This window comes from Triticum urartu, chromosome 6, assembly GCF_003073215.2.
Source record: "Triticum urartu cultivar G1812 chromosome 6, Tu2.1, whole genome shotgun sequence".
NCBI classification, from domain to species: Eukaryota; Viridiplantae; Streptophyta; class Magnoliopsida; order Poales; family Poaceae; genus Triticum; species Triticum urartu.
The window spans coordinates 169,239,691-169,311,779 of NC_053027.1; the positions used below are offsets into that span (position 1 = coordinate 169,239,691).

At 44.3% G+C, this 72,089-nt stretch overlaps 1 protein-coding gene across 2 annotated transcripts; it reads right to left on the reverse strand.

Annotated features, from left to right (window-relative positions):
• Positions 1-11,933: 11,933 nt before the first annotated feature.
• Positions 11,934-36,488, reverse strand: LOC125517662 (methyl-CpG-binding domain-containing protein 9-like). 2 transcript variants are annotated; one of them, XM_048682871.1, is made up of 11 exons: positions 35,656-36,488; positions 25,449-25,534; positions 24,795-25,117; positions 23,489-24,619; positions 21,615-22,307; positions 20,519-20,827; positions 19,496-19,831; positions 16,470-16,568; positions 15,678-16,187; positions 12,585-14,465; positions 11,934-12,393 (listed from the first exon to the last, which is right to left on the reverse strand). In XM_048682871.1, the coding sequence occupies exons 1-11, from the start codon at positions 36,318-36,320 to the stop codon at positions 12,145-12,147; spliced, it is 6,282 nt and encodes a 2,093-aa protein (XP_048538828.1). In that variant the 5' UTR covers positions 36,321-36,488; the 3' UTR covers positions 11,934-12,144. The 2 variants fall into 2 exon arrangements, with proteins under 2 accessions (XP_048538828.1, XP_048538827.1); XM_048682870.1 differs by having other exon boundaries at positions 35,653-36,488.
• Between the last annotated feature and the right edge of the window lie 35,601 nt (positions 36,489-72,089).

Sequence of the window (72,089 nt, forward strand, 5' to 3'; positions counted from 1 at the left end):
CTTGCATAGGGAATCACAAACCTTAACACCAATATTCTTACTAAAGCATAATTACTCCTCAACATAAATCACATATCACATCATCATATCTCAAAACTATTACTAAGAATCAAGTTTATTTTGTCCAATGATCTTCATGAAAGTTTTTATTATATCCTTATTGGATATCTATCACTTTGGGACTAATTTTTATGTGTTGCTTTTGACAAGCTCAAACAAATATAAGTGAAGATTATGAGCATAATATTTCTTTCTTTCTCTCAAATTAATTTAAGTGAAGCAAGAGAGAATTTCTTGAAAATTTTACTAACTCTCAAATAAATCTAAGTGAAGTAAGCGAGCATTTATTCAAAAATACTAAAGCACACCATGCTCAAAAAGATATAAGTGAAGCACTAGAGCAAGTCCATAGCTCATAAAAATTTAAGTGAAGCATAGAGAGCAATTCTAACAAGTCATGACATAATTTTGGCTCTCTCAAATAGGTGTGTCCAGCAAGGAATCAAGACTTAAAACACAAAATAAAACAAGCAAAGACTCATATCATACAAGACGCTCCAAGCAAAACACATAGTATGTGACGAATAAAAATATAGCTTTGAGTAAAATACCGATGGTCGTTAGAAGAAAGAGGGGATGCCACTCGGGGGCATCCCCAAGATTAGTTGCTTGCTCTCTTTTGGATAATAGCTTGGGATGCCGGGGGCATCCCCAAGATTAGTCTCTTCTTACTCCTTATTCCTTCATCCATCGTAAGATAACCCAAAACTTGAAAACTTCAATCACACAAAACTCAACAAAACCTTCATGAGATCTGTTAGTATAAGAAAATAAATCACTACTATAAGTGTTGTATTAAACCAATTCATATTTTTTCTCGCATTATATCTACTGTATTCCAACTTTTCTATGGAAAAAAATCATCAAAGAAAACCATAGAGCCATCAAAATAAGCACACAACACAAAGACAAAACAGAACAATGTGTAGCAATCTGGAGGTTTCGCATACTTTTGTAACTCCAAAAATTCTAAAAAGTTAGGACGGCCTGAGCAATTTGTATATTGATCTACTGCAAAAGGAATGGGTGTTTTATCGCTCTTTGATAAAAAATGAGAATTATTTTCATGAGCGTAAAAGTTTCTATTTTTTCAGCAAGATCAAACAACTATCACCCAAGAAGATCCTAAAGGCTTTACTTGGCACAAACACTAATTAAACATTAAAAAACACAATCATAACAATAGCATAATTGTGCTAATGCTCAAAAACAGGAAGTAAAAAAGCAAAAATAAATTTTATTCATTGGGTTGGCTCCCAACAAGCGCTATAGTTTTATGCCCTTGGCTAGGCATAAAACAAGGATCTAAGTTTTGTCATCCTTCTTAATTTTCGTGGAGTGCTACCTCTTTTAGCACTGCGTTGGTTTTCCCCGAAGAGGAAGGGATGATGTAGCAAAGTAGCGTAAGTATTTCCCTCAGTTTTTGAGAACCAAGGTATCAATCCAGTAGGAGGCTACACGCGAGTCCCTCGCACCTGCACAAAACAAATAACAACCAACGCAAATAGGGGTTGTCAATCCCTATAGGGCCATTTACGAGAGTGAGATCTGATAGATATGATAAGACAATTTTTTTGGTATTTTTATGATAAAGATGCAAAGTAAAATAAAGGCAAAGTAAATAACTAAGTAGTAGGAGATTGATATGATAAAGAATTAAAGATAGACCCGGGGGCCATAGGTTTCACTAGTGGCTTCTCTCGAGAGCATAAGTATTCTACGGTGGGTGAACAAATTACTGTTGAGCAATTGATAGAATTGAGCATAGTTATGAGAATATCTAGGTATGATCATGTATATAGGCATCATGTCCGAGACAAGTAGACCGACTCCTGCCTGCATCTACTACTATTACTCCACTCATCGACAGCTATCCAGCATGCATCTAGAGTATTAAGTTAAAAACAGAGTAACGCCTTAAGCAAGATGACATGATGTAGAGGGATAGACTCATGCAATATGAAGAAAACCCCATCTTATTATCCTCAATGGCAACAATACAATACGTGCCTTGCTGCCCTTACTGTCACCGGGAAAGGACACCGCAAGATTGAACCCAAAGCTAAGCACTTCTCCCATTGCAAGAAAGATCAATCTAGTAGGCCAAACCAAACTGATAATTCGAAGAGACTTGCAAAGATAACCAATCATACATAAAAGAATTCAGAGAAGATTCAAATATTATTCATAGATAGACTTGATCATAAAACCACAATTCATCGGTCTCAACAAACACACCGCAAAAAGAAGATTACATTGAATAGATCTCCACAAGAGAGGGGGAGAACGTTGTATTGAGATCCAAAAAGAGAGAAGAAGCCATATAGCTACTAACTATGGACCCGTAGGTCTGAGGTAAACTACTCACACTTCATTGAAGGGGCTATGGTGTTGATGAAGAAGCCCTCCGTGATCGATGCCTCCTCCGGCGGAGCTCCGGAGCAGGCCCCAAGATGGGATCTCATGGATAAAGAAAGTTACGGCGGTGGAATTAGGGTTTTTGCTCCATATCTGATCGTTTGGGGGTACGTGGGTATATATAGGAGGAAGAAGTACGTCGGTGGAGCAAAAGGGGGCCCACGGGGGTGGAGGGCACGCCTGGGGGGTAGGCGCCCCCCCCCTACCTCGTGGCCTCCTGTTACGTGTCTTGACGTAGGGTCCAAGTCTCTTGAGTTGTATTCGATGAGAGAATCACGTTCCCGAAGGTTTCATTCCGTTTGGACTCCGTTTGATATTCCTTTTCTTCGAAACCCTAAAACAAGCAAAAAACAACAATTCTAGGCTGGGCCTCTGGTTAATAGGTTAGTCCCAAAAATAATATAAAAGTGGATAATAAAGCCCAATAATGTCCAAAACAGTAGATAATATAGCATGGAGCAATCAAAAATTATAAATACGTTGGAGACGTATCATGGAGGTATTTTCATCATGGGGTTTTGTAAACACAACATAAAACATATTATCCATAGAAAGCTTAGCATACCTAAGTTGGTGTTCATCATAACCTTTTTGATTTCCCACAACAATCCAAGAGTAATGTTGATTAATATTATTGAAAACCTGTTGGATTATATCTAAAACGGGGACTTCCTTTTTAAGATTCTCGTCAAAGATTTTATTATCCACAAGCAAATATCTTAAAGCATAGTCACTATTGTAAATAATTTCATCTATCACAGGTTTCTCACGATTCATACCATAAAAATCAAAGATTCCCCCAGCTTCCCGTATGATATAGTCAAACTCATTAATAAGAACGAGAGTGGCCAACTTTTTAGCCTTAGGGTTCTTTATAATGGGGAGCTCAAAAAACAATCTTGGCAAAGTAGGATGAGTGCGGATAAATTTACTTTCAAGTTTCAGAACTAGTGCTGAAATAGCATCCGCATAAGATCTAGTAGTTTTAAGTATAGGAGCATCATCAAGACTTAGATTCCAACACAATTGAAAAATTCTTGGATACGCTCTTTTCCCATAACGTTCCCTTGTCCTAAGATAAAAAGTTTTAGCATCCAAATTGCTCATACGTCCAATATTAGGAGTTAGGCCATCATCTGTTGGTGCCATACCGAAATCACTCATGATTGGAAGCAAATGATAGATCTAAGAAGAAAATGGTGAACGAAAAAAGAGAGGCGGATAAAACGGCAAATTTTTGTAAAGTGGGGAGAGGAAACGAGAGGCAAATGGCAAATAATGTAAATTGTGAGGAGATGAGATTTGTGATTAGGAACCTGGTATATGTTGAAGATCCTCCCCAGCAATGGCGCCAGAAATTCCTTTAGATGCGGCTTCAAGCTACGTCGGTATTTCCCCAAAGAGGAAGGGAGGATGCAGCACAGCAGCGGTAGGTATTTCCCTCAGATGTGAAACCAAGGTTATCGAACCAGTAGGAGAACCAAGCAACACAACGTAAATAGCACCTACACACAGATAACAAATCCTTGCAACCCGACGTGTTAAAGGGGTTGTCAATCCCTTCCGGGTACGGCGCCTCAAGATAGGCAAACGGATGTGAGATAAATTGTAGTAGATTGATAGATCGAACGCCAAATAAAATAAATAATAATAAATTGTAGCAAGGTCTTTTTGTGTTTTTAGTTTAATAGATCTGAAAATAAAAGCAAAGCAAAATAGATCGCAAAGGCAAATAATATGAGAAAGAGATCCGGGGGTCATAGGTTTCACTAGTGACTTCTCTCGAGAAAAATAGCAAACAGTGGGTGAACAAATTACTGTTGGGTAATTGATAGAACTTCAAATACTCATGACGATATCCAGGCAATGATCATTACATAGGCATCACCTTCCAAGATTAGTAGACCGACTCCTGCCTGCATCTACTACTATTACTCCACACATCGACCGCTATCCAGCATGCATCTAGTGTATTAAGTTCATGGAGAAACGGAGTAATGCAATAAGAATGATGACATGATGTAGACAAGATCTAACTATGTAGAGATAGACCCCATCATTTTATCCTTAGTAGCAACGATACATATGTGTCGGTTCCCCTTCTGTCATTGTGATCAAGCACCGTAAGATCGAACCCACTACAAAGCACCTCTTCCCATTGCAAGATAAATAGATCAAGTTGGCCAAACAAAACCCAAATATCGGAGAAGAAATACGAGGCTATAAGAGATCATGCATAAAAGAGATGAAAGAAACGCAAATACTTTCATGGATATAAAAAGATATATTTGATCATAAACTCAAAGTTCATCGATCCCAACAAACACATCGCAAAAGAGTTACATCATATGGATCTCCAAGAGACCATTGTATTGAGAATCAAGAGAGAGAGAGAGAGAGGAAGCCATCTAGCTACTAACTACGGACCCGAAGGTCTACAAAGAACTACTCACGCATCATCGGAGAGGCACCAATGGAGGTGGTGAACCCCATCCAAGATGGTGTCTAGATTGGATCTGGTGGTTCTGGATTCTGCGGCGGCTGGATGAATATTTCGTTGACTCCCCTAGGGCTTTGGGAATATTGGGGTATTTATAGAGCAAAGAGGCGGTCCGGGGGGCACCCGAGGTGGGCACAACCCACCAGGGCACGCCTGGGCCTCCTAGCGCGCCCTGGTGAGTTGTGCTCTCCTCGGAGCACCCCCTAGGCGCGGTTAGGGCCCATTACGTGTCTTCTGGTTCATAAAAAATCTCCGTAAAGTTTCGTGGCATTTGGACTCCATTTGATATTGATTTTATGCTATGTAAAAAACATGGAAAAAACAGCAACTGGCACTTGGAACTATGTCAATAGGTTAGTACCAAAAAATGATATAAAATGACTATAAAATGATTATAAAATATCCAAGATTGACAATATAACAGCATGGAACAATCAAAAATTATAGATACATTGGAGACGTATCAATGTGTCCGAACGTCGTAACCATACTTTATTAGATATGGTGTGATCTATGATGTCTCTTACCAATTTAACGCTATCATTTTGGGGTTATGCTTTAGAGACGGCTGCATTCACGTTAAATAGGGCACCATCTAAATCTATTGAGATGACACCATATGAACTGTGGTTTGGCCAGAAACCTGAGCTATCGTTTCTTAAAGTTTGGGGTTGCGATGCTTATGTGAAAAAGCTTCAACTTGATAAGCTCGAACCCAAATTGGAGAAATGTGTCTTCATAGGATACCCAAAGAAGACTATTGGGTACACCTTCTATCACAGATCCAAAGGCAATATATTCGTTGCTAAGAATGGATCCTTTCTAGAGAAGGAGTTTCTCTCAAAAGAAGTGAGTGGGAGGAAAGTAGAACTTGATGAGGTAATTGTACCTTCTCCCGAATTGGAAAGTAGTTCATCACAGAAATCAGTTCCAGTGATTCCTACACCAATTAGTGAGGAAGCTAATGATGAAGATCATGAAACTTTAGATCAAGTTACTACCAAACCTCGTAGGTCAACCAGAGTACGATCCACACTAGAGTGGTACAGTAATCCTGTTCTGGAAATCATGTTACTAGACCATGGCGATCCTACGAACTATGAGGAAGCGATGATGAGCCCAGATTCCGTGAAATGGCTTGAGGCCATGAAATCTGAGATGGGATCCATGTATGAGAACAAAGTGTGGACTTTGGTTGACTTGCCCGATGATCGGCAAGCCATAGAGAGTAAATGGATCTTCAAGAAGAAGACTGACGCTGACGGTAATGTTACTATATACAAAGCTCGACTTGTTGCGAAAGGTTTTCGACAAGTTCAAGGATTTCACTACGATGACACCTTCTCACCCGTGGCGATGCTTAAGTCTGTCCGAATCATGTTAGCAATTGCTGCATTTTATGATTATGAAATTTGGCAAATGGATGTCAAAATTGCATTCCTTAATGGATATCTTGAAGAAGAGTTGTATATGATGCAACCATAAGGTTTTGTCGATCCTAAAGGTGCTAACAAAGTGTGCAAGCTCCAAAGATCCATTTATGGACTGGTGCAAGCCTCTCGGAGTTGGAATATACACTTTTATAGTGTGATCAAAGCATATGGTTTTATACAGACTTTTGGAGAAGCCTGTATTTAACAAGAAAGTGAGTGGGAGCTCTATAGCATTTCTAATATTATATGTGGATGACATATTGTAGATTGGAAATAATACATAATTTCTGGATAGCATAAAAGGATACTTAAATAAGAATTTTTCAATGAAAGACCTCGGTGAAGCTGCTTATATATTGGGCATCAAGATCTATAGAGATAGATCAAGATGATTAATTGGACTTTCACAAAGCACATACCTTGATAAAGTTTTGAAGAAGTTGAAAATGGATCAGTCAAAGAAAGGGTTCTTGCCTGTATTACAAGGTGTGAAGTTGAGTCAGACTCAATGCCCGACCACTGCAGATGATCGAGAGAAAATGAAAGTCATTCCCTATGCCTCAGCCATAGGTTCTATCATGTATGCAATGTTATGTACCAGGCCTGATGTGTGCCTTGCTATAAGTTTAACAGGGAGGTACCAAAGTAATCCAGGAGTGGATCACTAGCCAGCGGTCAAGAACATCCTGAAATACCTGAAAAGGACTAAGGATATGTTTCTTGTTTATGGAGGTGACAAAGATCTTGTCGTAAATGGTTACATCGATGCAAGCTTTGACACTGATCCGGATGACTCTAAGTCACAAACCGGATACGTATTTATATTGAATGGTGGAGCTGTAAGTTGGTGCAGTTCCAAGCAGAGCGTCATGGCGGGATCTACGTGTGAAGCGGAGTACATAGATGCTTCGTAAGCAGCAAATGAAGGAGTCTAGATGAAGGAGTTCATATCCGATCTAGGTGTAATACCTAGTGCATCGGGTCCAATGAAATCTTTTGTGACAATACTAGAGCAATTGCCTTGGCGAAGGAATCCAGATTTCACAAGAGAACCAAACACATCAAGAGACGCTTCAATTCCATCCGCGATCAAGTCAAGGAGGGAGACATAGAGATTTGCAAAATACATACGGATTTGAATGTTGTAGACCCGTTAACTAAGCCTCTTCCATGATCAAAACATGATCAGCACCAAGACTCCATGGGTGTTAGAATCATTACTATGTAATCTAGATTATTGACTCTAGTGCAAGTGGGAGACTGAAGGAAATATGCCCTAGATACAATAATAAAGTTGTTATTTATATTTCCTTGTATCATGATAAATGTTTATTATTCATGCTAGAATTGTATTAAACAGAAACTTAGTACATGTGTGAATACATAGACAGAACAGAGTGTCCCTAGTATGCCTCTACTTGACTAGCTTGTTAATCAAAGATGGTTAAGTTTCCTGACCATAGACATGTGTTGTCATTTGATGAACGGGGTCACATCATTAGAGAATGATGTGATGGACAAGACCCATCAATTAGCTTAGAATTATAATCGTTTAGTTTTATTGCTATTGCTTTCTTCATGACTTATACATATTCCTCTGGCTATGAGCATCTTCCTTAAGAGAAATCGATGCTTGCAAGTGTAGGATTGAAAGTAGGTCTAGAGGGGGGTGATTAGACTACTTGACCAAATAAAAACCTAGCCTTATCCCAATTTCAGTTGTAGGCAAGTTTTAGCAATTCTACCAAGTCAAGCAACACCCTACAAATGCAAGTCTAAGAGTTGTGAAGCGGAAAGTAATGACTTTGCATATGAATTTAAAGGGGGGGATTGGAGATATCAAATGCAATGAAGACACATTGTTTTCAGCTTGGTTCCAATAGGTGGTGCTATCGTACATCCACGTTGATGGAGACTTCAACCCATAGAGGGTAACGGTTGCATGAGTCCATGGAGGGCTCCACCCACGAAGGATCCACGAAGAAGCAACCTTGTCTATTCCACCATGGTTTACACCCACGAAGGACTAGCCTCGCTCGGGATAGATCTTCATGAAGTAGGCGATCTCCTTGCCCTTACAAATTCCTTGGTTCAACTCCACATGATCTTGGAGGCTCCCAAGTGATACCTAACCAATCTAGGAGACACCACTCTCCAAAAGGTAATAGATGTTGTTATTGATGATGAAATCCTTGCTCTTGTGCTTCAAAAGGTGGCCTCCTCAACACTCAATCAATCTCTCACATATTTGGCTTGGGGTAGGAGAAGGATTGGAGTGGAAAGCAACTTGGGGAGGCTACAAATCAAGGTTCAAATGGTTGGACTGAAATCCCTTGATCTCAACACAAGTGTAGGTGGTTCTCTCTCAAAAAATAAATCTGGGAAGTGTAATTTCGTCATGGTTGCTCTGTCTAAGAGTAGGTGGTGGTGGAGGGGTATATATAGCCATCACTAAAGATCTAGCCGTTGCAAACTTTATGCACAACTCGGTGACACCAAAAGTAAATCTCAGTGAGACCGAACAGTGTAAAAGATTCGAATGTTAGACATTTCGGTGAGACCAGATGAATCCATGCGGTGAGACCGATATGTGATGACCTAAGCAGATTTCTCATCTCGGTAATTCTGATCAGTTTAACTCGGTAATTTCAAAATGAACACGACGAGTTACAGAAACTTGGTCATTGCAGTTCGGTGAGACCGAATATCATCTTGGTATAACCGAGTTTCTAGGGTTTGGCTTATGGCTATGTCTTGTGTATCTCGGTGGGTCCGAATAAGAGTGTTTTGGTAGGATAGAGATTGGACTTAGGGTTTTGGACAGATTAGATATGGAGAAAGTGGTTGATGGTTTTGGAGCAATATCTTCAAGCACTTGAGCAAATGATTCATGATCAAAACCTCATCCCCTTTTAATAGTATTAGCTTTCCTATGGACTCAATGTGATATTTGATCACTTAACCAAAAATGTAGAGTCTTGAAGCTTTTGCCAATGTATCTCCTTGGCATTTTGAGGGGTCCACAATCACATGTCCTTCCCATGACAACATTGAATTTTCCTGAAATTATCTTTGAATAGGCATTAGTTCAATGACATATATGTTGTTATGAATTTCCAAAACCACCCGGTGATTAGTTGCACTTTCAGCAACCTTTGCACTTGGTGCTTCAATCTAGTTGAGAGGAAGCAGCGTGCAGGTTATGATTCTCATTTCGGTGAATTTCATGTGATCGTCTTTAAGAGAAGAAATCTCAAAGTGGTATTTTATGGGCATGTTGAGGACAACCATTACGTTGTTGATTTCTTGAAAGAGAGCACTCATTTTGTAACATGCCTAATGGCCAAGGCCGATTTGGGGTGGCTATGAAATCTTAGGCTAGCCCATGTGGGTATGAAAATTTACAAGGTCTATTAAAGGTGGAGCACATCCTTGGACTAACCGATGTGTCTATTGCCAAAGATCGTCCTTGTAGTGCTTGCATTGCTGGAAAACTACATGAAAAAGCATAAGTTGAAGACTATCATCTCAATGCCGACGCCCCTTTGGATCTCTTTGGACCTCCATCTTATGATAGCTTGGGTGGGAGGAGGTATTGTCTTGTCATTGTTGATGATTATACAAGATATAGATAGGTGTTCTTTCTCAGTACTTAAGATGAAACACAAGACACCTTCATCGAATTAACCAAAACTTGTCAAGTTGACGCCAATACAATAACGAGATCATGGAAATTCGAAATGACAATGACACTGAGTTCGAGAATTACACTACAGATGATTTCTTTAGTGATGAGGGAATCAAGCATTAGTATGTCGTGACCTACACTCGACAAAATGGTGTTACGAGGAGGAAGAACCAGACTCTTATAGAGTTGGCTAGGACCATGTTTGATGAGTATAAATCTCCATACAGGCTTTGGGCCGAAGCCATCAACATTGCGTGTCATTCTTCATACCCATTTTTATCCCCACAAGCTCAAGAATGCAACCCCTTATGAACTCCTAATGGGAAAAGGCCTATCGTCAAATGCTTTCGAGCATTCAGTGGTAAGTGTTTTGTTCTCAACAAGAAAAATCGACTAGATAAATTTGAGCCTAAAACTAGTTTGTTGGATATGCATCGAATTCTCATGATTACCATGTTCTTAATAAATCTACCAGGTGTATTGAGGAAACGATAAATGTGAAGTTTGACGAATATAATGGCTCTCGTATGGAGCAAATTTTTCCTATTGTTGTAAGTGATGAGGCTCCTTCACAAGTTATAAGTACTATGGGGATATGCACATTCGTCCATAAGAAATACCCCCAAGTTCAAGTAGGAGTAAGAACCCCTCTTGTGGATTCTTTACAAGGGAAGTTATCACCCCCAACAGAAGTGCATAATGCTATGGGAGACCATGTACCTACCCAAGAACAAGATCAAGCCCCTCAGGTTCCCGAGCAAGATCAAGGGAATCTCAACCTAGTGGTAATGGACCAAACATTGAGCTCAAGTGCAAGTTCAAGCTACTCCTCACAACATCCTTTGGAGCATCACAAAAGGAGTAACTACTTGTAAACGTTTGGCAAATTTTTGTGAACATCACTCTTTTGTCTCATGTTTTGAGACTCTTAAGGTATAATATGCTCTAGATGGCCTGGATTTGGTTGATGCTATGCATGAGGGACTAAACCATTTCACCCGCAACAAAGTTTGGTCTCTTGTGAAGAGGCCCAAAGAAAGAGATCATAAAGTCACTAGGACCAAATGGGTTTTCAAGAACAAACAAGATGAACATGGACAAGTTGCTAAAAACAAGGCAAGGTTAGTGGCCCGAGGGTTCAGCCAAATCGAAGGCTTGGATTTTGATAAAACCTTGCCGGCGCTACATGTCTTGAGTCCATACGTATCTTGTTTGCATATGCATATGATCACAATTTCAAATTATATCAAATGGATGTTAAGCATGTATTTCTTAACGGTCCTCTTAGTGAGTTGGTCTATGTAAGACACCTCCCAGTTTTGAAAACTCGATCACCCCACTCACATACCTTGTGACATTTTTAGGCGAGAAGGGGTTTGAGATCAGGTTAATAGATTCCACTCTCAAGAAAGAGGGTAAAAGGAGAATTGTTTGTATGCCAATATCTAAACCGTTATGTATTTGGGGACACTGAGAGTAGTACATCCATGTATGCAGTGGCTTGCGTACGTTCAAAATTGTATGGTTGAACAGAAAGGCTAACAAACATGCATCGTTGAACAGAAAGGCTAACGGCCACTACCCGCCACATGCTGTCAATCATGTGAAGGTGGGTACAAAAGGAGGCACAATATCCTCGGGTTCTCAGACCGGGAGCTAACATGAATGATATGTATCCCTGAAAGCCAAAACAGATTAGCCCAAAAGGAAAAAACTACGCTCGCATGCAGCCGCTCCCGGCAGAAAACTTGAACGACAGCTATTGCGGCTGCCATCCTCAAAACAACGCATTTTCCTTCTTCGCTGGCCCTAACATATCTAAGGCGCACAACTATAGTCTGGTAAATATGACTTATTAAAATGAACGGTCAAGGTTGCACCCTTGCAGGAACACCAGAATCAAAGCTAGCTAGCCTAAAGGCTCAACCACTCAAGGGACCACATAACCAAAGACTCTGTCTATACCATCTCTATCACCACAGCGTCACATTGTTGCACCGTCTGCGGAACTTCTAAGTTTGGGGTATGCAATAGAGCGGCGCAGATTAAGACGCTGATGGTTCTGGCTCTTTCCTCCTCTTCCCCCCCTTGTTTACAACCTTTGTACTGTCAGCCACCATGGTGTTAGGCTCCTTGGTGTACATGATACAGTCATCAAGAGTGTAGATCCTGAGAGCGAGCGAGGATACAGTTGAGGTCTTCATAGCTACTGTGAAGGAGGACCAGTACCACCAATCATTCTTCAGGAACTCGGATTTTATCATACTCTCCAACACACTGGTCGCCAGTACCATCTGGAAGAGGCATAGATACGATTAATCAGTACAATGGATAATATCAGCGCTCTCAAGCATTTATTTTGTATGGAGATGATGTTAGAGAGCTCTTAATGGATACTAGATAATCAGCACAAAAATAATCATAAACACTAGTAAATAGATATATGTTTTCTGTGGCATGAAGGTGAATAAATAGATCAAGTCACCTCGGATATTGATTCTGCATGCTTCACAAAAGCACGCCATGAACGCCTTCTTATTTGTTGAGACTTTGAGGCTCTCAAAGCTTCCTCAGGCAACGCTGCATCTATATCAAGCAAATTTATCTTCTGCTGCTTTAGGATATGAGAGTTTCTTCCTCTAACAGGCCTCAATGATGACTCCGGAACCAAGCCACCATTAACAGCTAGCAATCTTGTTGGCTTGTCTGTTGCAGAAGATGCTTCCTCACAGGAAGTACTATCAGAGGCGGGCTTCTTAGATTTTGACACATTTTCATCACCCGTGCTACCAGGACAATTTTGACCAGAATTGGACCCCTCCTGTCCTAACTTTTGTGCAGACATTGCCTGGCATTCCTCCAAGGAGGAAACCCAATCATTTGGGATATCATCTTTTTTGTTTTTATTCAGAATAACTGGAGGCTCAAGATAAGATGCAGGTGAAGGGACAAAAGATGGAACTCCATTTGATCCAATAAGTCCAATATCCTTCACTATCTCCTTGTTTGAATCATTTGTGGTAAATTTTCTGCAAATCTCTTCAAAGTCATATGGGCATGACTTCAGTTTTCTGGACTCGGCAGTGGAGCTCGGATCAACGGAATCCTTCTCCTTGACATCTCCATTGCACTTTCCAGCATGCTCTTCATACTCCGTTGATGTGGAGTAAGTCTCATGACATGCTACGCAGTGGTGTTGAGCAGGCCATATAGGCTCTAAGCAGTCACAGCGGCATGTTTTCTCCAAAATTGCTCCAGCCTTGGTACTGGGAAGGTCCATAAGCTGCTGCTCGCTGTTCGACCCCTTGGATATTGGAGGATCACTGAGAACAAAATTACCCAGGTGATAAAGATGCCGCTGCCACTGCTGGATAGCATCTTTCAGCTCCTTTTCCCTTGGATCGTACTCCCTTAGCCAGTCAACAAGACTACGGATTTCGTCATCCGATTCATAAATGACAACAGATGCAGAATTCCATCCTTTACAATCAGAAGTAGATGGGGGGTAACTATTAACCATGTTAATGTCCCTCTCCTTGCATATCAGCATGCTTCCATCAGCGACCAGCAAAGGACGTTTACCAGATCGTCCTAAAACCCAGTACAATCGACCCAAGGAATCCTTTCCCAAACAATCTCTTCTGAGGGATGACATATTAAGTTGTGACTCTACTGTGCCAATTGACTCCTGCACTTTTGAAATCTCATCCGATAAAGTATCCATTTCACCATTATCAGCAGCTTGCTCAAGTGATCTAGTTGTTGACATTTTCAGATTATCTTGGGATGCGCTGGCATTTTCATCAGGCAACTCCCCACCCGGTGTACTGAGAGGTGTAGCTACTGGTTCTCTTTCAGCAATAGGAGTGTCCACCAAATTGAAGTTATCACGCGACCTTTCGTTCATAATGTTCCCTTCAATCCGGTCACTACCTGTCCCTGATGGTTGTTCAGAAAGTTCCAAAGACTTATTTTCTTCAACCATAGACATGCCATTGTCACTTTTGCAAGGTTTGCCAACATTTAGTTGCCCAGGAGGTGTCCCTTCAGCTGGCTGGTTGAGGTTAACTCCAGTATTACCTTGTTCAGACTCTTCAAGATGGTCTGATGCTATGGCCACTTCATTCTGTTGATTTTCCGCAAGTCCAGAACAATTGCTAACGTGCTGTTCAGTCTTGCTCCATCTGCTTTGTCTAGCATATGAAGTCCTCATTTCCTCCTTATACTTCAAATCTTTCAATTCAAAATTCAAAGCACGAAACTTCTGCTGGAGGTCATTCAACTTATCTGGACATTTTTCTATATGTTCTCTTACCAGGACTGTGTTGAGCATTTCATCACATAGAAATTTCAGCATATTTATTCTCTGCATTTTGATGATAAATGTTAGACACTGTAGGTTGTCACTTTGTCCACTATGAAAATCAGCACACAAATAAATTATTAGGTATACTAATAGAGAAAAGATTATCTGGCCAAGTAAAATCATATCAGGCCAAATGAGTAAATACACAATACCAACGTACTCCATCCACAGTTCCGTGCAGACTTTTAAGGAAAATCGTCCAAGACATCGGCTAAGAGCTAACTTTATAAAATCAAGCTCCAACTAAACCATCAATGTGGTTATCTAGAGTACGACAGTACAAAGCGTCAGAGAAAATCATTCCGCTTATCCCTTCTACCTTTTTCTTTGAAGACCTCTTGCGCCAAATACAATTATCTACTTCGGTAAAATACAATTATCTACAGAAATCATAAATACACCAAGCCAAATTGTTCTGTTTACACGGCAAAGCATATGTCTAAATAAGTTCAATCTGAGAATGAAGGGGCCCAAATTTTGTGTTGAAATTTTCTGAAAACATGGTCCCATTTTTCAGGTAATAAGATGGCAGAAGAGCTGTCTTCTTGTCCTAGCATAGACTAGGGGAAGGGAAGTTCACAAGATGATAGAGTGAGGGAAGGGAAGTTGAAAAACGGATCAAATAATTTAAACTACGAGACCATGGGGTGCACCATACACATATGTTGACTTCATCTGTTTGCACAAAGTGCCACATATATAAGATACCCAACAATGCTTGAATAATTAACCTTATTTTGATGGTTGTGACAACACAGGGACAATCCAACAGACCAACACACAGAATATATGTGGCATGTAGAAGTTCACCGGAGCTAACACAAATAAAACATTTCATCTACCACTATGATGGGCGGGAAATTGGGAAGTGTTATAAAACATACGTACAAGTAAAGGAAACCCCAGGTAATAATACCAGCAAATCTAAAACATGTCGATTTTCAGGGTGCCTATGAATCCAACATCCCTACCACCATAGCAGGACATACCAATCAGAAAATGTTGGTCTAAGTAAGGAATGAAGTCTGACCAGCTTAAATTTTGTATGAGAAAAATGACCCATTTTGTTTTACTGGTCTGAACTCTCAAGCTTCCACTTCATTTTTCTTAATACGAAGGAACACAACGAACTGTGCAATACACAAAGAACTAAACTTCCAAACACTAAACAATAGAGATATCTACTTGAAACATAGAAGAAAAAACCCATACCTCTTGTGTGCTAAGCTCCCAGTACTCCTTTTGTTCCATTGCTGCAGTTAACTTAATAAGTATGTCGTGAAAGGCTCCTTTTCGTTGTCGTTTCAGATCCTGAACACCCTGGTCAGGATGTGATTTCTTTTGACCTGACATGCACGACGGTTTGTCGTGAACATGAGACTCTGCTCCTTTTCGTTGTCGTTTTGAATCCTGAGCACCCTGGTCAAGACGTGATTTTTTCTTTGGCTTCAATATGCACGATGGGCAGAACCAGTCTCCTTGTGGTATACGAGCTAGTGGTGGATTCAAGCAGTAAGTATGGTATTCCGAGTCACACTCATCACATAAGAGAACACTTTCATCATCTCTATCAATGCCACATACTTTGCAAACACCCTCCTCCCATGGAGCTTTAGGTAATTTGGTTGCTGCAGTCAGAATTTCATGTAGCTCCTCATGGATTTCTGAATCAGTATTCTCATTAGACAGGTGACAATCAAATTTCTGAACAAGGTCGAGCACCTGCACCAGCCATGTAAAAAGAAGAGAAATCCAAAAGGTTTATTAAAATCCCTGGTAATATAACTTAGTAAACAGAAAATTAACAGTAAGCTAATATATACTCAAATCAGCATAGGTAATCCCAATAAGATTGTATAAAGCTTACTCAGTGACCCATTTATTTTATTTTCTAGTTGCAATATCATCTTGATCATAAACGCATGTGAAATGAAATTATGGAATCGCATGAGATAGGTTGACTAAATCACGTGAGATAGATTGATAAAGAAAGGGATAACAAACCTCTGTCTTATATAAGGATTCAAGACTCTGAGACAATTCTGCAACCATTTCCACTACATCAGCTCGATCAGCAAATGCAGTGTGCAGATTACGGATTACCTGCAGGTAAACATAATGGCATCATAATTTGACCAGGGAACTAAATATATATACTGCTCAATTATAGAGACATAAACAAATGGGTTCTAGTAGGTTCACCAAATATAATATCAAATTTGCTAATGTAGCTGTGCTCATGAATCATGAATGAACGGGAATCATTCCCAACTTTTCTGAACCAAACAGATGTGTCTCATGTACCAACTTAGAAGCTCGGGATGTTCAATTCAGCACAACACTTTACCTTTTTTGTGCATGTGTAACATCCCTTGAATGGACATAAACCAACGCACATCAAAGTTTATGAATATATACATTGGCAATCAATAAGGAAACAGCCGTCAATAGAAACGAGAATAAGAATCGCTCATGGATAAACAGGCATTACTACATTGCCAACATGAATAGCAATGATATACATAGATATCATAAGCCTTAAAATTAGGCTTCTGTCTATTGTAAATTCGTACTGCAGCAGTCAATGGGCTTAGTTTAGCATGAGAAGCAGTTAGTGCACTCATGCCAGCTTTAGACCTGTAGTAGAATGCACACTCAACAGTAAACTGGTGTAGCATCATATAACCAAAAGCCCACTTAGGGAAACCCAGACGAGACACTTCACAGTAAACTTTGATGTGCCCGGGATTGCCCGGGATCGCGCCCGACCCACGGTGGTCGTTTCAGCAGGGAAATATTACACGTGGATCACAATTTGAATATTTGGTTTGGCCCAGGGCATGGAAAATACCGGCCCAAACCACGGCAATCCACTCTGTTCCATAGGGGCCAAAAGGATCGGCTCATCCTCGTGGAACTGATCCACGACGAGAAGAGAAGGAGCGGTGGCGCGCGAACCTACCGAGGCGAAGGGGCGGCGGCGCAAGAAACAGCACCGAGCAGAGCCACCAGCGATGCCTCTGACGATGGTCGCCTTCTCTCCTGTAAGTATGTACCTCTGCCTCCTTCCCTTCTCTATTCCTTTGATCTCCTTTTCTCCTGTATCTTGCGTAGTAGAATCGTCAATGAGCAGGGCATCGGTGCTGCTGGTAGCGAAGATGACGACGGTGACGATGGCAGCCTTCTCTCCCATAAGTTATCTCATTTTTTTCTTGCCCTGGCCTGAATCCTTCCCTCCCTCTCCTCCTGCTGCACCGCAGCACCGTCGCCAGCGACGGACAAGGCGGGGCCGTGGGGCTTCCGTTTCATTCCTTCTGTGATGGAATAGTAGTTATTTTGTCAAATCTGTGTGGCTCCAAATTAGGTTCTCATGTGGAGACTTGTTAGGTTCCCATGAGATCAAACACACGCACATGGCTCCAAATCCGTCATGTCTCTAGTAATTGTCTTTGCATTTCTTGGACGAGGAAGTGATGATAGTTGTGTGTGTAGTAGGAGCTGGCTGTGACTAGTTGCAAGAACAATCATAAGATCAAACACACACACGTCTATTCGTAGTCAGATGGTAACCAAAACTCACAGAAGGTTCATCTTTCTAAGCTGACATGTAGTCCAGTATTAAATATGTGCAGATCTATTTGCTTTTGTCTACTGTTTTGATTGGAGACTTGTTAGGTTCTCATGTCTAAAGATATGTTAGGACTTGGAATTTCTGGACTTTCACCTATGTGCATGTTTGTAGCCTCTAGTACAGTTGCTCTCCACTGTCCTTGTAGTTCATTGTGACTAGTAGTTGGACACACACATTGAGCAAGACTTGCATTATTAATGGCTGCTAGAATAGGTTGACTCAGTTACTTGTCTTTGCAAATTTCCGTAGTTTGTCCCCTGCGTTTTCTTGCAGTTATACTCTTCTTGGTTGCTGTCCAAATTATATGTGGATATATATCCTAATGAATATGTAAGGAATGCATGGATACTATTAGTAGATGGGTAGGTTTCTGACCCGCTAACACTTCTAGTAAGATTAAACATGGGTTACTTGGGCTCTACCAGTCTAGCCGTAGAACAAAACTGAGCACCTCTTCAACTTCAAAGTTATTATGGTTGTTTTGGTATGGTGGGGATTAAGCTTTCCTTTTATTTTGTATGGTTGTTCTAATCAACTTGAAAGTTATTGTGCATCCTCAAAGTTTGCATGGTTTCTTGCGTTGCAAAATTGGTTTGATGTTGTGACGCGTCCTGTAGAAATGATGGGGTCTGTCTAATGATGAGTTCATGACCCTTATTCTGTTTTACTTGAACCAGAAATGCCACCTGAAGAACAAGGATGTCAGCAAGTTCTTGTATGATACCTACATCAAAGAGAAGTGCACAATCGAGGAACACAAGTTCTTGTTTATTTATTTTTTGAGTGGACCACAAAAGTTCTGAGTAATTTGTACTGAATTATCATGGATGATATGCAACTGGAGATGGTGTTCGTATCGTTTCGAGTTGTTTGTCTACCAGTTTATTCATGTTACTGCTGCATTCTTGTTGCCATCTTGTTATATGGTGCAGAACATTTTCGTATATGATAGTATTGTGTATGTTGTTCAAATGTTATGTCCAGACATGTTGCTCTGTGTCATTTATAACTCTGAACTGAGTTTGGGAGAACCAAATGAGATCTGAAGAGGGGGGTTTGGTATGGATTGGTATACAGTTGGATTGGGTGACAAGCAGGGATCAGCCCAATCCCTAGGTGGATTGATTCCACTAGTGGATTAAATCCCTCGAAAGCAAACAAGGCCTTAGAGAAACCCAGACAAACTATCTCCAAAAACAGATTGTAGCTAGTCAACATTTCTGAAATTTTCTGTTAAAAGATAGAATGATGCTGAAGCAACACCATGATCTGGTGGTACCACCATGTCACCATCTAGCACAAGCTAATGCAACATGAAGTCATCCATGGAAAATCTGAGAAAATATCCCATGCGTATCACCATAGCATAATATAAAAAGGGTGTTAAAGAAAAACATACCTCTTGCACATCCTCAAAAAAAGTCTCCCAAGATCCACAGTAAGCGCCCATAGCCAACCTTGTATCAATTGTGCGGAAGTCCAAAGGGCGTGGCACCATACCAGAAAAGCCAAGGATGCCCTCATCCTCATTCTCATTAGAGTTCATTAGAGTAGTTCCAAGCAAATTCCCAAAAAGCTTAGATTCATCTGAAGAAATGGCATGGCGCAGAGCAATACGACACTTTTTCAAGATAACCTCTGAGATGGAAATAGTTTTCCTTTCATTTCTTGGGTTTTCAGGTTTTTGTGGCACTATTACACGGCATGCCTCTGACAACACAGACAAAACAGCTTTCTGTAACAAGAAAAAAAATTAGTGTATTTTCCAAATAGTCCCCTAGTTATAAGGGTTCTCAAATTAAAAGATAGACAAAAGTATCATGGCAAAGAATAAGTCTAATAAGGCACCTAGCAAATACATTTCTTTAAATACAACATAAGTATGGCCGTGCTATGCACTGACTCCTCTTCTGGCAGCTATATATATAGTAAAACTTTGGTAAAGTGCAATACTGACAGCAAGTTCATGTTAACCGAAGTTTCCTGCTCGGCCTATATAAGCAAAGACATGTAAATACAAAATACATCATCTGACTGATTTTCAAGTTTTCAAACAAAATTCGCATTTCTGTCATCCTTTTTAAGGGATACAATACTTCGTAACAAAAGAATTGTCAGGGGAACTAGAAAACGGAATTTATGTATTCGTCTTGCCGGCTAAGAGCAAAATTCATGAGTAGTTCTAATCTAGACTGCAACCCACACAACAAATGGTAATAAAACATAAACTAATACAAACTCATACTTATATTTTGCAACTCGTTACTTCTTACGAGAAAAACACCATAAGCATTGCAGCTCGATGTATTAGTAAAATAGTTTTTTAAGGGACAGAGAGTGGGTCAAGGCTAAAAGAAGGAAAATAAACGCAGTCTAGAACAGCAATAATCATATGACTGCAGCCTGCAGGAGCATTACTAACCTTGGTTGGTCCAGATGCATTACCCTTGTAGACCTCTTTACTTATCGAATGTTCCAAAGTTTTCCTTGCCCATTCTGGTGGTTTTCGATCCAAAGCTTCATAAACACACTTTCTAATTCTTGTTCCCACATTTGTCGGTAATTTTCTCACCGGCTCTAGTGGTTCTGCCCAATCTGGCAATGTTCTATTATCAGCAATAGGCACCTCAGCAGAATCTATCATACCAGTGTATTTGTAATCCATCATAAAAACCTTGTTTCCTTCACTTGATAGAGAACTGCATATCAAATTTTCCGCCTCCAGAAGCAGCTGAAAATACAAGACATTAATTACAGTGCAGCAAAAATACACATAAAAATTTATCATCATCTAAAATAAGAACACAGGAAATTTTATAATATCTCTTAGTGAGCGAACAAAAAACTATAGATAAATTATACAACAAACGTAAAACAGCATCCTTATAAATTATATTCAAAATTCTCAAAATATCACACAGCTGGACAAGGAATTAATGTAGTCAAGATATCTCCAGCCAAATAAGCAAAAACAAGAATCTTGTCTCCATAGATAAGATTTAACAACAAAATTTCTGCAAACAGGTGGAAAAACTCTGAATAAAATCATAGAAAAAAACAAATGGGCAGAGTCTCTCAACTGATTATACCCGACTTGCTAGGCTTGTACATACATCTTTCTATTATACTACAAAGTACATATAAATACAGTGTAATGGCATTCCCTGTTGTTTTACCGTAAAAAACGGAAAGCGGTACCGATGGTGACAGCAACCCAAAAAAACAAGTTTTTTTCCTAAGCAGAATAAAACAGGGATATGTCTTATTTCCCTCATGGAAACAACATAGAAACATACTATTATGAAGAGTTAATGTGGGTAATATAATTGTACGGGGTTGCAATCAAAGCAAATATTATTAAATAGAAATAAGAAGTTAAAAATCCAAAAACAGATAGCAAATAACCATAGCATACAGCAATCTAAAGACCGCAACTCATGTCTGACTGAAGAAGGAAAGGAAGGCATGATCCAAATGAATCACAAGTTTACCTAATTGTATAAGTATAAAATGCTTACCAGGGCATCCTTCTCCATGCCGGCAACCCCAGGTACTGCTCCGCACAGTATGCCACCATCACCTTGTAGGCAGCGGAATAACTTCACCCCTTCTCGACTGGAAATGTCAGACACGTCCATGCACCCATTTATGGAAGAAATAGCTAGCATGTACCTTCTAGCCAACTCGGGCCAAGTCAACTTGTTAGCAGTTAGCATATCAAAGTTAAATTCCTTTGTTGAAATGAGGCTCTCAGTGTCCTTCTTTCTTCCACGCCTGGGTTTTGATTCTTTGGGGTCAATGTTTGGATCTACAAATACGGCAACCTTTGACAGTAGCTCACCAAAAAGAACCTTGAAGAGTGCAAGGTGAACTCCAGGCAATACTACACCAGTGCACCTCCCAAGTGTCTGCGCTGCCAATTTATCTTGACCAGCTTCCTTCATAGAAGAAGTTTCCACAGGAATAAACACAGACACAATCTCTTCATTATTGGATAGACCAGATTCACTATTTGAATGTGATATAGAAACATTAGCAGGGGAATTCATCGGTGAAGAGTAATCCCTACATTGTTGAATGCCCTTCAACAATGTTTCTTTCTGATTTCCACAAACTGGCCATGGGTCAACAAGTTCATCTTCCAATTGTTCATATGAAGGCACTTCTTTGAGACCAATGATTTCAGCAAAACGCCCCAAGAACTCCCATATCTACAAGAATATTTCAATGAGAAGATGGATGCAAGAATAAGAAGGAAATGCACAACTGTGTAAAGATGTGTTTCTTCAAATAGTAGAACCAGTGAAAGATATGCAGGAAGCCTGTGCAGGGTGTGCGCCTGCACAGGCCCTCCAAATCAGAGGGGGCCCAGATTTGATTAAGTACTACTAGTAATAATTGTTAATCATGCAATGATAAAAAAATGTTAATCCTGCGTTAACAGTACTAGTGAGAAAGCACTTGCAATGCTATTTGATAGTTGTACACCGAGAACTGAGACAACTACAGTCTACAAACTCCACCTCACGCACATCTCCCCCTTCCTTCCTTCCACTCGCTCCCTCTCTCTCTCTCTCCTATTCAAATTGGAGACTATCTCCATCAGTCCATCTTTCTTGACTAATTTCTTTGCAATTCCCCAGAATGAATCTATTATCAGCAATGAATAGCTAGTACGCTTCCTGTCAATCTCCCACCTAGCCCATCAATAATTGTTCGGTGAAGAGAAATTTAACTTCTTTTTAACAATTGATAATATTTGAAAAAAAATGTTTATAAAGACCTAATTGAAGATTATGTACACCTTACATTCGAAATAGATGACAATTTTGGAACAAGCAACCTTGACTGCTAATCTCTGTATAAATATGGAGCAGGTAACTATAATAAAAAAATCCATGTCAAATGTATTGGCACTTTTTTTAACAAACTCAAAAACCTTTTGTTATTAGCGGCAAAGATATAGATTTTTGACTCTATATTTGTAGGATATTTCGGAACGTAGGTGAGTAGTATCAAACAATGCTAAAATGATGCCACCATATGCGAAAAATCAAGTCATTTGGGGCAAGATTTGTTTTTTGATAAGATACAATTCTTTGAGCAATTATATTAGTGATATGAACCATATCTTTCTTTTTTGGAATTCCATTTCATTTTTTTATTAGCGATATGAAATATAAAACTTGTTCTCACAGTTAATTATGTACTCCCTCCGCCCCATATTAATTGACGATCAAATGGATGTATCTAGCACTAAAATACGGCTAGATACATCCGTTTGAGCGTCAATTAGTATGGGACGGAGGTAGTAATACTTAGGGCCAAAATTTAATTTTGCACAGGGCCTCTAATTTCTCAGGTACGACCCTGCAGATATGTAAAGAGCTACCTGGAAAACATCTCCCGCCGATTCTGGTGGAAGCTTATGGCTAATAGGACGTCCCGGAGGTAGCTCACGGATGCTAGAACTGCTGGGCTGAACATGATCATGTAGCCCAGTCACCGCACCATGTCTATCATATGACATATCTCCATTACTTTGGCCATCTTTATGCACAGATATAAGTAAACCACTTGCAACTGTCATAGAAGAGTGAAATTCAGCCCTATTGCACAAGAACTGGTAGTTTATGCAAGACCTGGATCTAGGAAGAGACTCCACAATTTCTTGAACAAATTCCAAATCAAGCCCAATTCTATCATGGTATAACCACTTCTTCAGTAATGTATAAGTAGATTCCACATCATTCTTCTTTTCTATAATTCGTGGTATACTGGGGCCATTGGATGAGCAAAATCTAGTTAAGGGAGCGTAAGGACCATCAAAGTTCTGACATCCACTCCCCTTGTTTAACAAATGATTTCCACTACTGTGTGTGCATGAGAAGACCAAATGCCCATGTTCCTTGTACATTTTTTCACAAGCTTCCACCATAGCACAAGAAATCATCCTCCATACTGAAGAGGATGATGTTCCCTCAAATGTAAACTCACCAATTTGGTCATTAATATTGGCTTCCTTACTTGGTGGAACATTCTCTGAATTTGAAGGTAGTATTTGTGACACCATATTTGAACTCTGTACATCATTGCAACCCAAAGAAGTCATTTTATCCTCTGTATCATTGGTAAGACATGATAAGAAATCTTGATTGGTCTCAGAGGGAACATCCCGGATCATATAAAGATCATCATCCATATCATTAGCAGCATCTCCAATAAAACTGCTACTTTCCTTTGTTTCAATTGTATCAGCCTTTCTTGCACCATTCTGAGAGAGAATGGTCGAGGCTTCTGGAAGGGGGAACGCTGAGCATGGTAACCTTCTGACCTTAAACAAAGGCCCAAAACTCCCTCCATCACACACCTCACACTCAAACAGTGAACCAGTAACTCTATCATGCCAGTAAGACGTAAAACCCACTGGCCATATCTGGTGGCAATTGTGGTAGCTTGCCTGTTTATCAATTTCTCCCAAGCTAGTTATAAAGAAATCTTGATATTGAACAGGTAGGCCAACCTAGAGAAACAACACAACAAAGTAATATTTATCAAAATCAGTGCCAAAGTGAACGTAAGATACAAGAACTGCAGTATAAAATGAATAAATAAAGGCTGTACCAGTGGGAAACAATAACATCTAAAATGGACACTGGATGAAGAAACAAATCGGAAACAGTTAATGAGATACTCACACTGCGATGATGTGGTTGACGGTTGCAATTTTCCGCAAGAAATTTTGGAGGCTTTAGTGGATTTCTTTCTTCTGTAGGACTCGGGGCTGTTGCTTTCATAAAAAATGATGGCTCCATCAAAATGCTGGAACTTACAAACTCGTGCTTCTCAGAAAACTTGGGCAATGCTGATGTTTGTGGAAAATCTCTTCTCCTGCGGCGTGTATGATTGGACCTCTGTTCTATGTTTCCATCAGCAATGAAATTTTGATCCACAGGAGGAAATTGTTGTCTTATGCTAAAACAATGAGGAAGACCAAATGCTGGCATAAAGTGATTCCCATCTGCAACATGATAGCCAGAAGAGGGATTATTATAAGATGCACCACCAATGATGGCCAATAGTTACTTTTAGAGACGAGACAGGTATAGCTTCAAAATGTTAGCATGACCCATAATTTTTTGGAACTGGAACCAAATTTCCCTTTATAAACACATAATATGCCTAAGTGGCCACACATGCACTGAACATGGGGGCAAGCAGAAGTTGATCTTGATGGTTAGCACAGCAAATTGCTGTCTAAAAAGTTACAGTGCATAAAAGGTGTGGAAAATCCCCAACAGAAAGCAAGTACATCTCTCTTGCAGTACATATGATTGCTCTAATATCCTTACCAAAAGGAGTTGTATTATTCAATTGCAGCCCCTCGAAACGTGGAGTAGCCAATTCGGTCAAGTGAGCTCCATCAGCAACACTTACTCTGTGAGGATCAAAAAAATAATATTAACTCTCTTCTGATGATAATGTCTGTACAACAAGGGTCATTAGAAAACTTCCTATAACATTTCTGATATTATGCACCCAAAAACAGTACATCTTATAAAGTTTATCGCTAAATAGCTGCCACAAGTTACTTGTAGTTTCACTTTTCTTTGCAAAAAGTAGAATTTTCAAGAAATCAGAAGTTTTTCCTTCAAACAGATCTTTCAAGAATAATCAAGACAATAACCACTTGACAATAAAACAGCGAGCATCATGTAAGATAATGAAAGCACTGCTCTGTAACACAATGAACCGGCTAGAGTAAATGCAAGCATGCTTTCAGCGCTTATTCTCTTCAGCATAGCACATAAAAGTAGTCTAAAACAATGAGAGGACAATAACGATTTGATTGTTTTATTTACAATTTAGTTTGCAGTACTACTGAGAATTATTGCGGCGCAACCTATTCAACTGTTAAGGGTATAAGCTTCTTAACACACTGTTATGCAAAGACAACTTGATTAAGCAAATTCAACTCCATAATAATCACTAAAGGTACAGAAGAACAATCATCAAGATAACTAAACATTGTACAGAATGATGGTGGGCTGAAAACAGAAATAGTTAGCTTCAAATCATGTTTGATTTTGAAGTTATACTGCAGTTATGTACTCGGCTGCAGCAATTTCGCAACCATCTGTGGATGGGCTACTGATGGGATCTAGTACATCATGTGGATTTAAGAAGATCAAAAGATCTGCTGAAGGAGAGAATGAACATTGGGGCAACTTTGTCCATGAAATCAAGAGAAAGATTCACCAAATAATATGTGACTAAAATTTTAGCATCAAAATAGACCAAACAAGGTGGGGAAATTGTACATCATCTATGCATGTACCAGAACTAATAGGCCGCAAGAATAAATAAAGCAAACTTTGATGTTTGTTACCAACTTCAGTACGCATGATCTGATGCAGGTATAACACTTCACAAAATTGCAAAAGTTGGAAATTCTAGAACTGCCCTCTGCACCCGCCCCCCACCTCACCCCCACCTCGTGCAAGGAGAAAGAAACCTAGATCTGCACCTCCAGATGCATAGATTTGCAGATCATCCGATCTGCCATCAGCTGAAGCAATATTCCAGGGCTGATTTGCAGAACAATAGCGAGGGCAGAATCAGGAGTAATCCCCAAAACAACAAACAGAAGGAAGAAAAGGCACGCAGCGCAGCCTTTAACCCCACCTGAGAGAGAGAGAGAAAAACTAGGTCTACCTCAAGATGCACAGGTTCACAGATCACATCAACTCCTGTCAACTGAACTGAGATCTCAGAGCTGATTGGCGGAAGAAGGGTGAGGGCAAAGTTAAGGGTTCTCGCTCTTTTCTTTTCCCTTCCTGTTCTCTTTTTTATCAAGGAGATTGATTCTCGGGACGATATTCTCTTTTTTATCAAGGAGATTGATTCTCGGGACGATTGGTGTTATAAAGGGAAAGACCCATGGAGTATGTACTCAGTTTATCACCTCCATAAAGGAACATGAGAAAAATGTGCCATCACTACAATAAAAATATATACTTTTAACAAATTCCACGTCACCGTTCCAGCATGTATATCTTATAAGACTTGGCTGTATATAGACAATAAAGTAGAACAATTTGGTGCAGGGTCATCTGGTTGAACGATTTCTGTAAGTACATAAGCCTTTGTCTTATGTGGATCTAAATGTGATATTAAAACAAGTACACGAGAAACTGCAAAAAAGGGGCATGCGTGAGGGTTGATGCGCGAAAGCATAGAATGCCACTTTCTGACCGGCATTCTTTTTCTTCAAATTTAGTCTGAAATATATCTTTTTGAAATACAAAAACCAAGCAATCTGACACGTGACCATGGCCCAGTCTCCAAAGGAGAGCATCCTTGCAATAATTATGGAATAACATAACCAAAATAGGGAAGGAGTAACCTACAGTACAAGTCAGGTCAGAATCCATCACTAAGCAGTACATGTTTCACAAATGCTCATATAATCTTATATGCTGTATATGATATTGAAATGCTTTAATAAAGGAAAGGCGTCGCCTGCTAACAATTGGGTAAATGCGTATGAACTGATCAGAAAAATTTGCAGCCATGCGAGAGTTGTCATGTTAAAAGAAGAACAGAATAGATGATTAGTAGGTTTTCCATACATAACTTGGTTAATGGATGCCCCTTCTACCTTAACAGCAACATGTTTCATATAATTTATGTCTGCCTATTTTTGCTACGTTTATTCTTCTTTATTCCTCATTAATGCTGTGCACCTTGTTGTAGTATTCCAAGATTATAAAATACATAGGGGCAGGCCCCAGGATTAACAAGCCTGGCAGGAAACCCAATAGTTTTCAGTGAGAAAGGAAATCATGGTAATATCAAACCCAGAAGAAATTTCCTTAATAGTATTTGAAATTTGAATTCATAATGCAAAACAAGTTTTGTTATCAAAGTGGAATGTTCTTTAGAAATTCTGAAATAGTGAACCCCTTCTCGCATAAAAAAATAAAATAAAAAACTGCATTATACTCTTCCCCACAAGAATTAAAGAGCAGAAAAGCAAGCCGTCCGTGTAGAGAGCCAAATTACTGGATGCCCAACTCCATCCCCACAGCACTCTCCGGACACAGGACTGGAAACAGGACGGATACTATCTGGGCGATCCAAAGTCATATCCTGTAGTAAGCCATTCAAGAAGGCCATTCAATATCCAGCAGAATCCAGTGTAGGATTTGGATATTTCATCCCAGAACAAATTCGGATTCAGAAAAGGCAGTATCTATAGTGAGAGTTCATAAAGTTGACCCTCTATTGAACTGTCAGCCAAAAAATGACCATAGTCTAAAACTTCAACTAAATCTAACCCTTTTGCTCATCGTCAGCCATCGAGGAACCGGGAGAGGAAGGGAGGAACCAGAGCTCACCTATGAAGATGAGGCTGGACGCGAGATCTGAGGGGGGAGCTCCAAGTCGTGCACTTGGGGGACGCGAGGAAGAGGAGATCCCGCTAGCACCGGCGGCGCGAGGTACAGATCCAGTCGCCGGGAACCTGGGGAGAGAGCCGGCGGTACGGGGTTAGAGCCGGCAGCGTGAGGAGATCCCGCTAGCACCGGCGGCGTGAGGTACAGATCCAGACGCTGGCAACTTGGGGAGAGAGTCGGCGGTGCGGGGTGAGAGTTGACGTTAGAACCTAAATAAGCAAGCCTAAGCCTAAATTTTATAGAATAAGCCGGGGAGGGGGCAGCTTATTTCCACGGCCAGCAATAAGCCCCAAAAGAACTGGCCCTTACAATTGATGGGAGTGTGTGGGCAGGCCAAAAGGGCACGGGTGGGGTAGAGGCCCGGCGGCACATGAGAGTGGCTTTCCAGTGGGCCCGATCGAGAGGAGCGGCTGACAAGTGGACCTTATTAGAGCGAGACGGGCAACAATTGTGAATCTAGGCGATGCGAATGCAGCTAGGAACATGGGGATGCAGCGGCGACAGTGGGATGAAGACAATGGTGAGAGGAGGTCGGGAGAAACTCGAATTGAGAAGACCAGGAGAGAGATGAGTTGCGGCTTCAGGATTAAAAATCAAATCCCTAAACCTAACTTCTGGTACCATGCGAGGAAATATGCAACTCGTATTTCCACGAGGCCATAGGCTGTGGCCCCATAATGCAACGGAATTAAGAGATGATACTGTGGTCACCCACATGTAAGGGGATGTGATTTGGATAATTATTGAACCGGACCATTTGAGGATCCAATGTATAGATAGGACATGGTAATAGTTTTTTTTTACATCTAGACACTATCTGCTCCGATTCCAAACCCAGCACACAAGATATATTATTCCTAATATCTGATGGTGTTAGGATTATGGAGTTTTTTAGTGAGATTATCCAACCCTCTTAAATAGGATAATCCGACTTCCATAGAACTTTAGTAACAAACTTGTCATACGGGTGTTACTTGTTTATGACATGGTATGCTGGCGTCCCTAGTGTTTTACTTGTGGAAGTTTACCGCCTTCTAGAGTTTATTATGTGCTTCTAATTGTTATATATCACCTTGTAGTTCTATATGCCCTTTACTCTTGTGATTTTGCTCGACGTTTAAATACTCTTCGCATGTGTGTATTACCCCGTTAACTTGTGTCTACTATCGGATGAGGCATTACGCTACCTGCCAAGTCTAGCTATGCGGCTGTATTTGTATCTACATCCTAGCGCTATCCGATTCGCTTCTGAATCCAACAAAATAATGTCGTATAGGGGATGGTCTGAGCAGTATCTGATCAAATCCACTGCACTTGCACCTGTAGGCTACATGGCACCGATCATGCTCCATGCAGCCAGATAATGAGTAACACCCTAAGGTGTGAAGAAGTTAATCATGAATCATATCATACTTATTCTTTGGCAGAGACACCAATGGTAAACAAATAGGCAACTCAATTAACCCTACCGTCTCGCTATACACAGACGACGTGATCCTCTTCTGCCACCCATCACCGGGTGATATTATGGCAGAGAAGAACATCTTGCAGCTCTTCAGGCAAGCCTCGGGCCTTCGGGTCAATTTCTTGAAGAGCTCCGCCACCCTGATTCGATGTGACACTGATGAGGCTGTGCCCACCGCCGTCGACCTCCTGGGCTGCCCCATTGTGGATTTCCCCATCACCTACCTGGGCATTCCACTGACGATCTTGCGACCCACTGCTGCCCAGTTGTAGCCCGTCGTCGACAAGACTGCCGGTATGCTCCCAGGATGGAAGGCGCGCCTCATGAACAAGGCCAGCCGCCTCGCGTTCATCAAGGCACTACTGAGCGCGATCCCCGTCCATCAGCTGCTAGTGTTGGCACCCCCCCAAGAAGACCATCAAGGTACTTGAGAAAATCCAGAGGATTCCTCTGGGCCGGACGCACAAAAGCTAATGGTGGGAACTGCCACGTCAACTGGCGGCGCATCTCCAAGCCAATCTCGCTAGGTGGAATTGGCGTCCACGACCTCGAGCGCACCGGCCTCGCGCTGCACACGCGCTGGCTTTGGTTCAGCAGCACGGACAATACTAGGGCCTAGAACGGCCTTGACCTGCAGTTCAGCGCCGAGGAGTGCACCTCCTTCGCCTCCACCACCATGCTGCTAAGGAATGGCCTAGGGGCCCTGTTCTGGGAGGATCGGTGGATCGATGGCACTCAGTCTGCGAGATCACGCCCCTCCTGTATGCGTGCATCCCCAAGAGCCGCCGCAAGCTCCGAACGGTCGCCAACGGGTTCCACACTGATCAGTGGGCACGAGACATCCATGGCACCGTTGGCGTCCAGGAAATCGGCAAATACCTCCAACTCTGGTACAAGATCAAGCCCACAACTCTCTCCACCGAGCCGGGCTATCTAACCTAGAAATGGAGCGCAAGCAGCATCTACTCCGCAAAGTTTGCCTACCTAGCCACGTTCCACAGCTCCACCGACTGCGACACTTGGAAGCTCACCTGGAACTGTTGGGCACTAACGCAACTCCGATTCTTCCACTGGCTCGCTAACCTTGATCGGTGCTGGACCATGGACCTACTCGCTCGCCACGGCCTACAGCACCCATGCGTTGCCCCCTCTGCGACCAAGTTCCTGAGACCATGCATCACCTCCCCCCCCCACCCCCACCGGCCCCTTCTCTCGGCAGGTCCAGTATGAGACGCTGAGCTGGCTAAGGATGCCCTACCTCCCACCCGACAACGAGCCTTCGCTCAATGCTTGGTGGCAATCCACAAGGCAGCTCGCCCCCAAGCCTATGCTCAAAGGCCTCACCTATGCGACCTTGCTAGTCCCCTGGATGCTCTGGAAACACCGAAATGATTGTGCCGTCAAAGGAGGTCACCCCTCGACGAATGACTTATGTACAAAGATCAAAGATGAGGCAGCCCTCTGGGCACGTGCCGGAGCATTAGGACTTAGAGCTATCACCCCCCAACTTGGGATGTCCACTGATTCCAAATCACAGATTGTAACTGCCTCCTATGAGGATTGTAACTCAAACCCCTTCTTTTCAATGCAATGAAACGCAAGATCTATTGTGTTTTCTCGAGGGGGGTGACATAATGTGTGCAAGGGTGGCAGGGGGGTCGCCAACACCGAGGGTGTTGGTGACGGGGTGGCATCACGACATAATAGTCATCCATTGCTCCTTTATCATGGCCAACGTTTCCACCACACCCTCATATACGGTCAAGACATCTTGTAGGCGGTTTGATGTTCTCGAAGGTGTCCATGGGTGAGTATAGCCACCATATTGTTGTTGTTGGCCTTCAACTGGCCCCAAGGAGACTTGATGGCAAAATGTCATACGAAGGAAGATGTGTGGTAGTGCCTTGAATAGGAGGAGGCACAAGTTAAGAGAAGAGAATGTAGCCTTGGGAGATAATTTCCCTTCATCGTTTATTGTTTTCCTCTCAAGCATAGGCTCTTCTGCATAAGTAGGAAACGCCTCTTAGCAAGTCCAACATGAAGATATCGGTAAATAGGAAAATCTTCAATCCAGGAAATATGGCAAAATGTGATCATGAGCAAACCAAGTATACCCTCAATCCTGATGATTCCCCTAGATCTTGCAATGTGGAAGTCCTCTCGGATGTAGGTTGTCGACTCACTATATGAGGTTACTCAGTGACATGGCTCGCGTCATGTCTCTTCCTTGGTTCATCTCCCCTACATGGCCTAAGGTTAGTAACTCCCTTTGTGTGGCAGAATCGTCACATGGGGGTTCACATAGATGCCATTTGCTACATAAGGGGATACCATGGCATACCTCTCCGAGAATCACCATCAATGCGTTTGTTGAAATGCAATGTCTCACGAGCTTAACTAACCGGTTGTGTAGAAGGTCCCACTCAGACTTCTATGAAGATGTACTAAATTGTGTCATGACTTGTTCTACTCATAAAATACATGTGACACTGACGATCAAACATTACCAGTGTTAAACCTTGATAGTTTGTTCCTCTAAGCCTTCAGAAAGTACCTGATAGCTCTTTAATGTTCAGACACAACGACAATTCCAATTTCACATCAAAACTATGTTTATAGTTCATTGAACGGCAGAAAGAAAGATGGGTTAACATCTCAAATCAAACCGTTATAAGGAGTTAGACCAAATGACCATCTACAAGTAAGGTCTCAGAAAGAGTTGCCACGTTAATGGAAAATAATGAAAATTGTTAAAGCTGACAATAGTGGCCACAAGTAGGAACATAGTGACGATAATTTTTTAGTCGCGACAATGATCGCGGACTGCATAGAAGGTTATACATAAATACCAAAAGGGCAATTTTACATCGGGGAGAACACGTCAGAGGCGAGAGAAGAGATTGGAGTTGGGCCATGCTCGATCTAATTAGGATGGGCCAGCGGGAAGAAAAAATGGAAAGGATTCAATGCAGATGGTCACATAAGGAAGGGTTGTGACAAACTAAGGAAATTAAATTACTAGCTAAAGGAGACAAAAATTGAGAAGATTTGTGTAGCTTTGGATAAAGTTGACGAGAAACAAAAGAACTCCGTGGAGTAACAAGTAACCATGGACATGCCAACTAAAAAGATCCTTTAGAGATCTAGCTAAAGAATGTGTAGCGAGGTCAAGGAGTCAAGGCCGACAATACTGAATCTGAAGAAAAAAACCTAACAACAAGAGTCATGTCCACTGATATTGAGCAATGATGCGACGATAACTACACAAGAGGCACCAAAATAGATTGCCACGGCGATACAGGTTAGGCACGGATGCTAACAGGAAGACCCAGTACATGTTTGTTTGATGTCCCATACATTGTAGTGTAAGAGAGATTAGGGATACTATCACAATGTTGTGATTCACAACAAATTCTAATCATAACAAGAATGTAGACGCAATTCAATCTTGTAAAGGATTTCTGGATTATGCGGAAAAAAAAGAACTACTCCCTCCGTTCCTAAATATATGACGTTTTTGCAGTTCAAATTGAGCTGCAAAAGCGTCTTATATTTAGGGACAGAGATAGTAATTCTATGCGTAGGTGGCACCAGAGCTACACGAGTATTTATCCATCGACCATGTCAGCACTCTGCCCACCCTCCTTTTGTCTCTCTTACCATACCAGCTTCTTCCTACTATCGCTCGACCCACACGCCTGACAAACATGTTAAATTTGTTCTTCCTCACAGGCGCCACCACTGGTAGAGAGCCGTGGTGGAGCCCTATCGTGGTGTTGGTGTTGGTACAGTCGTTGACCATGGTTTTCCTTACCAAGCGAAATCTTTACACGGTGATGAATACACACGCTCTAATGGTGGAGGATGGTTTGTCAAGAAGAGTGGTGGTACAAGCGTTCGGCCACAAGTCACTATACTTGATCTCTCTCCATGATGGCCCTTTCATAAAAGTTGTATGCATCATCTTGTGCTCACATGTCCCTTGTACATGAGACATGATGAAACCCTAGCCATTGGACGAATCGTCCACCGTTTCAATCTCCGCCAATTTCCCTCGCCTTCAACAACCGATTTAGCATTAGGAAGTAAGGATCAATATCTGGCTAGGAGTTTAGGTGCCTTCTTTGTTAGGCTTGTGTTTGGAGGTGGTGGCCCCATGGTGGTCTCCCAACTCCATCCTCGCCCTAGTGTGACCATGATGATCTACCTCATGGAGCTAGTAATTCTCAATGCTCGCTATTTTGGGCTTTGCACCTTCTCTACTGGTTGTATGTCTGAGCAACAGTTTGGCAGGCTGCCTTGCAAGGGGTGTGTCCTCGACCACGGTGTTTTTGGTCACATTAGGTTCTCACCACTTGAGCTAGCCAACCCATGTGGCTCTTCAAAACCTATAAGGTTGGTCTGGCTTGTGCGGATTTGATCTTTTGTGGTTTCGTCACTAAAGACATGGAGAAACATCAAACATTAGATCAAAAGGACCTTCATGCAACTTCCGGTTTTATCATGGATCTTCTTTGTTGGTGGCATTCCAGTTGTTTTGATCCATTGTACTATCGTCAATCAATCAATAAAACTAGCTCATTGTTCTGACAAAATCCCCATCTACCTGATCCTCCGTATAAATTTCCATCCGCAGCTCGGCAGCGAGACACCCTCGTCGTCGATGCTTCGGTGCCTTCTACTCTATTACTAGTGATCCATTCTCCAATTAATCACACCAATCCAAATCTTCTCCTCTTCTGAACCTGGTTAATTAATTTACTGGAACATGCTAAGTGATACCTAACCCCAAACTTAATGGACCGAAAAAGAACCCACAAAAGAGTTCATGATTCACGCTAGAGAGAACTAGTTCAAATTTCCATACTAGAATTTTGAATAAAGATAATGTCAGACAACAATCTCATGCAACAATGCAAGAGAAACCAATAAGATACCTTCACAATGAAAGAAAAAAAAAGGTTACAAATTTCTCTCCTACAGATTGCAAGTCGTGGTGATTTTAAAATTTCCTAAGGCTGAACTGCATGTACCTGTCACTTCAATAAACTAATAACACAAACCAAATTTGTGCCACAACTAGAACAAAATAAAATTATCATTGTGCATGCCCTTATTGCCATGAAAGGGTGAAAGTATCAAATTAGCTGCAGTATCTCATACCCTGTTCTTTGTAGTAAATCAGGGAGAAACATGCAGCAACCACGAATTACTCAGTGTAATACCTAAATTTAGAAGCCACTAAAAGAAAATGCAACACCATGCTGCACTCTTACTAATGCTTTAGAAAGCCACTGCTACCAGTTGCTAATTATAGCATTTAAACCAAGGCATTCAGGTCTCAGTGTTATCAACAGTCAAGCAAAGCAGAAAAATCCAAAGAACATACCAGATTCATATGCTATGTTGATAGCAAGTGCATCTGTGTAATCATAAGAAGTAGCAAACCAAACATCAGCGATATATAACAAGGTTCAAACCATCATGACACGTTCTCGATTGAACTCAACATTACCATTTGCAAAGTACTGGCGTTTCATGAACAACAATCTACTTCTTAGAGCTAATATATAAAATTTGCTGATCAAAAGATCTAAATTCATAAGGAGACGATTAAGAGGGAGCTGAGATAACTGCCTGGTGATGTCTCCGACGGTGATGGCAACAGGATCCTCCCGTGGGGCAGCATTGATGTCGAGCGGCACTGCTCGAAGCTTCCAGCGCTTAGAGTGGGCACCACCTATCTCACACGCCGGGCACATCCAGTCCTCGTTCACGGCTACCGGAGGCCGCCGCACGCCAGGGGGGGTGGGCAGCGGTGGTGGCGGAGGCTGGCGCATAAGCGGCCCCCAGACGTGGACGCAGGATTCGTGGAACCCACGTTCGCAGGCGTCACAGATAATGGTGGCCCCCGGCAGCTCGGGGAGGCCGCAGGACGCGCACGGGGGCGGCGGGTTCCCCCACCCCGCTACTCCCGGGTGCTGCGCTGGAGGCGGCACCTCCATCGACGAACCAGCGGTCACGGCCGCAATGGCCGTAGCAGCAGCCAGCCTCCACGACTCCCCACGGTGGTACGCCAGCGCTATCTCGCGGGCCTGGTGCGCGAGCAGCAGCTGGGCCTGCGCGTTGGCGGGAGGCTGGGGCTGGGGTGGTGGCGGCGGCGGCAGCAGCAGCGGAGGCGGAGGAGCAAAAATGGGGGCAGCGAACCCGCGCGGCGGCGACTGAGGAACCGCCGCCGGCGGCGAGGGCGGCGGCGAGGGCGCCTCGTTGAGGTCGATGTCGAGATGTGGCGGGCGATCCATGGCGAACAGGGGATCAGGGGCGCGCCCGAGCTCAGGCTAGGGTTCGAATTCCGGGCATAGCGACGGGGAGGGAGGGGGGAGGAGGAGGTTAGAGAGCGAGCAAGGGAAAGCAGCAGCTTCACGAGCGAAGCACGGCTGGGGTTAAGGGAGGGGGGAGGGAGGGATTCCGGGGAGAAGCAAAGCAAAGGAGAAGAACGGACGGGACGGACGGGACACGTGGACGAGGGGCCTGGGACGCGTAGGTGGAAACGGCCGAGCGCCCGGCTGTCAGTGAGCCATGTCGTGCCTGGGGAGATGGGCTGCGGTGGCGCGGAGCGTGCGACGGAAGCTCTTTCGCCCGTGCAGCGGGGCGCGGTGCTGTGTCCGTCCGCGCGCGGTGCTCTACAGTTTGGTGTTGGCTGCGTCTAGTTCGTTGTACACATCGACAAAGCACGTTTGGTGTACTGATAAGAGCAACTCTGGCAGACCCCGCAAAATCCTGACCCATAAAATAACGTTTGCAATTTGACGAAACAGTTTCGGGGGAGAAATTGCATCATACTAGTTCATCACGTACGTACGTATATTTACATGATCAAATATTACAAACACTAGTTCATACTCCCTCTGTCCCAAAATTCTTGTCTTAAATTTGTCTAGATATGGATGTATCTAATACTAAAACGTAACTTGATGCATCCGTATCTAGACAAATCTAAAGGACATGTTCTGAACCTCTCCAACTCCCAGCTTCTCAAACTTCAAACAAAAAATCACGCCGAATGCTTTAGCTCCAGGAAGCTAAATTCTCGAAGCTCTTCTCGGCCGTAGTGCAATTTGGAGAAGCTTGGAAAATCGAGCTCCGCGTTTACAAAAACTAGAAGAACGCCTGTGCGTTGCAACGGGGTCACGTTAACTTAAAGAGTTCAATATTACGACATTGGCGACCTTTTTTACCATCAAATCCTCTCACACATACTCCCTCCCTCTTCCTCACTCTCTCTCCCCCTCTCCCTCTCTTTAACACACACACATATCCATCTTATTGGATACGGGACCATAATCCATCTATTTCACACACACACGCTAGTGCATAACAATATGGATTATGTGTATTATATTTGCCACCAGAACTGAGGGAATTAATTTCATGTAAATCGGCCAGCCACAGCTCAAAGAATACGTGGAGGAGGTGGCCCGGGTCAGCGTCGGCGCCGTCCGGCGCAGGCCATGGGCCCGCTTCCAAGTGCACGTGCAATACACGTCTTCACAAATATTACAACCAGATATGAGAAATCACATACTAACACGATGTTGCAATCAATTTGTAATTAAAGAAGCCAAAAGTCTTTTTTCTTAAACAAGAATTCCTTATGCTGGAGTTTAAACAAACCCCACAATAGCCCTACTTATCACCTAATTAAGGTGATGCATGACTTATGAAGCGGGATAAGAAATCATGTTAACTTGGAACTAAAATTCCAACAAAAGAGTGAGGAATAAACCTTTTTATCATTGCTCTGAAGTCTGAACCTCCCCCTATTTGTTAGTGAAATGTGAGTATGCTTGGAAGATAATAATTTCTTATGCAACATATGCTTTTACATCCGAAAGAGCTACAAAATATGTTGACCTATCCATGTGCACTTCCTAAATCAAGCGGATAAAATTATTTCTATCGGCAATATAAAATATTAAACATTAGAAAAAAAGGGACAATGTCCACTAACCATGCAAATATTCTGACCATGGGATATTTAGGCTGGCGTATATGGGAAATCAAAGCTAAAAATGACTCGATGAGTTAGGGATACATCAATAAATATTGTAAAAAGTGATAAAAACAAATCTGCAGCAACTCGCGACCCCACGAACTCGTATTCGCAATGAGCAAGTTAGTGAGGCCACCACGGTAGGCTAGCACCAAGGGACAAGGGCAACAACCGCCTTCCCATCCAACCTACTGATTCTGCTGGCGCTACTTTCATCCTAAGCCCATGAGTACCGTTAGTGTGTTGCCACGTACGGAGAAACTATGAACTGAAATTTTCATCCAAATCATGAAAAATGTTAATGTTCCTCTCCTCTCCCATCCCTCGTGTGAACATACCCAATTCGTGGTTGGCTCGCTACATTCAGCGTAGCTCTGATGTGCACTGCCCTCGCTCTTGATTAGTTGCCGCAGTGCCACGCATCTACGCCAACAAGCTCGGGAAACAAATGCAAATGTTACACCGAGTCAAAATCAACCATCCCACAATCGTAACAATAGAAAAGATAATAACCAAAATTTAACAGAAGAACTATTGCTTGGCTCCCAGATCCATCTCGATAGCCCTTTGATCTGGCTGCTGAGCTTCTCCTAGCCGCCTCAACATCACGTCATTACCAAACATGTAGTGGATGCCTAGTGGGACAAGGATTAAGAAATAACATGAGGTGAAAAATGCGATGGCTGTCAATTCCATAAGACGATCCAAGTAATTTGACAAAACAGATCGGGAGCATCTTGTATAATCTCAAAAGAGCAACTAACAATATGAGAAATGAAGTGATGAAAAATCAGCCCCTGCTCTCATTTATGCTCGCTTTTGTAATGGGAGGCAAGGAATGGGGATACCGGGAGAAGAAAGGGTCACATGGACGGCAAGCCTCCACCACCGGCAAGTGGGGTTGCTTCACATCCAATCTCCACGGCCGCCGCCTCCATGGGGACGAACTCCCATGTTCACAACCGGGCTCCCAATCGGCCGCTGCCTCGCCGACCTTGACGACGAAGTAGTCCCTCCCTTCGATCCCATTCGCAACGGAGGCAACACCCATCCCAGCGGACGGGTCCGCGGTGAGATCCCTACTGGATTGTGGTCGCGCCTCCCCAAACCTCACCGCGGGACACATGAGAGGGCTCCGTTGCCATGGTCAGGCTTGGATGGGGAAAGGAGGCGACATAGCAGCAACGACACCTTCGCCGGGATTGGTGGCGACGGCGGCGGCGAGCGAGCGGGAGGACGGCGGCGGCGAGAGAGTAGGAGGGTGGTGGCGGCAGTCCATCGGCCGCCGTGACGTGAGAGGAGGATGGGGATGGGGCCGCGATCTGGACGTATGGAGCGGTCGAGAGGAGGGGAAGCAGGCGGCTGGGTTTTTCCATCATGCGGGGTTTGGGGGAGGTCAAACGAGAGGGTTTTTTTCGTGCGGGAGGCAGAGCAACGAGGGCGGATGTAGGGAGACGGGACGCGGTCGGTTGGCAGGAAAAGGAAAGCTACGCAAAATCACATCAATATAAGAAAATATCCCATCAATACTTGATTGATTGCGATTTATTTTTTATATGGTAACTAATCTGATCATCAATACTTGATTGATTGTGATTTATTTTTTATATGGTAACTAATCTGATGGGTTTATGTGGGTGGTGAAGCGAAAAGGAAAGCTACGCATTTTTTTAGTCAGTAGAGATGATTGATGATAAGAAAAGGAAAATCACATCAATATAAGGAAATATCCCATCAATACTTGATTGATTGCGATTTATTTTTTATATGGTAACTAATTCGATCATCAATACTTGATTGATTGCGATTTATTTTTTATATGGTAACTAATCTGATGGGTTTATGTGGGTGGTGAAGCGAAAAGGAAATCTACGCGTTTTTAGGCAGTAGAGACGATTGATGATAAAAAAGGGGAAATCACATCAATATAAGGAAATATCCCATTAATACTTGATTGATTGCGATTTATTTTTTATATGGTAACTAATCTGATTATCAATACTTGATTGATTGTGATTTTTTTATGGTAACTAATCTGATAGGTTTATGTGGGTGGTGAAGCGAAAAGACAGGTGGAAGGGAGACGAAATAAAACCAGCGAAATAAAACCAACGAAAGTGATGAGGCGAAATAAAAACCAGCGAAAAATAACCGGCGGACTATTCGTAGATTTTTTTGGTTCGTCTGTCTTGGTGCGACGGGATGTTAGGGCCTGGAGTGCGTGGGGCGGGCGGGGGACTCGGCTTGAGGTTTTTTTTTGTTCTATGCGACTTAGCGTGAGACGGGAGGTTGGGCGTGTGCGGGACTCGATTACAGGGTTTTCCTTGGTTTTTCGTGGCTGAGAGGGAGGTGGGAGGAAGTACCAAAGAAGTACCAAAAAAGACCGGATGAGGTGAGACGAAAATAAAACTCGGAACGCGATCTACCAACTGAGACATTAGGAGTAGAGATTGATATGGAGTTCCATCTATTTACGCCCAATATGCCACCGCCCAGGAAAACGATTCGGGCTCGTACAGGCGCACGACCCCCTCGAGGCATCTGATCCAATCGTTTTCCCTCTCCTCTCTTCCTCGTTCTCTCTCTCGAACCCTCCTGCCGCCGCCAGTCACGCCGCCACGCCCGCTCCCCCGTGGCTGCGACGCCGGCGCCACCTCAACTAGTACTGCCGCCTCCTCTCCTCCGACTTCCACCCCAGGAGCGTGCCCCAAGCCCCTGATGCTCCAGCGCAGAGCAGAGCGCTTTAATTCGGCCATGGCGTATGCATTTTCGATCTCCTTTGTTACTGAACAATAGGTTGTGCACTCTGATGGAATGGATTCGCGACGAATAGGGCGACAAATTTGATGTTCAAGTTGATGTGACTCGGGGTCTAAATCACCTGATTTGATGAGTAATTGGCAGTAGTTATGTGTCCAATTTGTTCCTGTGCGTGAGCTGAAGGTTGAGGACGACCTGTAGCGAAGGTGGGCTAGGTGGGAGGCTCCCCTACTACAGCCCAGCCGGCCCAATACGGCGCTAGACAGGCCAACAGCCGCTGCCAGCCCATGGTGGTGACGGAGAAGTTGATTTTGCTGCAGAACGGATGGAAATGTGGAGTTAGAAGCCACTCTGAGAAGCTGGAAATGTGGAGTTTTGAGAAGTTGGAAAGGTTCAGAACAGGCCCTAAGACAAGAATTTTGGGACGGAGGGAGTACCACATGCTACATCAGTACTAGTACTAGAGGGGTGGGGATCTCACGGCAGCGAGCTCGCGGCCATGGACGACACCGTGGAGGAGCTCAATCCTCCTCGCCGGAGCTGCCGAGGTCGATGTACTTCGCCCTCTACTCCTCGCGGATGCGCCGCCACTCGTCGTCCTTCTCCTTGGCGGCGAGGTTGGCTGCGACCGCCTGCCAGACCTCAAGGTCTTCGAGCTTCTCGTGGTGGCGCCGGCGCTCCGCCTCCTCGCGCACGCTCCGCTCGGCAATGGCGGCCGCAACCGCGTCGACATCGGCAACGAAGTCCTCCGGCCCGATGACTCCGTGGCGGTCGAGCTCCTCCTAGACGGGGACGAACCCGAAGTCCTCCGGCTCCTCCAACCACTCCCTCTTCACGGGGAGAAAGGCCCGCGCCGGAAGAGGAGGAGCTCCCGGCGTAGGAAGATCTCGCCACGGAGGATGAGCCCGCGGCAGAGGACGGGGTGCGACTGTGCCGACGGTTGTACTCGTCTGCTTGCGGACGCTGAAGCTCGGCGGCGGCGAGAGGTCGCGGTTGGTCCACTTCCTCGCACCGTCCGACCAGACGCGCCGCTCGCGCTCGGGGTTACTGCCGCCGCCGGATCTGCTCCCGCAGCCGCGTCCGGAGCTCCACATGCGTCCCCCACATGGCGGCTGGAGGCGGAAGGGGGTCGCCGGCGGCGAAAAATGTGGAGAGGGGGTGGGGAATTGCGTAGCTCGGCGGCGGTGGGAGCATAGGGTTTGGACCCGCAAACGCGCCGCGAACCCGTAAATATACTGATCGGGGCGTGTGGTTTGCGGGCCGCGGCAAATTTTTTTACGGGTCAGGTGAGTATGCGGGCTCTGTTCTGATCGGAAAATTAGGCCGAAGCCGCATACTCGCCGGAATTTTGTGGGTTCACGGTTTTTGCAGGTTCTGCTAGAGTTGCTCTAAGTATATGCAAAAGCAGTCTTTAATCGTGTTTTTTGCTAGAATACGAAAAATACACTAGAATCGTTAATTAATGTCTTCATTCATTAGCATTCATATATTAATATAATCTCGTATTAATCCCGTGCATTGCTCGGATATAATAAAATATATTAAAATCATTCATTAATGTCTTCTTGTTATAAAGAATATATAAAAAACATTTATAAAATGTAACTTGGAAAATCTTGTATTAATTGTGTGCTTTGTTCGAATACGAGGAATATACTGAAATAGTTCGCTAATGTCTTCTTATACGGAATATATAGAAGTCATTTGTTAAAATATATGTTCAAAAATCTTGTAGTATAAATGTGTGTTTTGCTGTAATATGAGAAATATATTGCATTAATGTCTTCTTATAAGAACTATATGGAAAGCAAGAAAAATCTTATACAAATAATTGTTTATTAATCTCAATAATGTTACTCCCTCTTTAAATAAATATAAGAGCGTTTAGATCACTAAAGTATAAGATATGTTAAATCATTTATAAATATTTATATATAGGAAAGTGCTATATCAATTTATTCTGTGTGAGAATTGTTATAAACGATGTTATTGTCATTGTGACTAATACTTTCTTAATCTTTAACGATCATATGAGTAGAAATTGGTAAACAAAAATCTAAAAAGGAATATAAGAACAAAAGAATCATTTACTATGGATGTTTCTCTAAACAATGTACACTTTAATGTGATCACATTTGCACGTTTAATAAATATCAAAATAACTGTTCTTATAATTGTGATTTTTTATTCAGAACTCCAATTAGAGTATGTCTAAGTTATAAATAATTAATCAAAACCAAATATGGAGATCATTTATGTTAAATATGACATGGATATTTTGTTTTACAAATAAATTTTTGAGGTTGAGGATTGATGTCACAGTACACTTGGTGTTGTACAAACTAGCATTCACTCGGTCTACTAGTTGGTTAACACGATGCCAAAAGAGGTTCAATGCACATATATCATATACTGTGCAACTTTTAGATGGGGGTTCTAATATAAATTTAATGTTGAATATCTATTAAAAATATATAAATATATATATACATATACATATAGAAAGCATTTATTAGTATAACTTATATACAGAAAATCTCTTGTTACAGCAACTAATAGTTTGCTAATCTTTTAACGAACTTATGTTAACAGTAACTAAAGAGTAAATATAAAAAAACATATTTTTCATTACTACCAGTATTTATTCAAATATGAACACACTTTAATGTGATCACATTTGTAGTTCTAATGATTTTCCCAGAATAATGATTGTTATAGTCATAGCTTTTTATTTGAGACTTGAATTATAGTATGTCAACGTTATAAATATGAAATATAAAGCAATGATGGGTATTATTTACCTCAATTATGACATGGAGATTTTCTAAAGGCAATTTTGTGAAGATAAGTATTGATGTCACCATACTTTGATGTTGTACAGGTTGGCGTTTGTTAGGTTTGTCAGTTGGTTTACACAACGCCAAAAAGGGGTTCACTACTTTACTTGTGGGTTTCACTAAGCATACCCTTTTTCGCACATAAATAAGAACCAAATATATGAGGTGTTTATTTAAGAGGATTTTACATTCCTGCCCTTAATTGGTGCCCATCAAATAATTTTGCTCCTACTTTCAAAGGGTGCTCAGTTTCGCCCCTAAACGAGATGACATGGAGGGTCACTGTGAAACATCTTTGACAAGATGGAAATGGATCATAAGGGGCATTTCTATAACCAAATATAAATGTATAGGGGCAAAACTAAACATAGTTATAATCTAAGGGCAAAACAAAACATAGTTATAAACTAAGGGCAAAACTGTCTAGTGGGCACCAACAATGCAGACATGTAAAATTCTCTTTATTTATATATGTCTTATGTACGATTTGCAATTGCACCAGTAAAAATCTAAGGGCGGAGATATTTTTGACTTGTTACAGTGACTAGTGATTAACTTTTTAATGATGATATGTTAGCTGAGACCAACTCGTGAGTTTAAAAATTATAAGAATTTTACTTCATTTTCCGCTATGAAAATTTATCTAAAATATGTTCACACGTTAATGTGATTATGTTTTGCAAAATCAACGAACTTTTTATAATAATGATTGGTATAATTGTAACTTTATTTGCAGCCTGCTATAGAAAATATCTTAGCCATAACTATTGAATAGTAACCAAGTATAGAAAGCATTTATATATGGTATGGAGATTCTATTAAATAAATTTTCAAAGGCAAAAACTCAATTTTGATCGATGGATGAGGCTAGACATAAAATGTATTGATTTGGGTTTATCTTTGGTGCTACCTACAAAAGCACGATCTAGCCTTCTAAGCAAACCATCTTGGCCATTCAGTCGTATCTAGACTCAAGGAAAATTTATCTAATAATTATATATTATTGTATACAATGCCTAATAATACAGTATAATTACCATTTAATATGGCTCCTTTTACATTAATGCCCTATAAAATCATAAATAAAAGGCCGTCTAATTGAGTTTTCAATAGTGTCTAATAATTCTAAACCGGATGTTAGAAGTTGTGATAGATTAATTCTTCTAATTCTTTTAGAAAATTGAACTTACTCTAAGTGCTCAAGGGTAATTACTTTTTGAAAATGCCCTGGTTATCTGGTACAGCTGTTTGTTTGGTGCTACTGGAATAGTCGACTAGTATCACATAGTCAGAGATTTGGCATGATTTCATAATTTTGGTCCTACAACACTGAGGTTGGAGTTTCGGTAGCATGGGTCGAGAGCTCAAGCACATCGTTGTTACACTCACCGATGTCAACAAGTTAGTCAACAACTGGTCCCTCACCATGCAAATGATCAACGGCCCCGACAAGGAATTTGAGGTACATTCTAGGATTCTTAGTCACTGGATCTATTCCCCCCTTTCGTGCAACCTCACATGCACCTTCAGTTCGTTGAGGTCGCCATGGAGAAAAAAGGTGTGCGGCGAGAGATAGCAGCACTGTGACCTTTCGTGCAACCTCACATGCACCTTCAGTTCGTTGAGGTCGCCATGGAGAAAAAAGGTGTGCGACGAGAGATAGCAGCACTGTGACATCCATGGGAAAGATCAAGGCGACCGTGGTAAACGTGGTGATTGCTCTCTGGCACCCGGGGCAACCACGAACGCAGCGGCCTGCTCGTGCACCATGGAAGATTCTTTTCTGGTGACTATGATCGTGGTAGTGGACGTGGTCATGATTGTGGGACACCATTAAAGACTAGGCGGTGCCACTCAGAAGTCGTGGCTTGAGTGATTCACCCCATTCTCACCACTTCCCCTCACACTTTGTATCCATGAAAACTCTGTTGATGTCCTTGGTTTGTCCCCAACGTCCATACACATCCTGTGGCACACTGTCAATTTCTTAGGATCACGCCCCCATGATCCACGTTGCCATGAGCAACACTTCTCTAGGTACCCATGAGTGGTACATGGACACGGGTAACTCCAATCACACCAGAAGCAACTTGTATAACTCGACGACACATCTTTCCTCTATAGGTCATACTTCTAGTATCTGATTGACATTTCATTGAGTTTGACCCATTTTGGTTTCATTGTGGATCTAGCCACCAACACACCTCTTATAAGATTTGATAGTGGAGCCGAGCTCTACCCCCACTCCCATCACCACTCTAGCAGCTTACACCACCTGCACCAATGACTTGTTGCATCTGTTGGGACCCCTAGTGCATCTTATTTTTCTCATTTTCCTTATGTTTTCCTTTGGGGATGTAATAAAGAAATTGGTCATCTCTCCTTTATGTGAACCATATCATCCTGGACGACAACCTTAGTCGCTCTCCTTTGTGTGAACGGTATCATCTAGGCAGACAACTCATTTACCATTTTCTTTGTCTTTTTTATTCTACTACTTCTCCCTTCCAAGTTATTCATTGTGACTTGTGGACCACGTCGCTTATTAGCGGTTATGCCCTTTTCTATTTCTACTCCCTCGTTCAAACTTATTCGTTGCAACTTTTGTGGACCTCATCGTCTATTACAAATACTACCTTATTGTTCTTGATGATTACTCGAGGTTTTCCAACAACAAGATATTGAGAAGTATGCCCAAAAGAGAAGGGAAAGGCGGAGTCTGTACCAAGAAACAAGAGTATGGAGCCATTCAAACAACAAGATGTTGAGAAGTATGCCCTAAAGATGAAAAAAGGTCAACTTATCAAGGTTACATGTGACATTGTTGGAGGCGCGTACCACTTCGGTTAGCGGCTGAGTGTTGCTCATGGCAGCATCGATCATGGCCTAAGAATGCAATGTTGCATCATATGACGATGGGGGAACTGGCTGGTGAGATGTCTTATACAACGCCTCATGCGCTAGTTTGCCACTATAGCGCTTCATGACGCTTGTATGACGGTATGGGTCAACCTATCTGGAGTCCCTACCGCTCCTTCCATTAGCTAGTTGGCTAAGTTCGCCTCTTTTTCTTGCACTCGTTGAATTAAAAAACTAGCATCTAATGTTTTAAATTGACTAGGCTATTTTTATTGGTTAAAAAAGGCATACATTCAAATATTCATGGATTTGAAAAATATTCATGATTTTGAAAATAGTTACAATTTTGGGGGAAATCATGAATTTAAAAAAAATACAAATTTTGAAAAAGTTCATGAATTTGAAACATGTTCACGTGTGTTAAAAGTTCACGTACTGAGAACATATTTGCGGATTTGAAAAAAATATTCACCGATTTTGAAAAAGAAATCACAAAATTTGAATTCAAATGAAAAGAATAAAGAAAAACCGAGAGCCACCAAAGAAGATCCGAATAGAAAACACATAAAACCCCGGTTAGAAGCTTCTAGAAGCTTTACTAAACCAGTTGAAAGCTTCTAGAAGCTTCACAATACCAATAAAAAGGGTTTTACATGGCCGATCCACTTATCACGCCTATCTGTGTGCACCTTATATGCACAACGCATTGTTCGGTGGATTTGCCCTGGTTGCTGGGCCCAAGAATACGATCGGGTAGGCCTGCGTTTGAACGCGGAGGCGCGGGCCTATAATACGAACAAAGTTCGACGGTAGAACTCCTAATGCTTGAGGCGCCACCGAACAAGCCGTAGCTCGCACGACCCTAAGGCGGCCCGCGGCCCAAATAATGCTCGGGCTCGGTGACTAGATGGTTCAATGGCCCTTTTTTTATTGATGGCCTATTCGTTCAATTGCAGACAGTAAAAAAGACCAAGAACTATTGGTCTAGAATAAAACAAACTTCCGGTCTTCCATAGATAAAAGATCGTACATTCAAATGGTCGTATGTTTCACTAATTTAAAAAATATACCTGAACACAATAAAGTCGTGAATTTGAAAAAAAATGTTCATGAATACAAAAATGTCCGCAAAGATAAAACAATTATTCGCCAATTCAAATATTGTTCGTGAATTGTAAGAAATATCACAAATTTGAGAAAAATTTAGGGAATTTGAAAAGTTCATGAACTTAGAAAGTGTTCGTGAAAATAAAAAAAACATGAATTTTAAAAAGGTTCATGCATTCGGGAAAAAGACCACAAAGGCAAAAAATGTGAAAAACAAATAGAAATTTGAAAAAAATTCATGAATTTGAAATGTATGAATTTTATATATTGAAAAAGTGCATGAATTTAATAATTAATAAAAAAATCATGATTTTAAAAAAATCAAGAATTTTGAAAAGTTCACAAGATTAAATAAAAGTCGATGGGTTTGACAAAAAGGTTGTGAAAAGCGAAATAAACAAAGAACAAAAACAACGAAAAAGCAATAAACAAACCAAAAACGAAAAATATAAATAAAGGAATATCAGGAAAACGTCATAAGCTTTGCAAAACTGTTCGGAAGCTTCTAAAAGCTTCACAAAACCGGATGATGGATGCTTATAACAAACCAAAATGCAACCTACATGGGCCGGCCCATTTCCTAAAGTACGTACTTGAGGAGGGTGGGCGCCATGTACCGATATTCCTATAAGTGACGTCTTTAGCACCGAAAATACTCAATTATAATGCCCTGAAAAAAGCACCAAATAGAAACAGACGTTCGGCGGGATCCAATGGGCGGGGCGGTGGGGACAGGCGCGTCCCATGAGTCAAGGTTGAACAGAAGCTTCACAAACTGTCCGGCCGTTTTTACGGAATCCTTTTTTTTCGAAATATTTTATACGGAATCCAATCTGTATAAACCATAAGAGCAACTCCAACGGGCCGACCCAAACTGACGGCGTTTTTGTCCACTTTTTGTCCGTTTGGATCGGCCGCTCGCTCGCCGTCCATCCTTTTTTAGTTTTAGGTCGGCGGTGCGTCCAACGGGCCGATCCATGAAAATTTCATGACTGTGCGTGCTTTAGATCATGCCAGCTGGCACTCCAACGCGCGGGGGAAAGAGGCCTAGCGCACGGGAAAGGTTCGCGCGCGCGTCGCGGCCGGCGCTTGTTATAAGAAGACGCTCCCTCCACACTCTGCCCCGCTCGTTGTTTGCCGCCCACTCGTTTTGCCTCTGCGCCACCATGTCGATCCGCCGCCTGGGCGCTTCGAATTTTCGCGGAGTCCGCGAGCGCCGCTCCGGCGCCTTCTCCTCCGATATCTGGTTTCGCAAGAAACGTCTCATCCTCGGCACCTTCGACACCGCAAAGGAGGCGGCCCGCGCGCACGACGCGGCGGCGTGGCGCCTTCTGAGGCCTCGTCGGGATATGAATTTTTCCGACGTGTCGAGCCAGCGGGCGCAGGATGTGGTGCCTCTCCCGCGACTTCTCACCGCCGAGGATCGTCGTGTCCACCGGAGGCGGCAGCGTCGCCTCGCCATCGCCGAGATGGACGTGGAAGCCATGGTGGTGTGGCGCGAACGCTTCCCGCAGGACATCGTCGACGAGCGCCAATTCTACAAGAAAAGGATGTTGGAGAGGGTCCCGCAGGACATCGTCGACGAGCGCCAATTCTACAAGAAAAGGATGTTGGAGAGGGACGCGAGGAGGACGGAGCAAGCCGCCTATCAGGAGGACAAGCGTTCGCGGAAGCAGGCCGCTCAATTGAAACTAAAGCTACGAGAAACGTCGGGTTGGGACTTTAAAACGAGCAGCATGCTGACGCCTACATTCAGACGTCGGAGGAGGACATTACCGAGTCGGAGTCAGAAAGCAACGAGTTAGTGATTTTTTTATCTGTGTACGCTAGAACTATCTATGTATTCATTTTATCGGAAAAAATGGCCGACGGCGTCAGCGATGAAGCAGGCGGGCGAGGATGTGTTGTTTGATGTGAAGAGGCTAATCCAATGTGTCACCGACTAGCAGGCCCGATGAGGAAAGAAAGCGAGCGCGCACGCATTCGTATTGTGTCCACACTGATGCAAATCCGACTCAAAAATAAGCCGGGAATGAGTCAGCAGGCGACGAGAGCGGACGCGCGTCCGTTTGAATCAACGCGTTGGGCCGATTTTTTTACGCATCGATCCAAATAAATGGCCGTAGATGAAATGGATTGTCTCATTGGAGTTGCTCAAAAACGGCCGAACAGACTAAAACTACGTTGGGCGTTTGGCTACTCTAACTATTCCGTAGATAAGCAAAAAAAACCGGATTCTTCAATCGATACCTAAAATTTCACGTTTGTATAAAAACGACTATTGGTCACTTTTGTAAAAACCCGTTTTGCATATCCTCCTTTCTCTCTTTTGCCGATCCATGAGGCCGGTGGCCGTGGCCACATCCCTAACTACATAGCGTTGGCGCCCTCGAGGGCTGTCAGATGATGACGGCAGTGATCATCGGTAGGTTGCACGTCGAGGCTGTCCTCGTCTAGTCACCGCGCCACATACGCCGCCGCCTCCTCCGTGTCGTCTGCCCTGGTCGCTGCCGCTGCAGGTCAGCCAAGTTGAGCTTTCACGGTGAGCCGTTGTTGCGGCATGCGACAACAAAGCAGGCGGATGAATCATATACGGCTGCAGCTTGGCATCGATCAAAAAGTTTGCACCCGTGGACACAATCTTTTCTCGTCCTTGAACCTCAACGGCGAGAGGTGCCATGGCCATGAACGACGACGTGCAAGCCGCGTCAACGACAAAAGGAAGGTGGATCCGTGGAGCTTTTTCCCATAAAACGTCTTGTGTCTCTCACGTACGTGTGCGTGAGTGTTTCGTGCATCCGCAACCGGTGGATCAAATCGATCCAGCAGCTTCAGGTGTCCGGCGAGATCGAAAGTCACCGTAGAATGAGAAAATCACGGAAGAATAGGAACAGTCTAAGTCATTATCCAAACAAGGAACTTTTTTTGCATCGTTTTTTTTTTTGCATCGAACAAGGAACTGAACAAACACACTTTCCAAGCCAAACGTAATCTTCTACGTACTCCATATAAACTGATTACGAACATATTTTTAGTAAAACTGGTTTTGCTAAAACCCTGTTAAAAAGTCGTTTTCTACTGTATGAACCAAACACTAATGTTTGCTATCCAAACAGACACGTAATCATTTTTCGTCATACACGAGCGGGGACACACAGGCCCCGTTACAGCTGAGGATCCGGTCTTTCCTCTAGACTAGGATCTGGTGGTCAGAGCTACAACCGAATACGTATAATACACAAGCACAGGTATAACACGAACGGGGCCTAATACATGCATAAACTGTACCAGCCGTACACCCTAGCTAGGTCGTTTGGCACGCGCAAGACCAGCCGTCGGCGGGCTGCAATGGCAAGAAAGCGGCGGTGGCCGCCGGTTGCCGCCTCAAACGCGTAACAACTAACAGATTGATCTTCCCCAGTGTAAACTTTCCTCCAATCGATCGTTGATCGACCTCGCGCGCTCATGATCGAAATCGCGGCAATGTATAGCAACACAAACGAACGGATAATGGATATATACGATACAATGGAACGACATGGTTACCTTTAGTTCCCGCCGGCGATGTGCGAGCCCTGGCTGAGCTGCTTGCCGCCGCGCGCCTGTGTGCGCCGGGAGGGAGGAAAGAGATGACTGCGCGAGGCCTTCCTTCGTTTGTTTCGATGACATGCAGCGTCTTAGACCATCTACAACCGTATATCACATTATCACAAATATCGGACGCACCCAGTCGTGTTTACGGAGAGGCATGGTTACCCCGTGTCTGGTGGAACCGCATACCTCAAATTCAAACTACACGCACCAACTGTTGTTTGCGGTGAAGGACGCTGGCGCGCTGCAGCTATTGACAGGCAGAGAAATTAGAGTATATAGCAAAGAAAAAACTACCACATTACATGTTATGTTAATAGAAAACTATCACTTTTTTTTTTGAATTTTCAACCGGGGGGGGGGGTGGCGGATTTTCCCCACCTGTCATATATCTAGGCCCAAACAGCCGAGTAAAACATCCGTCACAAGTACATTTTTACAAGTAAAGAGAGAGGGAGGGGGGAGGGGGGTAGGGGGTAACATCAGGGGGTAAAGCATCTGCTGCCTGCTTAAGAGCGTCTGGGAGGCGAACACGTCAGAGAACGACATCCTCTCTACATAGTTGCACCAGTCGGGGAAGCAACAGAGGCAAGCCCTGGAAGACGACTGCGTTGCGGTGCTTCCAAAGTTGCCAACAACAAAGGAGCAGGAAGGTCACCCCCATCCAGGTGGTACCGAACTTGGCAGGGACATAAGGTGGAGCAGTTTGACGGAGGAGACAGTCGGGGTCACCCCAACCATGGCCCAGAACTGCCAAGCAAATGGGTAGACGAAGATGAGGTGCTCCGCCGACTCGAGCGGTGTCAAGCAGATTGGGCAGGCCGCTCCGACAGGCTCAACAATGTGTTTCCGCAGGAGGACATCCCTCGTGTGTATCCGAGCTTGGACTAGGAGCTAGGCGAAGAACCGGACCCGGCTGGGGGCGTAGTTGGCCCAGATGAAGTCGACGAGCTACGCTCTCATTCCTTTGAATGGTTACATTTTAGGCCTTCTTATGTTCCAAAAAACTACCACAAAATTGGTTCAATGTTCCAAAAAATCTAGTTGTCGAACGGTTACATTTTAAGCCTTCGTATGATAGGGAGGGCTCGCCCGCCAGGCCCACGTCAGCTCCTGGCTGACGACGAGCGTGCTAACGGCCGTTAGGCCGCGGCCGTTTCGACCGGGCCAGGTCAACCCAAGCCATCTCCTTTGTCTCCCCCACTCACTCTCACCCTGTCGCCCCTTTCCCCCCTTGATGGCGGCAACGACAAAACGAGTCGATGGCGGCGACTCTACGGGGCGATGGTGGAGACTATTCTGAGGTGGATAATTGACTGGGCAGCGGCAGCTTCGCCATGCAGCCGCCGCTGCCTACTCCTCCGGCGGTGAAGAGCTAGCGCGCGGACAGCCTACAGCAGCTGCACAACCTACTCCCTCTGCATGGGAGAATCAGGAGATTGCCGTTGAGTATAGAGCGACCAAGGCTTTTGTTGGCGGTGTCACCGCAGATCTGGCCAATTCCAACCGCTGGGCCTTGACATTTGGAGGGGTCGAGTAAGTTTTCTCTCTTCATCTATTCGTTGACCAAACCCTTGTTTAATTTAGTACCGCTAGGTTAGTAGATAGCATGAAATCTTTAGTTAGGTTTGAGCAAACCCTAATTTAATGTAGTAGTGATTCAGATTAGTAGATGTATTTAGTTGGATCCATTAGTGATTTAGATTAGTACATGGATTTTGTACTGAGTGTGCATGAGTGGTTATCCTAGCACTGAATTTGTATTGAATTATGTTAAATATGGATGTAGTTATAGATTTAGTACTCAATTTTCTAGTCAGTGGGCTAAATAGGGATGCAATTATAGATGCAATATAGTTGTGGCAGTACTGAATTTTGTTGCAGTTAGGTTTCTAATTTTGTACAAGTTACAAAAAGTCATGAAGTAACACATTCTGTAATACAGGCTGGATGATGACATTTGGGAGGTGAGACTGCATTTTCAGGGCAGAGATAACAAGGAAAGAAGCTTTTCTCTTTTGAGACATCACTTTTCTCAATCTGATTGCACTTACTGAGACTGAAGGCTATGGGTCAAATGACTACATGTGCTGGGTAAAGGAAGTTCAAATTGGACAGGATGGTTTATTTCTTCTGGACAGTCAAGAGGCAGTTGAAGAAATGATTGACCACTTTGATTTCATAGTTCTGAATATCATGGTGGCCAAGGCTAATGAAGATAGAGATGTTGAAATTAATATGGGTCACAATGCTTATGAAGAACAAGTTCCAATAGGCAGCCCAGTGGGTGGCCCTGGTTTTGTGTTAAGTTTGTCACAAGGTGGTGTTGTTCACCCTCTTGAAGTTAATCTGAACACACAACAAAGTTGCAACTTGAACAATACAGAAGCTCCTGGTGAATATGGGGATGCAGCTAAAGAAGATGAGGCTAGTGGTGAGGATGGAGATGCTTGTGGAGAAGATGATGAGATGGACAAATCATCTTTAGACTTCGCGATTGATAGGGGTGATTATAGAGGAATAAAGATGTCTTAGAAGGCTTGAAAGAGAGGTGAAGAAAATGTGGTCAATGAAGAATAAACTTATGCTACACAAGAGAGGCCACGGTTTTAAGGTGACAGTGTCCTTACCGGGGTTGGCTAACACTAAGGAGCCCTGGGCTGTAGGCAGATGGTGTTGGAAATATGCCCTAGAGGCAATAATAAAATGATTATTATATTTCCTTGTTCATGATAATTGTCTATTATTCATGCTATAATTGTATTATCCGAAAATCGTAATACATGTGTGAATACATAGACCACAATGTGTCCCTAGTGAGCCTCTAGTTGACTAGCTCGTTGATCAACAGATAGTCATGGTTTCCTGGCTATGGACATGGGGATGTCATTGATAACGGGATCACATCATTAGGAGAATGATGTAGGAGAATGATGTGATGGACAAGACCCAAACCTAAGCATAGCACAAAGATCGTGTAAGTTCGTTTTGTGAGAGCTTTTCTAATGTCAAGTATCATTTCCTTAGACCATGAGATTGTGCAACTCCCGGATACCGTAGGAGTGCTTTGGGTGTATCAAACGTCACAACGTAACTGGGTGGCTATAAAGGTGCACTACGGGTATCTCTGAAAGTGTCTGTTGGGTTGGCACGAATCGAGACTGGGATTTGTCACTCCGTATGACGGAGAGGTATCTCTGGGCCCACTCGGTAATGCATCATCATAATGAGCTCAGTGTGACCAACTTGTAACGCCCTCGATGCGGCTATATCTCCCACGTGTCGAAGCACGACTTAGAGGCATAACCGCATTGAAAGCAATGTCGCAAGTGAGGTAATCTTCACACAATCCATGTAATACATAAGGGAAAAGAGACATAGTTGGCTTACACTCGCCACTTCACACAAATACATGAATAAAGCATTACAACATCCAAATACAACCAAGGTCCGACTACGGAACCAAAATAAAAGAAGAACCCCAAATGCGACAAGGTCCCCGATCGACCCCAACTGGGCTCCACTACTGATCAACTAGAACGAAACAACACAAAGGACAAGATCTTCATCGAGCTCCTCCTTGAGCTTGGTTGCGTCATCTGCACGGACTCATCGGCACCTACAAGCTGGTTTTGGAAGTATCTATGAGCCATGGGGACTCAGCAATCTCACACCCTCGCGATCAAGACTATTTAAGCTTATGGGTAAGGTAAAGGTATGAGGTGGAGCTGCAGCAAGCGACTAGCATATATGGTGGCTAACATACGCAAATGAGAGCGAGAAGAGAAGGCAAAGCACGGTCGATAAAAGTATGATCAAGAAGTGATCCTAAACAACCTACGTCAAGCATAACTCCAACACCGTGTTCACTTCCCAGACTCCGCCGAAAAGAGACCATCACGGTAACACACGCGGTTGATTCATTTTAATTAAGGTCAAGTTTAGGTTTTCTACAACCGTACATTAACAAATTCCCATCTGCCCATAACCGCGGGCACGGCTTCCGAAAGTTCAAAACCCTGCAGGGGTGTCCCAACTTAGCCCATGATAAGCTCTCACGGTCAACGAAGGAAATAGACCTCCTCCCGAGACATTCCGATCAGACTCGGTATCCCGGTTCTACAAGACATCCTCGACAATGGTAAAACAAGTCCAGCAAGACCACCCGATGCGCCGACATCCCGATAGGAGCTGCACATATCTCGTTCTCAGGGCAACACCGGATAAGCAATCCGTACAACTAGAACCAGCCCTCGAGTTTCCCCGGGGTGGCGCTGCAAGGGGCTCTAGTTTGGACCAATACTTAGACAAGCACTGGCCCGGGGGGGTTAAAATAAAGATGACCCTCGGGATGCGCGACTCCCAAGGGAAAAAGGCTAGGTGGCAAATGGTAAAACCAAGGTTGGGCCTTGCTGGAGGAGTTTTATTCAAAGCGAACTGTCAAGGGGTTCCCATTATAACCCAACCGCGTAAGGAACGTAAAATCCGGGAACATAACACCGATATGACGGAAACTAGGGCGGCAAGAGTGGAACAAAACACCAGGCATAAGGCCGAGCCTTCCACCCTTTACCAAGTATATAGATGCATTAATTAAATAAGAGATATTGTGATATCCCAAAAAGTAAACATGTTCCAACAAGGAACAACATCTCCATGTTCCAACAAGGAACAAACTTCAATCTTCACCTGCAACTAACAACGCTATAAGAGGGGCTGAGCAAAGCGGTAACATAGCCAATCAACGGTTTGCTAGGACAAGGTGGGTTAGAGGCTTGGTTCAACAATATGGGAGGCATGATAAGCAAGTGGTAGGTATCGCAGCATAGGCATAGCAAAGAGTGAGCATCTAGCAAGCAAAGATAGAAGTGATTTCGAGGGTATGATCATCTTGCCTGAAATCCCGCAAGGAAGAAGAACGAGTCCATGAAGAAGACACACGGACGAAGTTGAACGAATCCTCACAACACGACGTTATCGGAACCAACCCGAAGAAGCAACACCGGAAAGAAGCAAACAATCATGGTAAACAACCATCACATAATCATGGCATGATGCACAATTAAGTTTGATGCATGTCCGGTTTAAATATGCATGGCATGACAAAGTGCACAAACAATCCTACAAATTAAGTGGAACTCATTATGCAACGGAGTTGCATATTGAAGAAAACACCACATCGATTATTTAGTTCTCTCCCGGTTAGGTACCCAACAATATTAAATGTTGTTAAACATGGCAAGAGGGTGAAGCATAACAAAACTATACCATCTAACAATTTAAATGAGGCCGGATTTAACCAACAACAAATCCGGTAAATCCCCATATGCATTTATCAATTTGGTGCAACAACAATTTTAAACATAAAGTTGTTAACATGATGCGGATGGCATGTTCAAGTTTATGCAATTTTATTAAAAATTGACAAGAGCATTAAGAAGCATTTGTCAATGTGGCGGAAATGAAAAGGGGAGCCACGACAACGATAACGAAACAGTGCCACGGCAACGTTCCGGTTCCGGTAACTCGATTGAAATCCCGGTGCAAAGAAAGTGCGATGGGAGCGTGACATGCAATAGAAGGTGGGGTGCTCCCGGTTACCGGGTTCCCACATGATGGTGACAAGGTAAAAGAGGGCAACGTGCACCGACAAATCAAGCATGGTGCAAGCACGAGCATCTCATACATCACACATGAATTCGTTCAAGGACGTCGTCTCGGGGTTATACCTTCGAAGCGTGCATTTTCGGAGGGGTTCGAGTTCGAAGCGATGTAGGGGAAGTAGACGCTCTCGGACGTCGAGGGAAGTAGTGGTTCACACGACGATAGTCGAAGTAGTCATCCTATCGTTCATCGGCGATCATCGGAGCGGTAGTGGAAGTAGAGGCTCACGACGTCTTGTCGAAAATCACCGCGGCGGTAGTCGTACACATGTCGTAGAGGAACTTGGTCTTGCGAAGAGGTACTTGACGGTAGTATTACTTGACGCGTTCGAGGGTCGTCATGTCATGGTACTTGGCAAAATCCTCGGAGAAGGTGCTTGACGGTCCGGGTACGGTTCTTCGGAGATGGTAGTTGTTCACGTTGTAGTCGGATTTGAGGAGTGCACGGTAGTTGTACGTTGGTCGAAGAGGAACTTGGCGCAGCTAGGGTCTTCGCGGATCATCGTTGTACTTGGTGTTCAAGTGAGCTCCGGGGAACTTGACGGATTGGGGACGGAGGCGTTCAGTCCAACAAGGGCCACATGCTCATAGAAGTAGCAAAAATGGTGCTGCGCGACCGCGGGCACAGGACGGTTGAAGGGGTGGCGAGGCAAGCCTTGGCTTGTGGCTATGGCAACAACGAGGAGGAGGACGAAAGGGAGCAGAGGAAGGGCGAGGCGCGGCAGAGTTGGCCGGAGAGGACGGCTCGGGCAGCGACTGCAGCAGGAGCTTGGGGTCGTCCTGGACGGCAGCGACCGGAGGTGCCGCAGAGTTGGCCTTCACTGGCGGCGCGGGAGTGCTTCGTGCGACGTGAGGAGAAACAGAGACGCGAGGCGAGGGGCTTGGTAGCCGGCGGGGGCGTAGGCTCGCGATGGCGGCGGCAGGTCGGCCGGCACTGCGGGGCTAGCGGCCATGTGAGTAGCTGCTCCTGTCAAAAACGACAACGACGAACCGGTGAGATGAGGCGGCAGCGAGAGGAAGGGAGAGGCCATGGATCGGGCGAGAGGAGAGAGGAGCGTGGGCGCTGGAGATGGGGATCGAGCGGGTCTGGGTTCGCTGCAGGAAGGAACGAGAGGTGAGGAGGGGAGATGGGATCGGGCTCCTCGTCCCTGTGGCGGCGCGAGGGGAGAAGCTCCCTGGCGCTAGGGTTGCGGTCGGGCTAGGTTTAGCAAAATGGCGGCTGGGCCTTGGCCTTGGGCTGAATGGGCCGGCCTAGCTACAGGTTGCGGCTGGCACAACAGGGGAGGCCCAGCTAGCTCTCTTCTCTCTCCTCTTTCTTCTAAAAAAATAGAGAAGTAGAAGAAAGGAAAAAGGAGAGAAGAGAAGGTTGGAAGAGGAATTTGGACATACGGTCAATTTCTTGGACTCACAAAAAATAAGTTTGACCCAAGAAAATATAAAAGGCCAAGATTGGAAGATGTAAATTCAAACTCATTTGAATTTAGTTCAAATGGGTTTGAACTAGGACTCGGTAAGAGGAAGGTCCATAAATGTTGAGAATTTAGGTGGAGCTCCGAAAAATGAAGAAAGGACATATGGCAAAGTTAGAGGCCAAGAGTTGCGATAACAAAGGCATTGGGATTTTTGCAAGTGTGTTCATGGGTGATTCCGAAAATGGAATATTTAATATAGCTCCCTAATATCGGGAGGATATGTTATAAAGAGAACTCACCATGTGAATTCCCTCAATTTAAATGGACCGAACATCCATACGATTTATTTAGTTGATTTGAGATGCAAAGATTAATGACATGATGGCATGATGACATGATGCAATGCACAAGAACCAAAGATGAATGCAAAGAACCAAACAAAACACACGACGAAACCCGGAAACCCTGGAAGGCAACTGAAGCTCCAGTCTTGGGGCGTTACAACTCGATAATCCATCATCATAATGAGCTCAATGTGACCAAGGGGTTGGTCACGGGATTATGCATTACGGTACGAGTAAAGTGACTTGCCGGTAACGATATTGAACAAGGTATTGGGATACCGACGGTCGAGTCTCGGGCAAGTAACGTACCGATTGACAAAGGGAATTGAATACGGGATTGATTAAGTCCTCGACATCGTGGTTCATCCGATGAGATCATCGAGGAGCATGTAGGAGCCAACATGGGTATCCAGATCCCGCTGTTGGTTATTGACCGGAGAGGCGTCTCGGTCATGTCTGCGTGTCTCCCGAACCCGTAGGGTCTACACACTTAAGGTTCGGTGACGCTAGGGTTGTAGAGATATTAGTATGCAGTAACCCAAAAGTTGTTCGGAGTCCTGGATGAGATCCCGTACGTCACGAGGAGTTCCGGAATGGTCCGGAGGTAAAGATTTATATATAGGAAGTCCAGTTTCGGCCAGCGGGAAGGTTTCGGGGGTTACCGGTATTGTACCGGGACCATCGGATGGGTCCCGGGGGTCCACCGGATGGGGCCACCTATCCCGGAGGGCCCCATGGGCTGAAGTGGCATGGGAACCAGCCCCTGATGGGCTGGTGCGCCCCACCCAAGGGCCCAAGGCGCCTAGGGTTGGAAACCCTAGGGGGCCGTTGCCCCCCGAGGGGGCATGCGCCCCCCTGGTTGGAAACCCTAAGGGGGCCGTTGCCCCCAGGGGCCGCCGCCCCCCTTTTAGATGGGATCTCCAAGGGGGCATGCGCCCCCCTAGCCCCTATATATAGTGGAAGGGAGGGAGGGCAGCTGCACCTTGCTCTTGGCGCCTCCCTCTCACTCCGTAACACCTCTCCTCCCCGCTTGTGCTTGGCGAAGCCCTGCCGGGATCCTGCTGCATCCACCACCACGCCGTCGTGCTGCTGGATCTTCATCAACCTCTCCTTCTCCCTTGCTGGATCAAGAAGGAGGAGACGTATTCCCAACCGTACGTGTGTTGAATACGGAGGTGCTGTCCGTTCGGCACTTGGTCATCGGTGATTTGGATCACGGTGAGTACGACTCCATCATCCCCGTTCACTTGAACGCTTCCGCTCGCGATCTACAAGGGTATGTAGATGCACTCCTATTCCCCTCGTTGCTAGAATACTCCATAGATTGATCTTGGTGATGCGTAGAAATTTTTTAATTTCTGCTACGATCCCCAACAGTGGCATCATGAGCTAGGTCTATGCGTAGTTACTATGCATGAGTAGAACACAAAGTAGTTGTGGGCGTCGACATTGTCAATTTGCTTGCCGTTACTAGTCTTATCTTGATTCGGCGGCATCGTGGGATGAAGTGGCCCGGACCAACCTTACACGTACGCTTATGTGAGACCGGTTCCACCGACTGACATGCACTAGTTGCATAAGGTGGCTGGCGGGTGTCTGTCTCTCCCACTTTAGTCGGATCGGATTCGATGAACAGGGTCCTTATGAAGGGTAAATAGAAATTGGTAATTCACTTTGTGGTTTTGGCGTAGGTAAGAAACGTTCTTGCTAGAAACCTATAGCAGCCACGTAAAAACTTGCAACAACAATTAGAGGATGTCTAACTTGTTTTTGCAGCAAGTGTTTTGTGATGTGATATGGCCAAAGGTTGTGATGAATGATGAATGATATATGTGATGTATGAGATTGATCATGTTCTTGTAATAGGAATCACGACTTGCATGTCGATGAGTATGACAACCGGCAGGAGCCATAGGAGTTGTCTTTATTTATTTATGACCTGCGTGTCAACATAAACGTCATGTAGTTACTTTACTTTATTGCTAAAGCGTTAGCCATAGTAGTAGAAGTAATAGATGACAAGACAACTTCAAGAAGACACGATGATGGAGATCATGGTGTCATGCCGGTGACAACAATGATCATGGAGCCCCGAAGATGGAGATCAAAGGAGCAAATGATATTGGCCATATCATGTCACTATTTGATTGCATGTGATGTTTATCATGTTTTACATATTATTTGCTTAGAACGACGGTAGCTTAAATAAGATGATCCCTCGTAATAATTTCAAGAAAGTGTCCCCCCTAACTGTGCACCATTGCGAAGGTTCGTTGTTTCGAAGCACCACGTGATGATCGGGTGTGATAGATTCTAACGTTCGAATACAACGGGTGTAAGACAGATTTACACACGCAATACACTTAGGTTGACTTGACGAGCCTAGCATGTACAGACATGGCCTCGGAACACAGAAGACCGAAAGGTCGAGCATGAGTCGTATAGAAGATACGATCAACATGAAGATGTTCACCGATGTTGACTAGTCCATCTCACGTGATGATCAGACACGGCCTAGTTAACTCGGATCATGTTATACTTAGATGACTGGAGGGATGTCTATCTGAGTGGGAGTTCATTTAATAATTTGATTAGATGAACTTAATTATCATGAACTTAGTCTAAAATCTTTACAATATGTCTTGTAGATCAAATGGCCCACATTGTCCTCAACTTCAACGCGTTCCTAGAGAAAACCAAGCTGAAAGACGATGGCAGCAACTATACAGACTGGGTTCGGAACCTGAGGATCATCCTCATAGCTGCCAAGAAAGATTATGTCCTAGAAGCACCGCTAGGTGACGCACCCGTCCCACAGAACCAAGACGTTATGAACGCTTGGCAGACACGTGCTGATGATTACTCCCTCGTTCAGTGCGGCATGCTTTACAGCTTAGAACCGGGGCTCCAAAAGCGTTTTGAGAGACACAGAGCATATGAGATGTTCGAAGAGCTGAAAATGGTTTTTCAAGCTCATGCCCGGGTCGAGAGATATGAAGTCTCCGACAAGTTCTTCAGCTGTAAGATGGAGGAAAATAGTTCTGTCAGTGAGCACATACTCAAAATGTCTGGGTTGCATAACCGCTTGACTCAGCTGGGAGTTAATCTCCCGGATGACGCGGTCATTGACAGAATCCTTCAGTCGCTTCCACCGAGCTACAAGAGCTTTGTGATGAACTTCAATATGCAGGGGATGGAAAAGACCATTCCTGAAGTATTTGCAATGCTGAAATCAGCAGAGGTAGAAGTCAAAAAGGAACATCAAGTGTTGATGGTGAATAAAACCACTAAGTTCAAGAAAGGCAAGGGTAAGAAGAACTTCAAGAAGGACGGCAAGGGAGTTGCCGCGCCCGGTAAGCAAGCTGCCGGGAAGAAGCCAAAGAATGGACCCAAGCCCGAGACTGAGTGTTTTTGTTGCAAGGGAAGTGGTCACTGGAAGCGGAACTGCCCCAAATACTTAGCGGACAAGAAGGCCGGCATCACGAAAGGTATATGTGATATACATGTAATTGATGTGTACCTTACCAGTACTCGTAGTAGCTCCTGGGTATTTGATACCGGTGCGATTGCTCACATTTGTAACTCAAAGCAGGAGCTGCGGAATAAACGGAGACTGGCGAAGGATGAGGTGACGATGCGCGTCGGCAATGGTTCCAAGGTCGATGTGATCGCCGTCGGCACGCTACCTCTACATTTACCTACGGGATTAGTTTTAAACCTCAATAATTGTTATTTAGTACCAGCTTTGAGCATGAACATTGTATCAGGATCTCGTTTAATACGAGATGGCTACTCATTTAAATCCGAGAATAATGGTTGTTCTATTTATATGAGAGATATGTTTTATGGTCATGCTCCGATGCTGAATGGTTTATTCTTAATGAATCTCGAGCGTAATGCTACACATATTCATAGTGTGAATACCAAAAGATGTAAGGTTGATAATGATAGTCCCACATACTTGTGGCACTGCCGCCTTGGTCACATAGGTGTCAAACGCATGAAGAAGCTCCATGCAGATGGACTTTTAGAGTCTCTTGATTACGAATCATTTGACACGTGCGAACCATGCCTCATGGGTAAGATGACCAAGACTCCGTTCTCAGGAACAATGGAGCGAGCAACCAACTTATTGGAAATCATACATACTGATGTGTGTGGTCCAATGAGTGTTGAGGCTCGCGGTGGCTATCGTTAGGTTCTCACTCTCACTGATGACTTGAGTAGATATGGGTATGTCTACTTAATGAAACACAAGTCTGAGACATTCGAAAAGTTCAAGGAATTTCAGAGTGAGGTTGAGAATCAACGTGACAGAAAAATAAAGTTCTTACGATCAGATTGGGGGGGGGGGAGAATATTTAAGTCACGAATTTGGCACACACTTAAGGAAATGTGGAATCGTTTCACAACTCACGCCGCCTGGAACACCTCAGCGTAACAGTGTGTCCGAACGTCGTAATCGCACTCTATTGGATATGGTGCGATCTATGATGTCTCTTACCGATCTACCGCTCTCATTTTGGGGCTATGCTTTAGAGACTGCCGCATTCACTTTAAATAGGGCTCCGTCGAAATCCGTTGAGATGATACCGTATGAATTATGGTTTGGGAAGAAACCTAAGATGTCGTTTCTAAAAGTTTGGGGATGCGATGCTTATGTCAAGAAACTTCAACCTGAAAAGCTCGAACCCAAGTCGGAAAAATGCGTCTTCATAGGATACCCTAAGGAAACCATTGGGTATACCTTCTACCTCAGATCCGAAGGCAAGATCTTCATTGCCAAGAATGGATCCTTTCTAGAGAACGAGTTTCTCTCGAAAGAAGTAAGTAGGAGGAAAGTAGAGCTTGATGTAGTAATGCCTCTTGAAGCAGAGAGTAGCGCAGCTCAGGAAAATGTTCCTGTGGTGCCTGCACCGATTAGAGAGGAAGTTAATGATGATGATCAAGATACTTCGGATCAAGCTCCTACTGAACTTCGTAGGTCCACAAGGACACGTTCCGCACCAGAGTGGTACGGCAACCCTGTCTTGGAAATCATGTTGTTAGACAATGGCGAACCTTCGAACTATGAAGAAGCGATGGCGGGCCCAGATTCCGACAAATGGCTAGAAGCCATGAAATCCGAGATAGAATCCATGTATGAAAACAAAGTATGGACTTTGACTGACTTGCCCGAAGATCGGCGAGCCATAGAAAATAAATGGATCTTTAAGAAGAAGACAGACGCGGATGGTAATGTGACCATCTATAAGGCTCGACTTGTCGCTAAGGGTTATCGACAAGTTCAAGGGGTTGACTATGATGAGACTTTCTCACCCGTAGCGAAGCTGAAGTCCGTCCGAATCATGTTAGCAATTGCCGTATTCTATGATTATGAGATATGGCAAATGGACGTCAAAACGGCATTCCTTAACGGCTTTCTTAAGGAAGAATTGTATATGATGCAGCCGGAAGGTTTTGTCGATCCTAAGAATGCTAACAAGGTGTGCAAGCTCCAACGCTCAATCTATGGGCTGGTGCAAGCATCTCGGAGTTGGAACATTCGCTTTGATGAGATGATCAAAGCGTTTGGGTTTATGCAGACTTATGGAGAAGCCTGCGTTTACAAGAAAGTGAGTGGGAGCTCTGTAGCATTTCTCATATTATATGTGGATGACATACTGTTGATGGGAAATGATATAGAATTCTTGGAAAGCATAAAGGCCTATTTGAACAAGTGTTTTTCAATGAAGGACCTTGGAGAAGCTGCTTATATATTAGGCATCAAGATCTATAGAGATAGATCGAGATGCCTCATCGGTCTTTTACAAAGTATGTACCTTGACAAGATATTGAAGAAGTTCAATATGGATCAGTCCAAGAAGGGGTTCTTGCCTGTATTGCAAGGTGTGCGATTGAGCACGGCTCAATGCCCGACCACGGCATAAGATATAGAAGAGATGAGTGTCATCCCCTATGCCTCAGCCATAGGGTCTATTATGTATGCCATGCTGTGTACCAGACCTGATGTAAACCTTGCCGTAAGTTTGGTAGGTAGGTACCAAAGTAATCCCGATAAGGAACACTGGACAGCAGTCAAAAACATCCTGAAGTACCTGAAAAGGACCAAGGATATGTTTCTCATTTATGGAGGTGGCGAAGAGCTCGTCGTAAAGGGTTATGTCGACGCTAGCTTCGACACAGATCTGGATGACTCTAAGTCACAAACCGGATACGTGTATATTTTGAATGGTGGGGCAGTAAGCTGGTGCAGTTGCAAGCAAAGCATCGTGGTGGGATCTACATGTGAAGCAGAATACATGGCAGCCTCAGAGGCAGCACAAGAAGCAATCTGGGTGAAGGAGTTCATCACCGACCTAGGAGTCATACCCAATGCGTCGGGGCCGATGACTCTCTTCTGTGACAACACTGGAGCTATTGCCCTTGCCAAGGAGCCCAGGTTTCACAGGAAGACCAGGCATATCAAGCGTCGCTTCAACTCCATTCGTGAAAGTGTTCAAAATGGAGACATAGAAATTTGTAAAGTACATATGGACCTGAATGTAGCAGATCCATTGACTAAACCTCTCCCTAGAGCAAAACATGATCAACACCAGAATTCCATGGGTGTTCGATTCATCACAATGTAACTAGATGATTGACTCTAGTGCAAGTGGGAGACTGTTGGAAATATGCCCTAGAGGAAATAATAAAATTATTATTATATTTCCTTGTTCATGATAATTGCCTATTATTCATGCTATAATTGTATTATCCGGAAATCATAATACATGTGTGAATACATAGACCACAATGTGTCCCTAGTGAGCCTCTAGTTGACTAGCTCGTTGATCAACAGATAGTCATGGTTTCCTGACTATGGACATGGGGATGTCATTGATAACGGGATCACATCATTAGGAGAATGATGTGATGGACAAGACCCAAACCTAAGCATAGCACAAAGATCGTGTAAGTTCGTTTTGTGAGAGCTTTTCTAATGTCAAGTATCATTTCCTTAGACCATGAGATTGTGCAACTCCCGGATACCGTAGGAGTGCTTTGGGTGTATCAAACATCACAAAGTAACTGGGTGGCTATAAAGGTGCACTACGGGTATCTCCGAAAGTGTCTGTTGGGTTGGCACGAATTGAGACTGGGATTTGTCACTCCGTATGACGGAGAGGTATCTCTGGGCCCACTCGGTAATGCATCATCATAATGAGCTCAATGTGACCAAGGGGTTGGTCACGGGATCATGCATTACGGTACGAGTAAAGTGACTTGCCGGTAACGAGATTGAACAAGGTATTGGGATATCGATGATCGAGTCTCGGGCAAGTAACGTACCGATTGACAAAGGGAATTGAATACGGGATTGATTAAGTCCTCGACATCGTGGTTCATCCGATGAGATCATTGAGGAGCATGTAGGAGCCAACATGGGTATCCAGATCCCGCTGTTGGTTATTGACCGGAGAGGCGTCTCGGTCATGTCTGCGTGTCTCCCGAACCCGTAGGGTCTACACACTTAAGGTTCGGTGACGCTAGGGTTGTAGAGATATTAGTATGCAGTAACCCGAAAGTTGTTCGGAGTCCTGGATGAGATCTCGGATGTCACGAGGAGTTCCGGAATGGTCTGGAGGTAAAGATTTATATATAGGAAGTCCAGTTTCGGCCAGCGGGAAGGTTTCGGGGGTTACCGATATTGTACCGGGACCACCGGAAGGGTCCCGAGGGTCCACCGGATGGGGCCACCTATCCCGGAGGGCCCCATGGGCTGAAGTGGCGTGGGAACCAGCCCCTGATGGGCTAGTGCACCCCACCCAAGGGCCCAAGGCGCCTAGGGTTGGAAACCCTAGGGGGCCGTTGCCCCCCGAGGGGGCATGCGCCCCCCTGGTTGGAAACCCTAAGGGGGCCGTTGCCCCCAGGGGCCGCCCCCCTTTTAGATGGGATCTCCAAGGGGGCATGCGCCCCCTAGCCCCTATATATAGTGGAAGGGAGGGAGGGCAGCTGCACCTTGCTCTTGGCGCCTCCCTCTCCCTCCGTAACACCTCTCCTCCCCGCTTGTGCTTGGCGAAGCCCTGCCGGGATACTGCTGCATCCACCACCACGCCGTCGTGCTGCTGGATCTTCATCAACCTCTCCTTCCCCCTTGCTGGATCAAGAAGGAGGAGATGTCTTCCCAACCGTACGTGTGTTGAACGCGGAGGTGCTGTCCGTTCGGCACTTGGTCATTGATGATTTGGATCACGGCGAGTACGACTCCATCATCCCCGTTCACTTGAACGCTTCCGCTCGCGATCTACAAGGGTATGTAGATGCACTCCTATTCCCCTCGTTGCTAGAATACTCCATAGATTGATCTTGGTGATGCGTAGAATTTTTTTAATTTCTGCTACGATCCCCAACAGATGGGCCTGGGTACCCCCAGTCCCACGGGCCTGGGTACCCCCAGTCCCACGGGCCTGATAGTAGTCACCGGGCCCGCGGCGTGCACGACTCCACCCGTGAAGAAGGGAGGGGGCAAAACGGTGCGGACACCAACCGCCTGTGGGCTAGGCTCGACACGTGGCATGCAACGGGGCACGGGACATCCCAACTTCCCCACGACGCCTCAGCAACCGTCCGGGCTGAAATAAAGCCTGGCGGGCGCCGCACGAGGCCATCATTGCTTCGAAGGCGAAGGGGCACGAACCAGCCCCCATCAGCGATATAAAAGGGCAAGGGGTCCGTGAGGGAGTCTTGGATTAAGGGGTCCTCGGGCGTCCGGGCTATATGACATGGGCCGGACTAATGGGCCGTAAAGATACAAGACAGAAGATTTTCTCCCGTGTCCGGATGGGACTCTCCTTGGCGTGTAAGGCAAGCTTAGCGTGCAGATATGAATATTCCTTTCTCTATAAACCGACTTTGTACAACCCTAGCCCCTCCGGTGTCTATATAAACCAGATGGTTTAGTCCGTAGAGGCAATCATAATCATACATGCTAGACAATTAGGGTTTAGCCATTATGATCTCATGGTAGATCAACTCTTGCAACCCATATACTCATCGAAGTCAATCAAGCAGGACGTAGGGTATTACCTCCATCGAGAGGGCCCGAACCTGGGTAAAACATCATGTCCCTTGTCTCATGTTACCATCAATTCTTAGATGCACAGTTCGGGACCCCCTACCCGAGATCTGCTGGTTTTGACACCGACATTAGTGCTTTCATCGAGAGTTCCTTTGTTGCATCGACAACAGGATTGATGGCCCGCCTTGTTATCAAGGACGGTATTACTTCCGGAGGAGCCCTGGCCTCAGGCCAAACCCTCCGGCTAGGCAGCTTTACCATGGCCGCCCGTTCGGTCTTTAAGCCGATGATGACTTCCCAAGTCATCGAAAATCGTCTCCGTGTCGACTCCAGATAGTCCAAGCAGATGGATCCGGCGGATTTTTCGTCCTTAAACGAACTCCTGGATCGTATCGCTGCCCTGGGAGTCGCTACGGACTATGATCAGATTGGGCTTAAACCCGATCGGATAGATATCAAATCTCCGCCGATCACCCATCATATAGCAGCAGTTGAGGAGCAAAGCAACAACAACTCTTCCCCTATACTGAAAACAAGCTATGTTCGGATTTCCGAGCTCATAGAGCCGGATACTTGTCCGCAGGGTGACACTCCCGGTCCTCCGAACTTAGAATCGGACGTTGAGCCTAAGGAATCATTGGACATCCCGGATCCCAAACTGATAAACTCGGAAGTTCTTCAAACTCCGGACTCCACATTGGGTCAGGGTTCGGATGTTATGCCACCCACCCACCACAAGCAATATTCGCCAAGCAATTCTGGTCCCTCGGATATATGTGACCTCATGTACGTACGGCAGCAGCCTCAGGAAACAGTCCATCACTTATGGGCTAGATTCCTCCTTGTCAAGGACAAGGTTAAAGATTGCCGTGACGAGGACGCGATTTCAACATTCCGCAATAATTGCACGGACAAAGGAATCCTCAACGCCCTCAACCGCCGTCACATACTGCACTTCGCTGACTTGGCAACCATAGTACAGAAGTACCGCGCAATGGAAAGCGCCTGGAAAACTCAGACAGCTTGCTGGGAACCATCGGCCTTCACGCCACCTCCCTGGCGGGCAAAAAGGATGCACCCTCGTGGAGCACCTGACCCCGTAGGCAAGAAAATTAAACCCATTACGGGATGTGGCACCGTTCTTGAAGGATGGCTTGATAGGCCATGCAAAATACACACGACACCGGACACCGAACCAACCCACAGCCTTAGAGCATATTGGATACTCCGGCAAGTAGCCAAGAGCGGCGAGGATATCCTCACCAAAAATACCTCAGAGCCACACTTTCTGGAAGACGACGACCTCAGAGTACTGACGGTCTTAGAGACTTTCGCTTCAAACAATCAGCGTAAGAGAACACTCCGTGACCTCGCCGAAGTCTGCCAAGTCGCAGCAATAAATCCATAGAGCGACACGGCAATAACCTTTAATGCCAAGGACAAACCAAAATTCCGTTCAGTCGGGGCACCGGCCGCCTTGGTCCTCAACCCAATTGTGGATGGCTTTCGACTCACTAAAGTGCTCATGGATGACAGCAGAGGATTGAACTTCATTTACGAGGACACACTCAGTAAAATGCAAATAGACAAAAGCCGCATCGAGCAAAGTGATACGACCTTTCGAGGAATCATTCCCAGTCGAGAAGCAAGATGTGCGGGAAAAATTAAGCTCGATGTGGTATTCGGCACGCCGGAGAACTATCGGTCCGAAGAGTTAACCTTGCAAGTGGCCCCTTTCAACAGTGGATATCACGCCCTGTTAGGGTGGGACGCATTCACGCGTTTTCAAGCCATACCTCATTACGGGTATATGAAGCTCAAGATGCCCGGGCCCAACGGTATTATCACTCTTGCCAGTGAACTGGACATATCACTCTGCGCTGAAAACAAAACCGCATCTCTGGCCCTCGAGGCACTATCCGAGGCCCTTGCGGATGAAGAATTGACCGCACTACGCTCCACGGTGGATAGGGACGATGTAATCCTCGATAAGAGCCCCAAATCCACCTCCTTCAAACCAGCAGATGAAATAGTCAAATTTCAAGTTCACCCGACAGACCCCAAGAAGACGGCCTCCATCGAGGCAGAGCTGGACCCTACAGTCGACGCTGCATTACGTGCGTTCCTACGCGAGAACTGGGACATATTCGCCTGACACCCTTCTGACATGCCAGGAATCCCACGCAGGTTGGCCGAACACAGCCTCAATATATTGAAGGGATACAAGCCGGTCAAGCAAGCACTGCGGCGCTTTTCCGAACCCAAATGACAAGCTATGGCGGATGAACTAGCCAAGTTAGTTGAGGCCGGGTTCATCAGAGAAATAAAACATCCAGACTGGCTAGCAAACCTGGTGATGGCACCAAAGAAGGATAAATCCTGGCGCCTGTGTGTTGATTTCAAAGACCTCAACAAGGCTTGATGAGGGAGTCCTGGATTAGGGGGTCTCTGGACAGCCGGACTATATCCTTTGGCCGGACTGTTGGACTATGAAGACACAAGATTGAAGACTTCGTCCCGTGTCCGGATGGGACTCTACTTGGCGTGGAAGGCAAGCTAGGCAATACGGATATGTATATCTCCTCCTTTGTAACCGACCTTGTGTAACCCTAGCCCCCTCCGGTGTCTATATAAACCAGAGGGTTTTAGTCCGTAGGACAACATACAATCATACCATAGGCTAGCTTCTAGGGTTTTGCCTCTCAGATCTCGTGGTAGATCAACTCTTGTACTACTCATATTATCAAGAATAAATCAAGCAGGACGTAGGGTTTTACCTCCATCAAGAGGGCCTGAACGTGGGTAAAACATCGTGTCCCCTGCCTCTTGTTACCATCCGCCTTAGACGCACAGTTCGGGACCCCCTACCCGAGATCCGCCGGTTTTGACACCGACATTGGTGCTTTCATTGAGAGTTCCTCTGTGCTGTAACTGTAAGGAAGGATGCCTCATCTCGTTGTTAAAAACAACATCACCGCCGAGGGAGCCCTGGCTGTCGGCCAAACTCTCCGGCTAGGCAGTTTCATCATGATCGCCCGTTCGGCTGCTGCCCCGACGATGACTTCTCGGGTCATCGAAAACAACCTCCATGTCGGCTCGGAATTCGCCGAGCAGATGGATCCAATGGAGCTCTCTTCCCTAAACGAGCTCTTGGATCGCATCGCCGCCTTGGGAGTCGCTACAGACTATGATCGGATTGGGCTTAAACCCGATCAAAGGGAGATTAACTCTCCACCGGTCACCCATCGTGTTGCGGTGGTGGAGGAGCAATGCGGCGATTCTTCTTCTATCTTGAGGACTAACTATGTCCGGATTCCTGAGCTCTCCGAGCCGGATACCCGTTTACGGGAGGACATCACCCAAGCCCTGAACCTAGAGTCAGGCAGCGGGCCAGACTTATCGGGCAACATATCGGAACCCAAAATTCCAATATTGGAAACACCTCTGCCCTTGGGTCTCAGATTGGGTAGGGGTTCGGACCCAATTCCACCCACCCACTCAGACATAAACGATCTTTCCCACATCAAGCAAGATCCCCATGAAACGGTACATCATTATTGGGCCAGATTCCTCCTTGTGATGAACAAGGTTAAGGACTGCCGCGAGGAAGACGCAGTCTCTTTTTTCTGCAATAATTGCACAGACAAGGGAATCCTTAACGCCTTGAGTCGCCGTGACATATCACGCTTCGCTGACTTGGCGTCCATAGTACGAAAGTACTGCGTGATGGAAAGCGCCTGGAAAACCGAAAAGAAATTTTGGGATAATCCGGTGCGGAATATACACCCAGTCCGAACTAAAAGGGTGCACTATCATAAGACACCCGAATTAGTTACAAAGAAACAAAAACCCTCTTCTGAGCATGGAACCGTATTGGAGGGATGGCTTAACGGACCCTGCAAAATTCATAGTACAGTTGATACCATACCAACACACAGCCTTAGAGCATGTTGGATACTCCGGCAGGTGGCCAAAAGTGGTGAGGATCTTCTCATCCCAAATACCACAGAGCACCATCCCATCGATAGCAATATGGTATTAACGGTCTTTGAAACCTTCGCATCAAATAATAGGCGCAAGCAAACACTCCGCAGCCTCGCCGAAATCTGCCACGTGGCAGCAATAAATCCATGGAGTGACACGGCTATCACCTTCAATGCCAGTGACAAACCTAAATTCCGAACAGCCCGAGCACCAGCTGCACTGGTCCTAAGTCCAATTGTGGACGGCTTTCGACTCACCAAAGTACTCATGCACGGCGGTAGTGGATTGAACCTCATCTATGAGGAAATCCTTCAAAAAATGGAAATAGACTGGAACCGCATTGAGCAAAGTAGCACAACCTTTAGAGGAATCATCCCCAGTCGGGAAGCACGCTGTGCTG

Excerpts from the sequence above, each read along its gene's own strand:
- LOC125517662 (XM_048682870.1), bottom strand. The coding sequence starts at position 36,320 with ATGGATCGCCCGCCACATCTCGACATCGACCTCAACGAGGCGCCCTCG. Across the intron at positions 24,620-24,794 it reads GTCAACCACATCATCGCAGT|GTTGGCCTACCTGTTCAATA; the intron begins GTGAGTATCTCA and ends TTGTTTCTCTAG. Across the intron at positions 16,188-16,469 it reads AATCCTTATATAAGACAGAG|GTGCTCGACCTTGTTCAGAA; the intron begins GTTTGTTATCCC and ends TGGCTGGTGCAG.